Source organism: Capricornis sumatraensis, chromosome 3, assembly GCF_032405125.1.
Source record: "Capricornis sumatraensis isolate serow.1 chromosome 3, serow.2, whole genome shotgun sequence".
Taxonomy (NCBI): domain Eukaryota; kingdom Metazoa; phylum Chordata; class Mammalia; order Artiodactyla; family Bovidae; genus Capricornis; species Capricornis sumatraensis.
Window position 1 is genome coordinate 42847172 of NC_091071.1, and position 72089 is coordinate 42919260.

The 72089-nt window shown below is 37.2% G+C and overlaps 1 protein-coding gene and 5 pseudogenes across 1 annotated transcript; 5 read left to right on the forward strand and 1 right to left on the reverse strand.

Annotated features, from left to right (window-relative positions):
- The first annotated feature begins 12536 nt into the window (after positions 1 to 12536).
- LOC138075430 (olfactory receptor 4A47-like) lies at positions 12537 to 13740 on the forward strand (annotated as a pseudogene).
- Positions 13741 to 21405: 7665 nt separating this feature from the next.
- On the forward strand, positions 21406 to 22315 carry LOC138076235 (olfactory receptor 4A47-like; annotated as a pseudogene).
- Positions 22316 to 26302: 3987 nt separating this feature from the next.
- LOC138076844 (histone deacetylase complex subunit SAP18 pseudogene) lies at positions 26303 to 26808 on the reverse strand (annotated as a pseudogene).
- A 1822-nt stretch (positions 26809 to 28630) lies between these two features.
- LOC138076236 (olfactory receptor 4A47-like) lies at positions 28631 to 29447 on the forward strand (annotated as a pseudogene).
- A 9392-nt stretch (positions 29448 to 38839) lies between these two features.
- LOC138075534 (putative olfactory receptor 4A4) lies at positions 38840 to 39757 on the forward strand. The gene has a single exon (XM_068967375.1). The coding sequence runs from the start codon at positions 38840 to 38842 to the stop codon at positions 39755 to 39757; it is 918 nt and encodes a 305-aa protein (XP_068823476.1).
- A 12644-nt stretch (positions 39758 to 52401) lies between these two features.
- On the forward strand, positions 52402 to 53330 carry LOC138076427 (olfactory receptor 4C3D-like; annotated as a pseudogene).
- Positions 53331 to 72089: the final 18759 nt, after the last annotated feature.

Consider the following 72089-nt stretch of genomic DNA (forward strand, 5'->3'; position numbering starts at 1 on the left):
TGATGTTTTATTTAGAGATTATACATGCATCCTCTCCCTCTTTTCAAACTGTAATATCTGGAAGTGAGTGTGCAGTAAAGTGGGGCATAGTCTACATTTATAAAAATATACATTAAAAAAAATAAGTATAGCAAATGTATAGTATAAATGTCTATAAATAAAACATTATTTATAGGGTGTGAGTGGGCTATGATTTTATTTTATTATTATTTTTTTTAGTTACCCATAAGTCAATTTATCACATTTGTCAAAAGAATACACATATGTTAAGTAATTTTTTCTTCATGTACATTCTTAAAGACCTAGGGAAATTTAGTTTATAAGAACAACTGTAGCCGCTGACACCAAGATGACCCTGGTATGGCTACATCAAACAAGGCTAACGTGGGCACCCAACAAGATACCCTCAGAATGTGACTTTTTTATTTTTATTTTTACTTTATTTTACTTTACAATACTGTATTGGTTTTGCCATACATTGACATGAATCCACCACAGGTGTACATGAGTTCCCAACCCTGAACCCCCCTCCAACCTCCGACTCCATAAAATCTCTCTGGATCATCCCCGTGCACCAGCCCAAAGCATCCTGTATTCTGCATCAAACATAGACTGGCGATTCGTTTCTTACATGATAGTATACATGTTGCAATGCCATTCTCCCAAATCATCCCACCCTCTCCTCTCCCTCTGAGTCCAAAAGTCCGTTATACACATCTGTGTCTCTTCTGCTGTCTCTCATATAGGGTCATCATTACCATCTTTCTAAATTCCATATATATGTGTTAGTATACTGTATTGCTGTTTTTGTTTCTGGCTTACTTCACTCTGTATCATCGGCTCCAGTTTCATCCATCTCATTAGAACTGATTCAAATGTTTTCTTTTTAATGGCTGAGTAATACTCCACTGTGTATATGTACCACAGCTTTCTTATCCATTCATCTGCTGATGGACATCTAGGTTGTTTCCGTGTCCTGGCTATTATAAACAGTGCTGCGATGAACATTGAGGTACATGTGTCTCTTTCAATTCCAGTTTCCTCGGTGTGTATGCCCAGCAGTGGCATTGCTGGGTCATAAGGTAGTTCTATTTGCAATTTTTAAAGGAATCTCTACACTGTTCTCCATAGTGGCTATACTAGTTTGCATTCCCACTAACAGTGTAAGAGGGTTCCCTTTTCTCCAAACCCTCTCCAGCATTTATTGCTTGCAAGCTTTTGGATTGCAGCCATTCTGACTGGTGTGAAGAGGTACCTCATTGTGGTCTTGATTTGCATTTCTCTAATAATGAGTGATGTTGAGCATCTTTTCATGTGTTTGTTAGCCATCCATATGCCTTGTTTGGAGAAATGTCTATTTAGTTATTTGGCCCATTTTTTTGATTGGGTCGTTTATTTTTCTGGAATTGAGCTGTGTAAGTTGTTTGTATATTTTGAGATTAGTTGTTTGTCAGTTGCTTCATTTGCTGTTATTTTCTCCCATTCAGAAGGCTGTCTTTTCACCTTGCTTATATTTTCCTTTGTTGTGCAGATGCCATTTGTTATTTTAATTAGATCCCATTTGTTTATTTTTGCTTTTATTTCCAGAATTCTGGGAGGTGGATCATAGAGGATCCTGCTGTGATTTATGTCGGAGAGTGTTTTGCCTGTGTACTCCTCTAGGAGTTTTATAGTTTCTAGTCTTACATTTAGATCTTCAATCCATTTTGAGTTTATTTTTGTGTATGGTGTTAGAAAGTGATCTAGTTTCATTCTTTTACAGGTGGTTGACCAGTTTTCCCAGCACCACTTGTTAAAGAGATTTTCTTTACTCCATTGTATATTCTTGCCTCCTTTGTCAAAGATAAGGCGTCCATATGTGTGTGGATTTATCTCCAGGCTTTCTATTTTGTTCCATTGATCTATATGTCTGTCTTTGTGCCAGTGCCATACTGTCTTGATGACTGTGGCTTTGTAGTAGAGCCTGAAGTCAGGCAAGTTGATTCCTCCAGTTCCATTCTTCTTTCTCAAGATTGCTTTGGCAATTCGAGGTTTTTTGTATTTCCATACAAATCTTGAAATTATTTGTTTTAGCTCTGTGAAAAATACCGCTGGTAGCTTGATAGGGATTGCATTGAATCTGTAGATTGCTTTGGGTAGTATACTCATTTTCACTATACTGATTCTTCCGATCCATGAACATGGTATATTTCTCTATCTATTAGTGTCCTCTTTGATTTCTTTCATCAGTGTTCTATAGTTTTCTATATATAAGTCTTTAGTTTCTTTAAGTAGATATATTCCTAAGTATTTTATTCTTTTTGTTGCAATAGTGAATGGAATTGTTTCCTTAATTTCTTTTTCTACTTTTTTGGGCTATGATTTTAAACTACCAAAGGCAGTCAAATAAATCCAAAATGCCAATTCATACAACATTCAAGCATAGACCCATAGATTTATTGAAAATATAGAAGTAATGAAGTTAATTAAATGGAGCCATATCTCTTAACTGTATATTCATTCAGCAAAATTAATTGGAATCCACAAATAATTGTATTTGAAAAGTGCTGTAGAAAAGTCTACTTATAAGCTTATTTGAGACTCTTAATTCTAACTTGAGATATAAAAATTAGTTCCTTATGGAAAATAAGTAATGTGAATGCACATATGGGATAGTGGTAAGTCAATTTTAGGTAGAAGAGACAGTACCGGGTTCACACAGTTGTATCAGACACATGACCTTAGATATTCTCTGCTATGTCTGTGCTTGTCTTGCCTGCCTAATATCACTGGTTTTGTTCTACTGTTCTCTCTGCCCTTTGTTTGACATCTGGTGTTCTCTGTCTTTAGTTGCGTTTCTATGTGTATACATCCACAGTCTGGCAGGTTTTCCTCCCAAACAGTTTATTTATTAGACACCGTGGTCTCATGTCTGATTGTGGACCTTCAACATGATTGTTCTTCCTGACTCAGCGAAAGAGTCAGATTCAAATAATCATAACCTGTTTATGTTTTAAGGAATAATATATGTAATCTAGGAAACCTCTCTTCTTTTTATTGGTTATACTTCAAAGTCTTACATTGAGAACATCATGGAACTGGTAAGAATCTTTTTTCCTTAGGAAGACTCTGACTATTGGGGTTGACCTCATATTAATATTCTTTCCATAAAATATTCTTCTCCTAAAGTGGTGTTGGTTTAGTTGCTAAGTCATGTCCGACTCTTACAAGCCCATGGACTGTAGCCCACCAGCTGCTTCTGTCCATGGGATTCTCCAGGCAAGAATATTGGAGTGGGTTTCCATTTCCTTCTCTATCTCCTAAAGTAATCCTTTCTTTGTTGAGGGAAAGTATTAAATTTTCTCTTGAACCACACCAATTACAATAATTTGTTTATAATACTGTGTTATTATGATTGTAGCATAGATGGCCCAAACAGAGGTAGATGAATTTATGTGAGCTGGAAGGAAAGAGTATATGTAGTTGACAATAGGGAGTTTAAAAATAATAATTAAGTAAAGAAAGAATGTTATAAGCCAGAGGAGAGTTTTTAGGATTTCAAAGAGAAATAGTTACACCACAAGTATGAATTTTTTAGTGAGTTTTGATAGAATTCAGAAAAAAGAGTAGCTTAAGAAACACTGAGATATTCAGATGAAAATTATATTTATGCAGTAGAGATGTATATCACCTTTTGTCATCATTTACCAATATTGCAGTCTGATTAAATGAAGAGTCTTTCTGATTTTGATTTGCTTTCATATTTGTATTTTTATCTATGTAAGAAATTCAGTTTGACTATTTTTGTTTATTTGGAACTTCTTTTTCTATTTATAAATTACTAAAACATATATAATTACTAAATTTGTAATAATTTTTTAAAACTCTTTTACATATTTTATTTTATTATTATTTTTTAAATTTTAAAATCTTTAATTCTTACATGTGTTCCCAAACATGAACCCCCCTCCCACCTCCCTCCCCATAACATCTCTGTGGGTCATCCCCATGCACCAGCCCCAAGCATCCTGTATCCTGCGTCAGACATAGACTGGCGATTCAATTCTTACATGATAGTATACATGATAGAATGCCATTCTCCCAAATCATCCCACCCTCTCCCTCTCCCTCTGAGTCCAAAAGTCCGTTATACACAGCTGTGTCTTTTTTCCTGTCTTGCATACAGGGTCGTCATTGCCATCTTTCTAAATTCCATATATATGTGTTAGTATACTGTATTGGTGTTTTTCTTTCTGGCTTACTTCACTCTGTATAATCGGCTCCAGTTTCATCCATCTCATCAGAACTGATTCAAATGAATTCTTTTTAACGGCTGAGTAATACTCCATTGTGTATATGTACCACAGCTTTGTTATCCATTCATCTGCTGATGGACATCTAGGTTGTTTCCATGTCCTGGCTATTATAAACAGTGCTGAGATGAACATTGGGGTACATGTGTCTCTTTCAATTCTGGTTTCCTCGGTGTGTATGCCCAGCAGTGGGATTGCTGGGTCATAAGGTAGTTCTATTTGCAATTTTTTAAGGAATCTCCACACTGTTCTCCATAGTGGCTGTACTAGTTTGCATTCCCACCAACAGTGTAGGAGGGTTCCCTTTTCTCCACACTCTCTCCAGCATTTATTGCTTGCAGATTTTTGGATCGCAGCCATTCTGACTGGTGTGAAGTGGTACCTCATTGTGGTTTTGATTTGCATTTCTCTGATAATGAGTGATGTTGAGCATCTTTTCATGTGTTTGTTAGCCATCCGTATGTCTTCTTTGGAGAAATGTCTATTTAGTTCTTTGGCCCATTTTTTGATTGGGTCGTTTATTTTTCTGGAATTGAGCTGCATAAGTTGCTTGTATATTTTTGAGATTAGTTGTTTGTCAGTTGCTTCATTTGCTATTATTTTCTCCCATTCAGAAGGCTGTCTTTTCACCTTGCTTATAGTTTCCTTTGTTGTGCAGAAGCTTTTAATCTTAATTAGATCCCATTTGTTTATTTTTGCTTTTATTTCCAGCATTCTGGGAGGTGGATCATAGAGGATCCTGCTGTGATTTATGTCTGAGAGTGTTTTGCCTATGTTCTCCTCTAGGAGTTTTATAGTTTCTGGTCTTACATTTAGATCTTTAATCCATTTTGAGTTTATTTTTGTGTGCAGTGTTAGAAAGTGATCTAGTTTCATTCTTTTACAAGTGGTTGACCAGTTTTCCCAGCACCACTTATTAAAGAGATTTTCTTTACTCCATTGTACATTCTTGCCTCCTTTGTCTGATTATCTCAATAGATGCAGAGAAGGCCTTTGACAAAATTCAACATCCATTTATGATCAAAACTCTCCAGAAAGCAGGAATAGAAGGAACATACCTCAACATAATAAAAGCTATCTATGACAAACCCACAGCAAACATTATCCTCAATGGTGAAAAACTGAAAGCATTTCCCCTAAAGTCAGGAACAAGACAAGGGTGTCCACTTTCACCGCTACTATTCAACATAGTTCTGGAAGTTTTGGCCACAGCAATCAGAGCAGAAAAAGAAATAAAAGGAATCCAAATTGGAAAAGAAGAAGTAAAACTCTCACTGTTTGCAGATGACATGATCCTCTACATGGAAAACCCTAAAGACTCCACCAGAAAATTACTAGAGCTAATCAATGAATATAGTAAAGTTGCAGGATATAAAATCAACACACAGAAATCCCTTGCATTCCTATACACTAACAATGAGAAAGTAGAAAAAGAAATTAAGGAAACAATTCCATTCACCATTGCAACGAAAAGAATAACATACTTAGGAATACATCTACCCAAAGAAACTAAAGACCTATATATAGAAAACTATAAAACACTGATGAAAGAAATCAAAGAGGACACTAATAGATGGAGAAATATACCATGCTCTTGGATCGGAAGAATCAATATAGTGAAAATGAGTATACTACCCAAAGCAATTTACAAATTCAATGCAATCCCTATCAAGCTACCAGCCATATTTTTCACAGAACTAGAACAAATAATTTCAAGATTTGTATGGAAATACAAAACCTCGAATTGCCAAAGCAATCTTGAGAAAGAAGAATGGAACTGGAGGAATCAACTTGCCTGACTTCAGGCTCTACTACAAAGCCACAGTCATCAAGACAGTATGGTACTGGCACAAAGACAGACATATAGATCAATGGAACAAAATAGAAAGCCCAAAGATAAATCCACACACATATGGACACCTTATCTTTGATAAATTTGTAATAATTTTATTTTACCAAGAACTTTGGAATTGCTTTGGCTCAGGGAAAAAAATGTCTATTTCTCCATTTGAAAATGGGAGTATGTGAATTATACATCTAAGAAAATTATTTTTAGCTTTGGTTCAATTTAAGGCTAATCATTTTAAGTGATTTACTCTGAGTAAAAGTAAATCATAGCTGCTAGAGTTGGATTCTGTTCCTGCGAGATTTTCACAGTAGTATATTCTGGGCAGGTGGCAGAGTTTTAATTGAAGTCTTCTACTTCAGGAAAGGAATATTATTTTCTTTGAAAAGGCTGCATACTGTATCTAACGTAATACTTCCTCAAATATCCTCTAGTATGTCCCTGGAGAAGGAAGGGGCAACCCACTCCAGTACTCTTGCCTTGAAAATCCCATGGACAGAGGAGCTTGGTGCAGGCTATTATCCATGGGGTCACAAAGAGTCAGGCACGAATGAATGACTTCACTTTCACTTTATTTTAGTATGTCTTCTGGGCATGATTTGAATATAGAGTTCCTTTGACCATTGTCACCATATTTCTTGCAGATAGAGAATAATATCTAATTCACGTCCGGGGTTTTATAATAAACACTGTAGGACCTCATAGAAAGCTGAATGTGGAACCTCATGAGGAATATTTGTTTACCAGTGCTCTGGTTCAGAGTGGGACTCTGAGATCTAGAACACACACATTTGTATGAAGATAAGGAAGAACTGTGAGTATACAAATATTCACGTAAGTAGTTTCCTCTTTCTTGAAACAGAGGAAAGAGCAGTCTTCTCTAGCCTACACACTACATTACTGCCGCATTTTGGAAAAAAAAAAAAAGCGCTGTCATGTAAAGATGTTTATTCTTCTCATGAACTTCCTCCTTCATCCCTTACTGCTTCCAAACAGCTAACCAGGGTCAAGTCACAGGAAAGTCCAAACAAGAAAGGGTTTTAATGTACACTCACATCATTGAAAATGCTTCACAGAGTAACTATGTGTTTTGCTTTACTTACAGAACCAATTATTAGATCTGTGGCAAAGAACAACAAGACATAGCTGCTAATGTATGAAAGATTGAATAGTCCACTTTTTCTTCGATTGTAGGTAGTAACAATGTCTTAACACACTCTGCTGTTCTGGGGTGCAGTAGCTTAGGAGTGAAAATAATTTGAACTTAATTAACATTTAGAGGACTTAGATCCCAAAGTTTCCAGGAGGGGGATTTGGGAAGTATGATACTAGCATGTCCATGTTCAGTGCATATGAAAGAGTTCAATTAAAAGAACTGTGAACTGACTGATATGACAATTGAGATTTTTTTAATGTTTTCAAAAATATCTTTATTACCAGTGCTTTGAAACCCTGCTCCACCTGCCTTGCAGAGTAAATGTAACTTCCAACACAACTTGCAAGTTTCTTTTTTTTTTTTATTGATGGCAATCATATTGTTTTAATTAATTAGTTTATTTTAATTGGAGGCTAATGACTTTACAATATTGTAGTGGTTTTTGCCATACATTGGCATGAATCAGCACATGTGTCCCCCATCCTGAACCCCCTTCCCACCTCCCTCCCCATCCCATCCCTCAGCTTGTCCCAGTGCACCGGCTTTGAGTGCCCTGTTTCATGCATCAAACTTGGACTGGTCATCTATTTCACACATGGTAATATACAGGTTTCAATGCTATTCTCTCAAATCATCCCACCCTCACCTTTTCCCGCAGAGTCCAAAAGTCTGTTCTTCATGTCCTTGCCTCTTTTGCTGGGCCACCATGACCATCTTTCTAAACTCCATATATTTGTGTCAATATACTGTATTTTTTTTTTCTTTTTAACTTATTTCACTCTATATAATAGGCTCTAGTTTCATCCACCTCATTAGAACTGAGTAAAATTTATTCTTTTCAGTAGCTGAGTAATATTCCATTGTTTATCTGTACCACAGCATTCTTAACCATTTGCCTGGTGATGAACATCTAGGTTGCTTCCATGTCCTAGCTATTGTAAAAAGTGCTGCAATGGGGTACATGTGTCTCTTTCATTCTGTTTTCCTTGGTGTGTATGCCCAGTAGTGGGATTGCTGGGTCATATGGCAGATCTATTTCCATTTTTTTTAAGGAATCTCCACACTGTTCTCCATAGGGGCTGTACTGGTTTGCATTCCCAACAACAGTGTAAGAGGGTTCCATTTTCTCTACACCCTTTCCAGCATTTATTGTTTGCAGACTTTTTGATGGCAGCCGTTCTGATCAGCGTGAGATGGTACTTCATTGTGGTTTGATTTGCATTTCTCTGATAATGAATGATGTTGAGCATCTTTTCATGTGTTTGCTAGCCATCTGTATGTCTTCTTTGGAGAAACCTGTGTTTAGTTCTTTGGCCCATTTTTTTATTTGGTCATTTATTTTGCTGGAATTGAGCTGCATGAGCTGCTTATATATTTTTGAGATTAGTTATTTGTCAGTTGCTTCATTTGCTATTATTTTCCCCCATTCCGAAGGCTGTCTTTTCACCTTGCTTAAAGTTTCCTTCATTATGCAAAAACTTTTAAGATTAATTAGGTCCCATTTGTTTATTTTTGCTTTTATTTCCATTACTCTGGGAAATGGGTCATAGAGGATCCTGCTGTGATTTATGTCAGAGAATGTTTTGCCTTTGTTTTCCTCTATGAGTTTTATAGTTTCTGGTCTTACATTTTGATCTTTAATCCATTTTGAGGTTTTTTTTTTTTTAATGTGGTGTTAGAAAGTGTTCTGAAGTGAAGTGAAGTGAATTTGCTCAGTTGTGTCCGACTCTTTGCAACTCCATGGACTGTAGCCTACCAGGCTCCTCCGTGCCTGGGATTCTCCAGGCAGGAATACTGGAGTGGGTTGCCATTTCCTTCTCCAGGAGATCTTCCCAACCCAAGGATCGAACCTGGGTCTCCCGTATTGCAGGCAGACGCTTTACCATCTGAGCCACCAGGGAGGCTCAAGTGTCATTCTTTCACAGGTGGTTAACTAGTTTTCTCAGCACCACTTGTTAGAGACATTGTCTTTTCTCCCTTGTATATTCTTGTGATGACAATCATAATATACTCTATGAAGTTAAGTATTAGTTAGCCAGTGATGTCTGACTCTTTGTGACCCCATGGACTGTAGCCTCCCAGGCTCCTCTGTCTGTGGAATTCTGCATGCAAGATTTACTGTAGCGGCTTGCCATTTCCTTCTCCAGATCTTCCTGAATCAAGGATCAAACCTGGGTTTTCCACATTGTTGGAAGATTCTTTCCATCTGAACCACTAGGGAAGCCCTACTATAAATGTATCAAATTAACAGGTTGTACACCTTAAACTTCCACAGTGTTACATGTCTGATATAGTTAAATGAAAAAATAAAAAAGCCTAGGATCTTTTAAACGTGCTATCTTATTTTAGGGGAACTAAAATAACCTTGATGTGCAATGGAAGAAATCACAACATGTGAAATTCCTTAAATAAAATTTTAGTGACTTCAAATATGTTTGCCTTATGTCTCATGGAACTAAAAAAAAAAAAAACTACGCTTAAAAACCTGTCTATAGAACAAAGAGTTTTTGGACATGAGGCACTCACCTTGAAATTTGATGTAGTTTTGTTTTGTATTGTTTCTCCCAAGAAAAAAATGTGGTGTGGTTCTAATCCCCAGTGCCTCAGAATGTGAATTTATCTAGCAATAGTCTTGTGGTGTAAGTGCCTGACAATTAATTTTTTGGAGTGTAATGTAAGTGGCTAACATTAAGCTTTTGGTTGTCCAGCTAACCATTTCAAAGGCATCCATCTTCAGCATCAATAGCTACACAACCAGATAAGGAGCCAGACCTCTCCATCCATGTAGTTCACCTTTTACAAAGCCCTGGGTGATCTATAGCTGACCATTCACAAGACCCCAAATTTGGTGCACTCTTATGTCTTAAATTCACCAATAAAAAGTGAAACCTAGGATACATAGACACCCCATCCCTGAGGCCAGTGAAGGCAGAATCTCAGATTCTCTTTCTCTCTCCTCAACATCTCTCTTTTCCTCATCTCTATCTCTGTCTGTGTCTCAACATTTCCCTGTGTGGTTCCAGGCATGCTGCATAGCCTTCATGACCCCTGAGTAATAAACCTTGTTTTTTTCAGACTTCTCTGCTGGTTGCTGCTGAGGTGCATCTTGCATTCATAATATAAACCACAAGGGTCCACTTAGTCATAGCATTGGTTCTGACTGGAAAAATGTCTACTGGGGTTCCCCAGGAGCACCAGGTGCAGAGGATAGCCAGGATTCCTATTTAACAGCATTACTCTCCATTGGCTGAGACTGACATATTTACAGAGATAGTGAAGTTATATATTTTCCTTATAGGGGTAAAAAGATGATATCATTTTAAGAACTGGTTTAAAATTTTGGAGAGGTTATTTGCTAGGTTAAAGCAGTGCCTAAAATAGAAAAAAAAATCACAAGAATGTCTTGCAAAATCTCAAGTCAACTGGTCTCACCATACAGACATAACAAAATGAGAAGGGCTAAATAACTGGATGGAATTTTTCTACTTGAAGTTGATATGAAAAAAAGGCTACACTAGATAAGTTTCCCTGGGAAAAGTTTAGCTTCTATATTCCTATGTAATCATAAAGATCTGCTTGACTTTTTGATAAGTTATCCTAACCTGCTAAATTGTTTTTGGTGTGCACTTTGGAGTTTATTTTAAAGCTCTATAATGTAAATAAAAACAGTCACCTGAATAATGAGAAGACTTCAAGGAGAAAATGGACAGACAGCTGAATAAAATAAACAATTTCCTCAAGCAATAGTGCACATTTCACCTTCTGTTCTCATACTGGATGAAATAAGAATTCCAGGTCTTTGTGAATAACTTAAAATTTCTTCCTTTAGATTCTAAACAAGCCTCCACAAGGTAAGACTAATAGTAAATAGTGGGAACCAGGTTTCACAATTTTTTATTGTGTAAGACATTAAACCATATTGAAATAACTCAAAATTACATTCCAGTTCTAGTTTTACCACTAAAACTAAAAGTGTGTGATCTCAGGGAAATGAATGACATGTTCTCAGCTTTAGTATCTTCAAATATAATATGAGGATTCCTGTTCTTGTTACCATAAATATTAGATGTGATCCATTAAACTGTGGTTACGTGATCAGAATCCACTGTGGGAGTTTTGAGCAGTGAAGGAATATAATAAGAACAAGATGAAAGAGAATCATATGGGTTAATAACAAGTTGTTATAGGCCAGAATAGAAGTGAGCATACCTGGCAGGAGGCTGCTGCAGTGGCCAGGAAGGAAATGGGGTAGAGAAGATTAAATTTGTAATACATTTTGAAAGTAGAGACAGCAGAGTTTCTTAAAGGTATGAATAAGTCATAGAGGACCAGTAGAAGAGTGAAGAAGACTATAAGCTTTATTGTCTGAGCATTGGCATTGAAGGTGGTATGTTGAATGAGATGGGAAACAACTTTTATATTGTGAAACATTCTTAATTTTGTTTTATAAATACTAAATTGTTATCCAAATTCAAATGTCCAAAACTGGAGGTATTGCATATATAAACATTAAAATTAGAGTAGGAATAGGGGCTTGAGACAAAATTGGAATTGCTTCAGTATTCATTTGACAGGAAAATGTGGAATATCCAAATAAGACCCTCAGAAAGAAGCCTCAGTGAGTTCTAAGACAGCCCAGGGGAACTTATATTCATAGCTCCATTACTCTTACTGAATATGGACATTAGTTTAAGTTTGTCTCAAGTATTACACCTTTGTAAGTTTATAAATGGTTTACATATTCATGGAATTCCCTTCTCATCTTCCCTTAGGATTCTGTCAATATGCTTATAATGTCACTTTTTACATTTGTCTGGGCTTCCTAGGTGACATTAGTGGTAAAGAATTCCCCTGCCAATTCAGGAGATGCAGAGACATGAGTTCGATTCTTGGGGCAGGAAGTTCCCAAGGAGTAGGAAATGACACCCCACTCCAATATTCTTGCCTGGAAAAATACCATGAACAGGGGAGCCTGGCAGGCTGCAGTCCATGGGGATGCAAACAGTCAGACATGACTGAGCACATACAAACATTGATCTGGAATTGTTTGATCATTTACCCTGTGTTCAACTTGGTTAACACAATGTCTATGATACACTGGGATCATATAGATACTCCATACTACTGATTTTAAATGAATGGATACATAGAAGATGCAATTTACACTGGATTTAAAAGTTTTCCCCTTTGTGTTGTAGGTAAACTGCTTCTAATATATGAACTGAGCTCTTATACAAATTTGATGAAACCAAGGAACAATGTAACAGAATTTGTCCTCTTGGGGCTGACTGAATATGTCCAGGGTCAGAAAATACTATTTGTCATCTTCTTGCTCATCTACATTGTGATCATTGTGGGCAACCTACTCATTGTCCTGACTGTGGTGTTCAGTTCAACTCTGAATTCCCCTATGTGCTTCTTTCATGGCTACTTATCATTTATGCTGCTGCTGCTGCTGCTAAGTTGCTTCAGTCATGTCCGACTCTGTGCGACCCCATAGATGGCAGCCCACCACACTCCCCCAACCCTGGGATTCTCCAGGCAAGAATATTGGAGTGGGTTGCCATTTCCTTCTCCAATGCATGAAAGTGAAGAGTGAAATTGAAGTCGCTCAGTCGTGTTTGACTCTTAGCGACCCTATGGACTGCAGCCTACCAGGCTCCTCTGACCATGGGATTTTCCAGGCAAGAGTATTGGAGTGGTGTGCCATTGCCTTCTTCCACTTATCATTTATAGATGATGTTTATTCTACTACTGTCACCCCAAAAATGATTATAAACTTACTTTATGAGAAGAAAACCATTTCCTTCCAAGCTTGCATGACCCAGCTTTTTATAGAGCACTTATTTGGTGGTATGGAGGTTTTATTCCTGGTGGTTATGGCCTATGACCACTCTGTGGCCATCTGCAAACACTTGCATTATTTGACCATCATGAATCAGCAAGTGTGTGTTATGCTTCTTCTCCTGGCCTGGGTTGGTGGGTTTTTACATGCTGTACTTCAACTTCTTTTTGTTTACAGCCTTCCCTTCTGTGGCCCCAATGTCATTTACCATTTCATCTGTGACATGTAACCCTTGTTGAAACTTGCCTGCACTGACATTATTGGCCTCACAGTAGTTGCCAATGATGGGGTGATCTGTGTGGTCATCTTCATGCTCTTACTCATCTCCTATGGGGTCATTCTGCACTCCCTGAAGAATCTTAGTCAGGAAGGGAGGCATAAAGCCTTGTCCACCTGTGGTTCCCACATCACTGTGGTGGTCCTCTTCTTTGTGCCCTGCATTTTTCTGTATGTTAGACCTCCTTCCACTTTACCCATTGATAAATCTTTGACTGTATTCTGTACCATTATCACTTCTATGCTGAACCCTCTAATCTATACTCTGAGAAATGGAGAGATAAAAAATGCCATGAAAAAGCAGTGGATCAGAAAAAGAAAATGAGGCAGTGGAATATCTATCACCTATTTTCAGTGAAAAATTGCTGTTTCCACATAAGATATATATGCTTATTTAACTATAGTAAATCTCCCTCAAATTTAATGAAGTGGGCAGATTAAAAACATTTATTATATGAATACTTTCAATGATCAAAATTTACTTTAAGTTTTTCATATTTTATAAGTATATATACATATTTAGAAAATGTTTGCAATTTCTTAAGAAAATATACAGAGCTTTTAGGTGTAAAATTATCTCTGTTAGACTATATATGTATGTTCTATGTAATGACTTATCCTATAGTTAATACCATGAAAGTGCAGAGCTTTTCACGTTTATATCTTAAATAATTCATTTTTTCAGAGTTAATATGACTCATTATAGATTTCAGAAAAAGAAAATATGAAATAAGAAGTAGAAAATTGATTCACTCCTCCTTAAACAGAGACAGCCAATATTAATGTTTGAAGTTGTAGCTTATTTTTGTATCTATCAGATATTTTACCACATTATTTTGTTCATACTGCTTAACATATTAATGTAGAAGAATAGCAATTTTTCAGAGTTACAGTATTAATCATAAGATACTATGTGAAAATAATATGTGTGAACAAGGTAGACATGAATAAAATAACTAAATTGTACTTATTTTCCCAAATGGGAAGCCATATTATCTCAAGTTTTCCAGCTTTGTTAGTGTTATATTTTCATAAAGATAGTAACTTCTTCTTCCAGGTAGTTTAGAACATCTGAATGGACCTCTGCTATTTTTTCAGTATCCCCTTACTCTTGTTAATTTACAGTGTTCATATCCTTCTATAGAGACCAGTCTCTGCCTTTCATGAGTAAATTTAGTGTAATCCATAATCCATGCATTTCATATACATACTACAGAACTTGAGCATTATCCTTGTTAAAAAAAAAGATACTGCATGTATGCCATTCTCATCTGTTTTATTGGTGAAATACAGATTATTAGGTAATAAAGAGGCCAGAATATATTGTTTTATTGGGCAGAGACATCATTCATAAAATCCTCTCTCTGTCTCTGTGTCTGAATTAGGCTTGAAACTAAGTATTATCTGTCCTTAATGTGGTTGGAAACATGTGATCAAAGAAATATTATCTTGCTTCCCTTATTTAGTCGGATTCATGAGGGGCATAAGACTATGTGACAAAGCATGTTTTTTTACTAGTAAATCACAAAATTTCCTTATAAAATGAGGAAATTTTATCTCTGTTTAATACCTCAAGATTTCTTGTTGTTCAGGTGCAAAATTGTGTCTGATTCTTTGCAACCCCATGGACTGCAGAACTCTAAACTTCTCTGTCCTTCACTATCTCCCAGAGTTTGCTCAACCTCATGTCTGTCGAATTAATGATTTCAACCAAATATCTCATCTTCTGGCACCCCCTTCTTCTCCTGCCCTCAATCTTTCCTAACATCAGGGTCTTTTCAAAAGAGTTGGTTCTTTGCATCAGGTGGCCAAAGTATTGGTGCTTCAGTTTCAGCATCAATCCTTCCAATGAGTATTCAGGGTTACTTTCCTTTAGGATGGACTGGTTGGATCTCCTTGCAGTCCAAGGGATTCTAAAGAGTCTTCTCTAACACCACAGTTCAAAAGCATCAGTTCTTCAGTGTTTAGCTTTCTTTATAGTCCAACTCTCACATCCATACATGACTCCTGGAAAAACCATAGCTTTGACTAGATGGAAATTTGTTTGCAAAGTAATGTCTCTGCTTTTTAATATGCTGTCTAGGTTGGTCATAACTTTTCTTCCAAGGAGTAAGCGTCTTTTAATTTCATGGCTGCAGTCACCATCTGCAGACCCCACCGAAAAAAGTCTGTGACTATTTCTATTGTTTCCTCAACTATTTGCCATGAATTGATGGGACCAGAAGCCATGATCTTAGGTTTTTGAATGTTAAGTTTTAAGCCAACTTTTTCACTCACATCTTTCACTTTCATTAAGAGGCTCTTTAGTTTCTCTTTGCTTTCTGTCATAAGGGTAGTGTCATCTGCATATCTGAGGTTATTGATATTTCTCCAGGCAATCTTGATTCCACTCTCAAAATTCTTATCCAGCACCACAATTTGAAAGCATAAATTCTTCAGTGTTCAGCCTTCTTTATGGTCTAACTGTCACATCCATATGTAACTACTGGAAAAAAAAATAGCTTTCACTATAATGAGTTTGTCAGCAAAAAGATGCTTCTGCTTTTTAATATGCAGTCTATGTATGTTATAGCTTTCTTCCAAGGAGCAAACATCTTTTAATTTTAGGGCTGCAGTCACAGACCACAGTGATTTTGGAGCCCAAGAAAATAAAGTATCCCTGTTTCCATTGTTACCCCATCTATTTGCCTGGAAGTGATGGGACCGGATGCCATGATGTTAATATTTTGAATGTTGAGTTTTAAGCCAACTTTCTCATTCTCCTCTTTCACCTTTATCAAGAGGTGTCTTAGTTCCTCTTCACTTTCTGCCATCATCTCAAAGTCTTCTCAAGCACAATAAAAGTGAAAGTGAAAAGTGAAGTCACTCACTCTTGTCCAACTCTTTGCAACCCTGTGAACTGTAGTGCACCAGGCTCCTCCATCCATGGGATTCTCCAGGCAGGAGTACTGGAGTGGGCTGCCATTTCCTTCTCCAGGGGATCTTCCTGACCCAGGGATCAAACCCAGGTCTCCCGCATTGCAGGCAGATGCCTTAACCTCTGAGCCACCAGGGAAGTCAAGCACAATACGACTCACCAAATAACATCAAACATTTGCATTTATCAAAATTTATTAACTTCTCCACTTTTGGTTGTTGTATAAAATGAAAGTTTGAATCTCCTTCCAAATTTCCAAGTTAATCTTTTATAATGTGCTGTTATTTGGAAGGTAGAGCCCTCAAAGATGGGATTAATGACCTTATGAATGACATCCTATAGTCAACTGATGCTTCTGCTATGTGAAGACCATCAACTGTAGAACAGACCCTCATCATAAATGGAACCTATGGACAACTCTGTCTTGGACTTAAGAATATCCATAACTGTGAAAAACAAATCCTTAATTTTTAAGCCACCTCACTATCCTTCGGTTCGGTTCAGTCGCTCAGTCGTGTCCAGCTCTTTGCAACCCCATGAACCACAGCACGCAAAGCCTCGCTGTCCATCACCAACTCCCAGAGTTCACTCAGACTCACGTCCATCGAGTCAGTGATGCCATCCAGCCATCTCATCCTCTGTCGTCCCCTTCTCCTCCTGCCCCCAATCCTTCCCAGCATCAAAGTCTTTTCCAATGAGTCAACTCTTCGCATCAGGTGGCCAAAGTATGGGAGTTTCAGCTTTAGCATCATTTCCTCCGAAGAAATCTCAGGGGTGATCTCCTTCAGAATGGACTGGTTGGATCTCCTTGCAGTCCAAGGACTCTCAAGAGTCTTCTACAACACCACAGTTCAAAAGCATCAATTCTTCAGCCCTCAGCTTTCTTCACAGTCCAACTCTCACATCCATACATGAGCGCTGGAAAAAGCATAGCCTTGACTAGAAGGACCTTTGTTGGCAAAGTAATGTCTCTGCTTTTCAATATACTATCTAAGTTGGTCATAACTTTTCTTCCAAAGAGTAAGCGTTTTTTAACTTCATGTCTGCAATCACAACCTGCAGTGATTTTGGAGCCCCCCAAAATAGAGTCTGACACTGTTTCCACTGTTTCCCCATCTATTTCCCATGAAGTGATGGGACCAGATGCCATGATCTTCGTTTTCTGAATGTTGAGCTTTAAGCCAACTTTTCCACTCTCCTCTTTCATTTTCATCAAGAGGCTTTTGAGTTCCTCTTCACTTTCTGCCATAAGGGTGGTGTCATCTGCATATCTGAAGTTAGTGATATTTCTCCTGGCAATCTTGACTCCAGCTTGTGCTTCTTTCAGCCCAGCGTTTCTCATGATGTCCTCTGCATATAAGTTAAATAAGCAGGGTGACAATATACAGCCTTGACGTACTCCTTTTCCTATTTGGAACCAGTCTGTTATTCCATGTCCAGTTCTAATTGTTGCTTCCTGACCTGCATATGAGTTTCTCAAGAGGCAGGTCAGGTGGTCTGGTATTACCATCTCTTTGAGAATTTTCCACAGTTTAATGTGATCCACACAGTCAAGAGAAGACTCTACACATGGACATCACCAGATGGTCAACACTGAAATCAGATTGATCATATTCTTTGCAACCAAAGATGGAGAAGCTCTATACAGTCAACAAAAGTAAGACCAGGAGCTGACTGGCTCAGGTCATGAACTCCTTATTTCCAAACTCAGACTGAAATTGAAGAAAGTAGGGAAAACCACTGGACCATTCAGGTATGACCTAAATCAAATCCCACTATCCTTAGAATTCTGTAATAGCAGCCCAAACAGAGCAAGACAGAAATTTAGTTAATTATAAAATTTTTATAGTATTTTTCAAGTCATGAGATAAGAAACTTTGTTAATTGTCTATGTTCACTGTTCTAAGCTTCATGAAATCAGGGGAATTAATTGTATTTGCATTCTCTGTTCCTAGAAACAATGAAAGTACATTTAGAATGTCATTTACAGATTTACTGTGAAGAAACTGACATGTTTTAATATCTTGTTTTCCAATCTGGGAAAAGGTGTGCATTATGAAGAATTGATTGATGACTCAATAAAAATTTGTCATCATCTCTGTAGAGTATACATAAACCTCACTTTTTGTCTTCTTATAGAAAAAGAAGATTCTCTTATTTTCATTTGGTTCACATTTTGTATGAGCTGCTCAGAGAGTGTTTGGTATCTTTTGCTGACATGTTTTACAGCTTAGTTCTCAAAGCCACAAGTATATACCTGTATCCAAATGTGCATAGGTCTGTATCCAACAATACATAAGTTTGTGTCCCACCACACACTCAGATCTATATCTAACCTCATGTGAATCTGTGTGACCACCTGGGGGGACGCCCTACTGGCTTAGACAGTAAAGAATTCACTTGCAATGCTGAAGACCTGGTTTCAGTCCCTGAGTCAAGAGGATCCCCTGGAGAAGTGCATGGCAACCCACTCCAATATTCTTGCCTGGAGAATCCCATGGACAGAGGAGCCTGGTGGGCTACAATCCAGGGGGTTGCCAAGAGTCAGACACAACTGAGTGACTAACACTTTCACTTTTCACATACAGATGCACTTGCACAATTTAGTGGAAAGTCTTAATGAATTTAATTAAGCAAAAGTCAACCCTGGACACACTCCATTTCTAAGACTCAGAGATAAATGGGGTTTTGAAATCATAAAAGTCTTCTTTGTCTCTGTTGAAAAAAATAGATTATTTTCTTTTAAGAGCTGATATAAAAGTTTCAGGAGATCCTTTGTCAGGCTGAAAGCATTGCATTTAAAAAATGGCAAGGAAAAAACAGAATTTTTCTCAAAATCCAAAGTCAACTAGTCTGGCTGTACTGATATGACAAAGTGAGAATGGCTAACAATTCAATACTATTTTTATATTTTGAAGTTAAAAAGAAATTACCAGAGACAAAATTTCCTGGAAAATATCTTGTTACTATCTTTACATATAAATATAAGATGCATGTTAATTTCTGCTAAATGTACACGGTGAGATTTCTTTAAAGCAATCTATAGTGCAGATCCGGAGATGGCAATGGCACCCCATTCCAGTACTCTTGCCTGGAAAATCCCATGGACAGAGGAGCCTGGTAGGCTGCAGTCCATGGGTTTGCTAAGAGTCGGACACGACTGAATGACTTCACTTTCACTCTTCACTTTCATGCATTGGAGAAGGAAATGGCAACCCACTCCAGTGTTCTTGCCTGGAGAATCCCAGGGTCGGGGGAGCCTGGTGGGCTGCCATCTGTGGGGTCACACAGAGTTGGACACCACTGAAGTGACTTAGCAGCTTAGCATAGTGCAGATCACATTGTTTTAAATAAACAGAAGAATCCATGAAAGAAATGAAGAGACAGCTAAATTAAATCAAATATACCTTCAGACAATATTGCAACCTTTTGGCCTCCATCACATATTGGATAAGGAAAACAAAATCAGGCATTTATAAGTGATTTTAAAACTTTCCTTCTGATTGTGAACACGGTTCCCCCAATGTAAGACTAATATTAAATGGTGGGAATTATGATTCACAATTGTGGACTTTATTTTGGAATACATTAAATCATTTTGAAACACATCAAATTTAGGTTCCAATTCTATTACTATCACTTAAAAATTTGGGCCCTTGGAAAATTATAAGCTATTCTTAGATATAGCTTCTTCAACTGGAAAAAAGGTAAAGGTGATTACAGTACTTGTTACTATAAATATTAATTGGTATGTATTAAATTATGATAGCATGGTTGGAATAAGTGTTTTGAGTTGTTTAGTGGTAATCAGAACAAGATTTAAAGAGTATAATTTGAGCTGTTTCTGGAGAATAAATTGCTGGCGTCCAAAAGAAAGTTGAGAGACTTGGCAGGAAATTACTTCCCTGGGCCAGGAACGAAATGATCAAAAATATATTACATACTTTGAAAGTAGAGACGACTGTATTCCATACACGTGTATGCATACTCAATCATTTCAGTCATGTTTGACTCTTTACAACCCTATGGACTATAGCCTGGCAGGCTCTTCTGCTTATAAGATTCTCCAGGCAAGAATACTAAAGTGGGTGGACATACACTCCTCCAGGAGATCTTCCTGACCTAGGGGTTGAACTTGCATCTCCTGTGTTCTGCATTAAAGATGGATTTTTTTACTGTTGAGCCAACTGAGGAAACCCAGTATTCCATAGCTATCAGGAAATAATATGATAGAAAAAAGGGAGTGAATAACAAGATGTGTTTTATTTATTTATTTAATTTTGTGTGTGTGTGTGTGTGTGTGTGTGTGTGAGCAATTACATTGAAGATGGTGCAATTTAACAATATGGGGAACACCTTTTATATTATGGAAAATTTTATTTTTTTGTTATATGTACTAAACTGATATCCAACTATAGATGTCTAAAAGTGGAAGTGTTTTATATGTTAAAGTGAGGGTAGAGATAAAGTCGACAAAATTGAACTGACTCGCTATTCATTGATCAGGAGAAGGAGGAATCTTTTCCTTGACACCCTAAGAAAGAAATTCCAGGTCATTCTGAGACAATACAGGGCAGTGACCTTCTATTCATAGTTTGATTTACTAACAGGGAGTATGTTAGTTTAAGTGGATCTAAAGTGTTACACTTTTATGACATTATAAATGATATGTATTTTCCTGGAATTTCCATCCTATTTTATCCTGTACTTTCATTTTTTCTTTAAAGTTCAGCTAAATCATTGCTTCTTCTGGAAAGCCTTCTCTGATTCTAGTCTGATTAATATATTCCTACTCTGTGATATTTAGCATTGTGTGAATATCCTTCTCATGGCACCTATTAGTTGGTCTGGAATTTTCTGATCCTTCATTTTGTGTGATATCACTGAGGGAAGGGAACTATGACTTTTGCAACTTGGGTATATTTATATGAACTACTGGACAAAAATTGATTCTGCCTGCACATTTTTTAATTGAATGGACAAATAGAAAGCTTATGGTGAATTTAAATGTGTCCTCCTTTTTTTCTAGGTAAGCTGCTTCTAATATGTGAGGTCAGCTACTGTCCAGACTAGATGGAACCAAGGAACAATGTAAATTATTTTACCTCCTGGGACTCACACGGAACCCAAAGGAGCAGAAAGTCCTTTTCTGTTATATTCTTGCTCTTCTACATTTTGATTGTGGTGGACATCCTGTTCATTATTTTGATATGATGGTCAGTAGGACACTGAATTCGCTGATGTACTTTTCCCTTACTTTCTTATCAATTATGGATGTAGATTATTCCTCTCCTCTTGTGCCCAGATTAATTTCAGACTTGTTATTTGGGGAAAATACCATATCCTTTGAATCATGCATGATCCAGCTGTTCATAGAGCACTTTTTTGGCTTATCAGAGGTCTTCCTTCTGTTAGCAATGGCCTATGACTGCTTTGTGGCCCTCTGTAAGCCTTGCATTACTTGATGATCATGAGGCAAATGGTGTGTGTTATGCTTCTGGTGGTGTCCTGTGTTGGAGACATTTCCACTCAATTATTCAAATTAGCACTATTTTTTGGCTCCCATTCTGTTGCCCCAATATCATTGATCACTTACGTGTGATAGGTACCCCTTATTGAAACTGGTCTGTACTGACACCTGTGTCATTGGCATCTTAGTTGTGGCCAATGGAGGACTGATCTGCAGTATTGTATTCTTACTCTTACTTATCTCCTGTGGAGTCATCCTGCACTCTCTGAAGAACTGAGTCAGGAAGAGAGGCAGAAAGCCCTTCAGACCTGTGGTTCCCAGATTACTGTGGTTGCCTGTTTCTTTGTCCCTTGTATTTTCATATATGTAAGACTTGCCACGACCTTCCATATTGACAAATCATTGACTGTGTTTTATACAATAAAAATCCCCATGTTAAAACCATTAATCCTAAGGAATTCTGAGATGACTAATGCTATGAATCAGCTCTGGAGGAAAAAAAAATCAGATTAAGTATTAAATGAGTGCATTATTCATCAAGAAAGTAGTAATTTAGTATTAGGACCAATCTTCCACAATATAAAAATCTTCATAAATTTGACACAAACTTTCTTTTAATTGTAAGCAATTAAGATAAATATAATTAAAGAATGAACTGCATGTTCATTCTACCAATGACAGTCTCCCCATTAGAATGTAAACTGTATGATGGGTGGTTCATCACTGCACCTAGAATAGTGGAATGCATTGACAGTATGGAATCAATAAATAATATGAAATGAATAAGTAATATGTTTTATAGAGTAAAGGTGATTTTTATACTTTTATTTTCTTATCATTGTTTTAAGTCAGAGTCTTGCCTTTAATCTTTGTTCTTCTTATTGCTCAATTTAAAATGTTGAAGTCCACAATTATATTACACATAATATGTATATATAATATACATATTAAACTATCTTTTTATCAATTTTGTTTGCCTTAGTTATGAAATTTTAATGTAATATTTTAATTTTAAAATAAAAATTTGAAGTATGGTATATAATAAGTAATATTAAAGTTGAACCCATGCAAAATGGAATAGTGCAGAATAAGGCTCTTATATATCTCATATCATAGCCTTCCAGTCCTTTCAGATGTTGTCACTGTTTTCTTTTCTTAAATATCTTTGAGAAATACTATTTAAAATGCAAGCATGTTTTCATATGTGGGTGTGTATATCTCTGTGTAGAACTTTCAATTTTACTTAGCCTCCTGAAGATGTTTATATACTAACTTATAAAGATTTAACTCATTCTAGTTTCATCATATTGCATAATTTTTATTAAGACTGAAATTTAGGTATCCAGGCCTCTTAAAGTTTTTCCCATCTTTTTTATGATGTATAATTCTACAATGAAGTCTTTTTGAAATTTTTTAGGTCCGTCTAAGAAATGGAATTTTTAATTCATTTGGTACATGTATTTAAATGATGATGTTCGTAGTTATTGCCAAAATGCTATCCATGAGCTTGTACCAAATCCACACTCCCCTAATTCTGAAAAATACATTTGAATACATTCTGAACAATCAGCTATACCACAAATATTTATCAAACGCTGATTGTTCAGAATGTATTCAAATGTATTTTTCAGAATTAGGGGAGTGTGGATTTGGTACAAGCTCATGGGTAGCAGTTTTTATATTTCACTTATCTACTTTATTTATGGGCTTCTCTAGTGGCTCAGAGGTTAAAGTATCTGCCTGCAAGTTGGGAGACCCGGGTTCAATCCCTGGGTTTGGAAGATCCCCTGGAGAAGGAAATGGTAACCCACTCCAGTATTCTTGCCTGGAGAATCCCATGGATGGAGGAGCCTGGTAGGTTACAGTCCACAGGGTCGCAAAGAGTCGGACACAACTGAGCGACTTCACTTTCACTTTATTTATAAATATTCAAGTTAATTGAATTTGGGTATCTATTCAAGTGTTTAAATTGATCTATATTCCTTTTACATGAATTGCTTATTAGTGAATTTTTCATATTTTATTTGATTGCTGATATTTTCCATATTGATTTTATGACAATTACATATTATAGAAATTATCCCATTTATCATCTATGTATAATTATTGAATTTCCAGATTGTGATTTGTTTTTGATGTACTTATTCAGTGCAGAATATTTGGTCACATAAAATACTTTTACATTTACATAGGTACCAGTATTTCCTTTGGAACTACACCTTGCTTAGAATTTTCCAATTTTGATGATGCTAAAATATTGTTCCTTATTTTCCAACATTTTGTCTTTGTCTTTTTGCTATTTCATATCTTTTAAAATCATCTATATTTTGTTGTAAGAAGTAAAGTAGACATTGAATGTGTGCTCAGTGGTTCACTGAGCACTTTTCATTTTAGACTTTTTGCAATCTCATGGACTGTACCTAGCCAAGATCCTCTGTCCATGGAATTCTCCAGACAAGAATACTAGAGTGGATTGCCATTTCCTACTCCAGGAGATCTTCCCAGACTAGAGGTCAAACTTGAACCTGAATCTTCTGTGTCTCCTGCATTGGCAGGTGGACTCTTTAACACTGAGCCACCTGGGAAGCCCACTGGGTGGGTACTACTTTTTTTTTTTTTTGCTTCCTTTGAGTCTTTTATTTTGTATTGGGGTACAACAAATTAACAATGTTGTGATAGTTTCAGCTGAATAGCCAAGATACTCAGCCATACATATACATGTATTATATTTTAACTATTTTTTTCTAGATGACCATTTTTGTACATGTATAATTATTTTTCTCCATGCTTTGATATTCTCGTTTTATATTCCAAAAGATAGCATGTAGTTGAATCCAATTTAGGCCTCTATTATCATCCATTGATCCCTTTATTCTTGTGCCATGTATCATATGATGTAATTTCATTTAATTTAAGATACATTTTGTTACATGATAGGCCTATGACTCCTTCATTATTATTCCTTATCAAAGGGATGTCTACTCTTACATATTTATATTTTACAATAAAAATTCAATAAGCCAATCTAACAAAAACTAAATTTAGTTAGTATTGTCCATGAGATTTGCTTTAAAAAATTTATATCTTTTCTTGGAGAACTGAGAATTCTTATCCACAAACTGGATATGTCTTTCTACTTGTTTTCTATTATGTTCATACAGATCTAGTATGTTTCCTTGTGAATTTAGGTTTTCTTGCTGATATTATAAATAGCAGCTTTAATGATATATTTGGAGTGTCTATTATTTCAATCAGGAAATTTTTTGTTTTCAATTTTTACAGAGTATTATTATATAATTTTCACAATGCATTGTTTGTCCTTTGAATTTACTTTCTGCAATTTTTTACCAAATGCATTCAGTTCTGCAGTGACTGTCACAATCAACAGTCACAATTTGGGGATACACACTTTTAAAGTTTTCTGTGGAACAGACTGAAGGTAATAGGGCTTAATCACATACTGCACACTGAGACTGTAACTGTTCTGTGGAAAGATGGCACACATACAGTTTATGTTTTCTAAAAGTCCTACTTTACGTCTAACTTTGTTATTAGTCTTCACAGTCCTGTGTGCTGTCACTTCTATTTTACAAATTTTAGACAAAAACAGACTCAGGTAACTTGTCCAAGGTGCTCCTAGTGTAACCAGGATTTAAATGTTCAACCCATTTGATTTTAACCACTCTGTATACTGCCTCAAATCAGACATGAGTCAGCCCTAGCACTGAAGAGTGTGTGTGGACATCTCTGCATACTCAACCTGACCTCATCCCCAACCTTTCTCTTGCTCTGAAGGGTCCTCTTTCCTTCTCCCTGCACTGTCAGATCTTCAAGGAAAATCTTTCTATCCTTTTCCTGAGTTCTAATCCTTGTTCCTCTATCCTACTCCCTGCCTCAAAATGCTCTATTCTCCCTATTTTCAAAGTATATGAAGTCCTCACTTTGGCAACTTTTCTCTAACTTGTCATCATGCCTTGATTCAGGCAGACCACTCTCTTTAAACACAGACAGATTCTTCAACTTGTGTCAGCTCAGACTGTTTCCAAACACTGCAGCTGCACCCCCTCATTCCCTCAGGTCCTCTTCCCAAGTCCATAAATTATCTAGGTAGGTGACAAATCCCTGTTCCATTTAATACAATATGGCTTTCTTGTTCTTCCCCATTTGGGCTGAAACATACTAACTCCATTCTTTAGCCTAAACAACCAGTACTATATTAAACCTGGAACCCAGGCTCCATTAACTTTCACATTCAGGGTGATTGCAAGATATATTTAACACTACAGTTTTACATAGAATGCTAAGAGCACTTTTCATATGTTACAGAACTTGAAACATATGGACTTTCTATTAATATTCATACCATAGCAAAGCCAAATCTAATTTCTAAATAGATGCATTACAGTTTGTTTATAGAGTTTAAAGGCTTAATGGCAATAAGGAGGGGAGGAAGAAGTGAAAGTTTATTTTACGCAATTGACTGGGAAGAGTAAGTACAATTTAATGGGGCCTCATGCACCCTGAAGGAGGTGGTGCCTGATGTGCAGGGGTGATCGCTATGTCCAGGTAGTCTCCTATCTGGAAATTCTGCGACTGTAGGGTCATGGAGTCATCAGTCCCCTTTCTCCCAGACACGGTGCTGCCAATTTTCTTTACTCGATAGCCAGGACTTTTAAGATCTGTAAAGACAACTGCAAAATTGAAGGGTGTGCCTTTTTAATCTGGCTTCTGGGTATACTTCTTTTACCAAACTAGTCACTTATTTAAAGGTTGCATCCATCCAAGTGTAGATCTGCAGCTCGCAGAAGGCACGTTTCTGCAGGAGAACTCGTCCATGTGGTGGCGGCGGCTGTTGTCCTTGGTGAAGCCGCGCAGGAGCAGCGGGCAGGTCCGGATTGATGGCTTCTCTGGCTCTGTCTTAATTCCCTCCCGGGTAACCCGCAACTCCACCACCATCCTCCTTCTCCCGCTGCGAGACACTCACTCTGGCCTCCGACCCCAGCAGCAAGCACAAGAACCCCACCGTCTTTATTCTTGACACTGGGAATTTGTTCTTAATTTTTCTTAGTCTATTTTGCTAGGATGTAATCAATTTTATTAAATTTTCAAATAACTAACTCTTGGTCTTATGTATTTTCTCAGTTTTTCAATTACTTTTACTTCTGTGACTTCTGTTTTCTATTTATTATTTCCATTCTACAAGGGTCTCTGGATTTATTTTGCTTTTTTTCTTCTAGTTTCTTAAGATGATAGTTCCCCCAGAGGACAGGGATCTGTAAGTCATGTTCTACATGGTGATTATCTTCGTGGCATCTCTGGAAGTAAAGAGTCAACTCTCAAAATTATGAGGAAGGTACAAAAGATTTAATTAGAGAAGAATCAACATTTGAGATGAACCAGCTGAATGCAGTTAGATGTAGCACTCAATATGCCGAAAAATTTGGAAAACTCAGCAGTGACCATGGGACTGGAAAAGGTCTGTTTTCATTCCAATCCCAAAGAAAGGCAATGCCAAAGAATGCTCAAACTACCACACAATTGCACTCATCTCACATGCTAGTAAAGTAATGCTCAAAATTCTCCAAGCCAGGCTTCAGCAATACGTGAACCGTGAACTTCCTGATGTACCAGCTAGTTTTAGAAAAGGCAGAGGAACCAGAGATCAAATTGCCAACATCTGCTAGATCATGGAAAAAGCAAGAGAGTTCCAGAAAAACATCTATTTCTGCTTTATTGACTATGCCAAAGCCTTTGACTGTGTGGAACACAATAAACTGTGGAAAATTCTGAGAGAGGTAGGAATATCAGACCATCTGATCTGCCTCTTGAGAAATCTATATGCATGTCAAGAAGCAACAGTTTGAACTGGACATGGAACAAAAGACTGGTTCCAAATAGGAAAAGGAGTACGTCAAGGCTGTATATTGTCACCCTGCTTATTTAACTTCTATGCAGAGGACATCATGAGAAATGCTGGACTGGAAGAAACACAAGCTGGAATCAAAATTGCCAGGAGAAATATCAATAACCTCAGATATGCAGATGACACCACCCTTATGGCAGAAAGTGAAGAGGAATTAAAAGGCCTCTTGATGAAAGTGAAATTGGAGAGTGAAAAAGTTGGCTTAAAGCTCAATATTCAGAAAAAGAAGATCATGACATCCGGTCCCATCACTTCATGGGAAATAGATGGGGAAACAGTGGAAACAGTGGCAGACTTTATTTTTGGGGGCTCCAAAATCACTGCAGATGGTGACTGCAGCCATGAAATTAAAAGACACTTACTCCTTGGGAGAAAAGTTATGACCAACCTAGATAGCATATTCAAAAGCAGAGACATTACTTTGCCAACTAAAGTTCGTCTAGTCAAGGCTATGGCTTTTCCAGTGGTCATGTATAGATGCAAGAGTTGGACTGTGAAGAAAGCTGAGCGATGAAGAATTGATGCTTTTGAACTGTGGTGCTGGAGAAGACTCTTGAGAGTCCCTTGGACTGCAAGGAGATCCAACCATTCCACTCAGATCAGCCCTGGGATTTCTTTGGAAGGAATGATGCTAAAGCTGAAACTCCAGTACTTTGGCCACCTCATGCAAAGAGTTGACTCATTGGAAAAGACTTTGATGCTGGGAGGGAATGGGGCCAGGAGGAGAAGGTGACGACAAAGGATGAGATGGTTGGATGGCATCACTGACTCGATGGACATGAATCTGAGTGAACTCCGGGAGTTGGTAATGGACAGGGAGGCCTGGCGTGCTGCGATTCATGGGGTCGCAAAGAGTCGGACATGACTGAGCAACTGAACTGAACTGAACTGAACTGAACTTTCTTTTCTACATTTTGACAGTCGTGGGCAACCTTCTCATTATTGTGACTATAACTGTCAGTAAGACCCTGAACTCACTGCTGTATCTTTTTCTTGCCAGCTTATCATTTATGGATGCCGCGTATTCCTCTTGTATATCCCTCAGACTGATTTCAGACTTACTCTTTGGGGAAAATATCATAACCTTTGAATCTTGTATGATTCAGATGTTTATAGATAGTTTCTGCTGGTCATGAACTATGACAGCTATGTGGCTATCTGCAAGCCCTTGCATTATTTGGTGATCATGAGGCAGAGGATGTGTGTTGTGATGCTGGTGGTGTCCTGGGTTGGAGGTTTTCTGCACTCAGTAATTCAACTTAGCACTGTTTATGAGCTCCCATTCTGTGGCCCCAATGTCACTGATCACTTTACACGTGACATGTACCCCTTATTGAAACTTGTCTGTACTGACACCTATGTCACTGGCATCATAGTGCTGGCCAATGGAGGTCTGATCTGCTTTATCATCTTTCTGCTTTTACTTGTCCTTACTTGTCCTGCACTCTGAAGAACCTGAGTCAAGAAGGGAGGCAGAAAGCCCTCCAGACCTGTGGTTCTCACATCACTGTGGTTGTCTGCTTTGTTCCCTGTATTTTCATATATTTAAGACCAGTGACAACCTTCCCAATTGACAAATCATTGAGTGTGTTTTATACAGTCATAACACCCATACTGAACCCATGAATCTACAGTCTAAGAAATTCTGAGATGACTAATGCTATGAAGAATCTCTGGAGAAACATAGCAGATCAAATCAAATTAGTTCATTACCCACAATGAATTCAGTAACTTAGCAAGAGGGCCAATCCTCCAGAAAGTAAAAGTCTTCATAAATCTGATTAAATTTTTCCTCTTATCTCAAGGAATTAAGTTAATTATAAATAAGGAATGAACTACACATTCATGCTTTCATTGACAATTTCTTTGCTCATATGTAAACTGTATAACATCTTGTGTACCACTGTGTCTAAATAGGTGGGACATTTAAAATAGAAAGGTGTTTCCATTTACAATAGAGAGCAATGAAAATTATGTAGTAAATCAGTTAATCAAAGTTTTATGCAATTACACTATTTTTAAACTTACATCCAATTTTGCTTTTATTGCTTTCTCATTGTTAGTTTTATTTCACATCAGAATTTTGTATATTATCTAATTGTACTTGTTAAAAATTTAATTCTGTATAGATCATCATCTATTCTATGTCATTTGCTTTATACATATAAATAAATATGATAATTTAATTTTTTAATAATTTAAATATGATGAATTTTTTTGCTTTTTATTTTTTATTTATTATTATTTTTCTTTTTTCTTTTTTATTTATTTCTTTTTTTAAATTTAAATTTTATTTTTTTACTTTACAATACTATATTGGTTTTGCCATACATAGACATGAATCCATCACAGGTGTACATGAGTTTCCAACCCTGAATCCCCTCCCACCACCCTCCCTATATCATCTCTCTGGGTCATCCCAGTGCACCAGCCCCAAGCATCCTGTATCCTGTATCGAACCTAGACTAGCGATTTGTTTCTTACATGATAATATACATGTTTCAATGCCATGCTCCCAAATCATTCCATCCTCTCCCTCTCCCACAGAGTCCAAAAGTCTGTTCTTTACATCTGTGTCTCTTTTGCTGTCTCGCCTACAGGGTTATCATTACCATCTTTCTAAATTCCATATAGATGTGTTAGTATACTGTATTGCTGTTTTTCTTTCTGGCTTACTTCACTCTATATAATCGGCTCCAGTTTCATCCATCTCATGAGAACTGATTCAAATGTATTCTTTTTAATGGCTGAGTAATACTCCATAGTGTATATGTACCACAGCTTTCTTATCCACTCATCTGCTGATGGACATCTAGGTTGCTTCCATGTCCTGGCTATTATGAACAGTGCTGCGATGAACATTGGGGTACATGTGTCTCTTTCAATTCTGGTTTCCTCAGTGTGTATGCCCAGCAGTAGGATTGCTGGGTCATAAGGCAGTTCTATTTGTAGTTTTTTAAGGAATCTCCACACTGTTCTCCATAGTGGCTGTACTAGTTTGCATTCCCACCAACAGTGTAAGAGGGTTCCCTTTTCTCCACACCCTCTCCAGCATTTATTGCTTGTAGACTTTTGGATTGCAGCCATTCTGACTGGTGTGAAATGGTACCTCATTGTGGTCTTGATTTGCATTTCTCTGATAATGAGTGATATTGAACATCTTTTCATATGTTTGTTAGCCATCTGTATGTCTTCTTTGGAGAAATGTCTGTTTAGTTCTTTGGCCCATTTTTTGATTGGGTCGTTTATTTTTCTGGAATTGAGCTGCATAAGTTGCTTGTATATTTTTGAGATTAGTTGTTTGTCAGTTGCTTCATTTTTCACCTTGCTTATATTTTCCTTTGTTGTGCAGAAGCTTTTAATTTTAATTAGATCCCATTTGTTTATTTTTGCTTTTATTTCCAGTATTCTGGGAGGTGGATCATAGAGGATCCTACTGTGATTTATGTCGGAGAGTGTTTTGCCTATGTTTTCCTCTAGGAGTTTTATAGTTTCTGGTCTTACATTTAGATCTTTAATCCATTTTGAGTTTATTTTTGTGAATAGTGTTAGAAAGTGTTCTAGTTTCATTCTTTTACAAGTGGTTGACCAGTTTTCCCAGCACCACTTGTTAAACAGCTGAGTATTTTAAGAAGTATTAAAAATAGAAGCCAAGCAAACTGTAATGATGTATAATAGACCTCTTGCCAACTCCACACCCAATACCTCTCAGTTCCCCTAGATTCAGTCACTGTACACTGTTTCTGAGATTCTTCAAATAATAATTTTGCAAATACAGGCATATTTTCATATATGAATGTGTTGACTTAGCTCTGTATAAATTTTGTATTTATCTTCTCAGTCTCTCGAAGATATTCAATATAGACATGCCAGTCTATAGAGATCTAAGTCATTCTAGTTTCACCATCCTGCTTAACTTCTTTATACTGGATCGTGTCTGACATTTTTGACCCTCTGGACTCTACAGTCCATGGAATTCTCCAAGCCAGAATACTGGAGTGGGTAGACATTCCTTTCTCCAAGGGATCTTCCCAACCTAGGGATCGAACCCAGGTCTCCCACATTGCAGATACATTCTTTACCAGCTGAGGCACCAGGGAAGCCCAACTTCTTCATAAAGACACACTAAAATCTAGGTATTAAGTTCTCTTCAGGTTTTTCAATACAAGCCTTTTAATATTTTGTAAGTATGAATCTTACAAGTCGACTTGTTGGCTTAACTGGTATATATGTCTGCAATGTTTATGTTCATGCATGCAGGCTGTTGGCTCAGTCATGTCTGACTCTGATGCTATAAGGACTGTAGTCCTCCACCAGGCTCCTCTATGCATGGGCCTGGAGGAGAAAGACAAGCAAGAACACAGGAATGGGTGGCCACACACTTCCCCAGGGGATCTTCCTGACCCAGGTGTGGAACCCGTGGCTCTTATGCCTCCAGCATTGGCAGGTAGGTTGTTTACCACTAGCACCATCATTTATGTTGGTAGTTATTGCTAAAATGCTATCCATGAATTTTATCACACTCACTACTTCTCTAATTCTGAAAAATTGTTTGACCACATTCTTATAAAACATGGCTTGGAAAACATTTGTGGTATTTGAAAATCAGATAAAAAAAATTGTATTTCATTTGCATACTTTAATTATAAAAATATATGTAACTGAATTTGGACATCTATTCACGTGTTTAAAGTGGTTTGTATTCATTTTCATGTACTGCTTATGAATGAATATCACATTTTATTTCCATTCCTGATATTTTCCAAATTGATCTTAATGATTTAATTATATCCTAAGGAAATTAGCAACAACAGACTGGCTCCAAATCATGAAAGGAGTACATCAAGGGTGTATATTGTCACTCTGCTTATTTAAATTATATGAAGAGAAAATCATGCAAAATGCCAGGCTGGGTGAAGTGCAAGCTGAAAACAAGATTGCCAGGAGAAATATCAATAACCTCAGATACATAGATGACACCACCCTTATGGCAGAAAGTGAAGAAAAACAAAAGAGCCTCTTGATGAAAGTGAAAGAGGAGAGTGAAAAAGTTGACTTAAAACTCAACGTTCAAAAATCTAAGATCATGGCATCCGGTCCCATCACTTCATGGTAAGTAAATGAGGAAACGGTGGAAACAGTGACAGACTTTATTTTCTAGGGCTCCAAAATCACTGCAGATGGTGATCGCAGCCATGAAATTAAAAGATGCTTGCACCTTGGAAGGAAAACTATGACCAACCTAGACAGCATATTAAAAAGGAGAGACATTACTTTGCCAACAAAGGTCCATCTAGTCAAAACTGGTTTTTCCATTAGTCATGTATGGATGTGAGAGGTGGACTATAAAGAAAGCTGAGTGCCAAAGAATTGATGCTTTTGAACTGTGGTGTTGAAGAAGGCTCTTGAGAGTCCCTTGGACTGCAAGGAGATCCAACCAGTCCATTCTAAAGGAAATCAGTCCTGAATATTCATTAGAAGGACTGATGCTAAAGCTGAAACTCCAATACTTTGGCCATCTGATGCAAATAACTCATCATCTGAAAAGACCTTGACACTGGGAAAGATTGAAGACAGGAGGAGAAGGGGATGATGGAGGATAAGATGGTTGGATGGCATCACAGCCTCAAAGGACATGAGTTTGAGCAAGCTCCAAGAGTTGGTGATTGGAGCTTGGGAGATGGGAGGCCTGGTGTGCTGCAATCAATGGGGTTGCAAAGAGTCAGACACAACTGAGTGACTGAACTGATCTGAACTGATGGAAATTATCCCATTCACTATGTAAGTGGAATTGTCAATATTAGTATTTCAGTTTTTGATTTGTTTTTGATGTATTTATGCTGTGCAGAATGTTTTTGGCCATGTAGAAATATTTTTACATTTGTCTAATTAAATCTAATTAAAAACCCATAACTTCGAATAAACAGACCTTTGTTGCCAAAGTAATGTCTCTGCTTTTTAATATGCTGTCCTGGTTTGTCATAGTTTTTCTCCCAAGGAGGAAGTGTCATAATTTCATGGCTGCAGTCACCATTAGCAGTGATATTTGAGCCCAAGAAAATTAATCTGTCACTGTTTCCATTGTTCCCCCATTTTGAATGTTAAGTTTTAAGCCAGTTATTCCACTCTCTTCTTTCATTTTCATCAAAAGGCTCTTTAGTTTTTCTTCGTTTTCTGCTCTAAGTGTGGTTTCATCTGCGTATCTGAGGTTATTTATATTTCTCCTGGCAACCTTGATTCCAGCTTGTGTTTCACCCAGTCCAGCATTTCACATGATAACCCTGCATACAAGTAAGGTGATGATATACAGACTTGACGTACTCCTTTCCCAATTTGGATCCAGCCTATTGTTCCATGTCCAGTTCTAACTGTTGCTTCCTGGCCTGCATACAGATTTCTCAGGATAAGGTGGGCTGGTATTCCAACCTCTTTAAGAAGTTTCCACAGTTTTTTTTTTTTTTTTGTTGTTGTTCATATAATTGTCAGTTTACAAATCTTTCACCTTCTTGGTTAAATTTATTTTTTAATATAAATTAATTTATTTTAATTGGAGCCTAATTACTTTACAATATTGTATTGGTTTTGTCATACATCAACATGAATCTGCCATGGGTGCACACGTGTTCCCTATCCTGAACCCCCCTCCCACCTTCCTCCTCATACCATGCCTCTTGGTCATCCCAGTGCACCAGCCCCGAGCATCCTGTACCATGCGCAGAACCTAGACTGGCGATTCATTTCACATATGATATTATACATGTTTCAATGTCATTCTCCCAAATCATCCCACACTCGCCCTCTCCCACAGAGTCCAAAAGATTGTTCTAGACATCTGTGTCTCTTTTGCTGTCTCACATATAAGGTTATCATTACCATCTTTCTAAATTTCATATATATGTGTTAGTGTACTGTATTGGTGTTTTTCTTTCTGGCTTACTTCACTCTGTATAATAGGCTCCAGTTTCATTCACCTCATTAGAACTGATTCAAATGTATTCTTTTTAATGGCTGAATAATACTATTGTGTATATGTACCACAGCTTTCTTATCCATTTGTCTGATGATGGACATCTCGATTGCTTCTGCACAACAAAGGAAACTATAAGCAAGGTGAAAAACAGCCTTCAGAATGGGAGAAAATAATAGCAAATGAAGCAGCTGACAAAGAATTAATCTAAAAAATATACAAGAAACTCCTGCAGCTCAATTCCAAAAAAATAAACGACCCAATCAAAAAATGGGCCAAAGAACTTAAACAGACATTTCTTCAGAGAAGGCATACAGATGGCTAACAAACACATGAAAAGATGCTCAATATCAGTCATTATCAGAGAAATGCAAATCAAAACCACAATGAGGTACCATTTCACGCCAGTCAGAATGGCTGCTATCCAAAAGTCTACAAGCAATAAATGCTGGAGAGGATGTGGAGAAAACGGAACCTTCTTTCACTGTTTGTGGGAATGCAAACTAGTTCAGCCACTATGGAGAACCGTGTGGCTATTCCTTAAAAACTGGAAATAGAACGGCCATATGACCCAGCAATCCCACTGCTGGTCATACACACTGAGGAAATCAGAATTGAAAGATACACTTGTACCCCAATGTTCATCGCAGTACTGTTTATAATAAATTTATTCTTATCTATTTTATTCTTACTATTGCTAGTAGAAATAAGATTAATATCTTAATTTCTTTTTTGGGTAGTTCATTATTTATACATGTAAATGCAACTAAATTTTCTATATTGACTTTGTATCCTGCAGCCTTGTTTGTATATTTTTTATTAGTTTTAACAGTTTTGGTGAATTTCCTGCATTTTCTATTATAAGATTTTGTCGACCATACAACCTTTTAATTTGACTTCTTCTTGGTACCATGCATCAGATATTTATGCATATTATTTTATCTATGAATAGCTCACTCATTTATTAGTAAATAGTATTCCATTTCAAGCATGCATCTTAGTTGGTTTTCCCTTTCTCAATTAAGAGTTATTTTGGTTATTTTCAACTATTTGAAACCATGACTAGAATTCTTATAAATATTCTTGTATAGTCATTGAATAATAAGGAAACAGTGAAGAAAAATAGGACAATTATTTTCAAGTCACTATATGTCAGGGGAAGCTGACAGTGATCACTGAGAGATGGTAAACGAACAATTTGATTTCTGTCTAGGAGTTTTCTGGTTAACTATTTTTTAAAGAATTCCCATGTTGTGAAACAGAGAGCTGTACCACCAAAAATCCTGGTCCAGTCTCTGAGTTGAGGAGATGAAGTTGAGTGTCTTCATCTAAAACAGAATTCTGAGAGTAGAATACTGAAGATTATAAACCTATTCTCCTGAAAACATCAATACTTTGGCCACCTGATATGAAGAATCCACTCATTGGAAAAGACCCTGATGCTGGGAAAAATCGAAGGTAAGAGATAGTAACAATAAAGAATGAGATGGTTGGATGGCATAACTGACTTGGACATCAGTTTGAACAAGCTCTGGGAGTTGGTGATTGACAGGGAAACCTAGAGTACTGCAGTCCATGGGGTTGCAAAGAGTCAGACACAACTGAGCAACTGAACTCATGGAGAGAGAGAGAGAGAGCAAAAGAGAGATAAGGGAGGCAGAGAGAGAGACTGACAAAGAGAATGACTGAGAACTAAATTGTAACCTGGGGTTTAATTTATAAACAATCAGAAACTTTTATTTTTATTATATGCTTCTTGTTTAATGGTAACATATAATGCATTGTATATATGCATAGACTTAAGTCTTTTGAACTGTATTGCAATTAGGACACAGAATAGTATATTCTCTACCTTGGGGAAGGCTCATGAGCACTTTGAGATGAAAGGGATAATAGTCCCCCAAATTTCTATTTCCCCAATTCCATATTAACATAGACTCCCTCAACTTGCCTATCTGAAGCTATGTTGACAAACTATGTGAAAAAAAATCTATCTACACTTAAAACAAGTTTTAAATTACTTCTTCTGATATTGTCATCCATTATCTTCTGCGTTTCAAGTCGGATATGATTTTCAAAGACAAAGCTTAAACTTGAATAGTTTTGCCTATTTTTAGGTCATTTTTTTAAAAAGAAAGTTTACATATTTTTGCAGAGATGGACAGTTCTCTCTTGGTGAAATGACATCAAGCTGTTTTTTATAGCTTTTCCCCAAGAGGACAGGGCTCTTTAAGTCCTGTTCTACATGCTGATTATACTGGTGGCATCTCTGGAGGTAAAGAGTGCACCATCAAAATCATGTTTAAGGTCCCAATGAATTTAATTAGACAAAACTTATCCTTGGAGATGCACCAATTGAATAACTCAATAATATGTGCCCTATTTCAAAATAGATAAGGTATTTATGGGCCTTTTTCCTCACCTCACATGACAGACTTTTGAGAATTTAAATAGTGGGCTCAAATCATAACGATGTATGTATTATGAAATTATTCTCCATTCTTCAGAAAACCCAAAGTTCAACAATGAAGAGTATTTTAAAATTAATTAAGAATTGATATGCTATTCAGATTATTTCACTATTTCACTTTGATTGGTATAAAATATTGTACAGAAAAATTTTTATTTAAACAATTTGTAAATAATTTCCAGTTTTATCTCTAATAAAAATGTTGATTTCATATTTGTTGGTGTTTGAGACAAATTCTGCCAACAGCAAATATTTTGGGTCTCTATTCAACAATCAAGTTCTTTGGGTAACAGGACATTCACAATCATTTTGAAAATCCAAGCAATTTGAAAGATAATGCTTTTCTGAATGACTGAGATGAGTTGATTTCTTGCTAACATGGAAAGAGTTGACCACATGAAAACAGTACAAAGCAGAGTGATGATGCATGCATGTGGCTCTTTGTGTTCACAGAGCTGGCATCCGTTATGATAAAAAGGAGAAAATATCAGAGCCCAGAACAGGGATCGAATGGCTGTCTTCTTATGCAGGTAACCCAATAATTGTGTTTCTATACAAGGTTCTGCTCTAGGTTTTCTATTTTCAAGAATATATTGGTGTTGTGACAATTTAGACTAGTAGGAGTTTTATTTGGTGATTTTCATAATCAGCCATGTTAGAAATCTAGTTTAGTTGTGATTACTAAAATATGTGACGGTTGATTCTGTTTTGTAATATTCTTTTTAGATATTTTCACCTTCTAATGCTCTGGACTAAATTTCTTTCTCTAACATGAAGTTTCCTTAGAAATTAAATTCAAGTGTAATTATTTGGGGATATCTTCATGAGGAGATATCTGTAAACCTGATGATGCTTCAATTACTATATTCTACATTGTTTGTTAAACTGTAGCATCTGTAGACCTTGATTCAGTGGCATTTCAAAACTCAAGATGATACTGTAGCCAGTAAGACATTACTTCAATTCCTACTTTTCTCTTCACAAGTAAGTTTCAGAATTCCTTTATGTGTGTTGGCCACTTAGATGCATTATTCCTTTAAATATATGTTTACATTTTAATTTACACTTTTACTTGCAAACTGCTTAGAGATAATTATGTTTTTTGTATTAAATCTATGTTTATTCCATACAATGTGAATCTTTTTCCAGTTTATTTTGTCAATTGGTGCTATTGCATCTTTTCCTAAGTCCTTAAAAAAATCTGAAATTCTCAAATGTATCTATCTGAAATTCCAATGATTGGCTAAGATTCTTCCTCTGCTAGAATTGAGGAAATCACCTCCCTAATAAATAGAAAGCGAAATTTTTTAAAAATTGCTTTACTTTTTTATTAAAACTTTAATCAACATTTATTTGTATATAACATATTAACTAAATATACAATTTTATCAACTTCTAAATGGAAGGAGACTGTAGCAACTCATTTACTTAATAATGTGTTGTTTTCTCACATATGTATTTTAATTACTTGCTGCTCTTTAAGACTTTTGAGGTTCAGGGCAATATATTACTCAGCATTCTATTACAATATCTGGAAGTATTGGATCATAATAAACTATAATTCTCATTGATTAAATATATTAGTAAAGTATCTTAAGACTTCAGGATTCACTAATAACAATTATATTTACAGGTAATTTTGACCTGAACTCTGAAATAATACAGGCAGAAGCACCTATGGAACAAAGGAACAATGTAACTGAATTTGTCCTTTTGGGGCTCACTCAAAGCATCCAGGGCCGGAAAATATTATTTGTCATGTTCTTGTTCATTTATATTGTGACCATGGTGGGCAACCTACTTATTGTCCTGACTGTGGTGGTCAGTCCAATCCTGTATACCCCTATGTACTTCTTTCTTGGCTGTTTATCATTTATGGATGCTATTTATTCTACTACAGTCACACCAAATATGATTATAGACTTACTGTATGGAAGGAAAACCATTTCCTTCCAGGCTTGCGTGACCCAGCTTTTTATTTGGCACTTTTTTGGTGGTGCTGATATATTCCTCCTGGTGGTCATGGCCTATGACCGCTATGTAGCCATCTGCAAACCTTTGCATTATTTGACCATCATGAAAAAGCGAGTGTGTGTTCTGTTGCTGCTGTTGACCTGGATTGGTGGGTTTTTACATGGTGTATTTCATCCTCTCTTTGTCTACAATCTTCCCTTCTGTGGCCCCAATGTCATTGACCACTTTATGTGTGACATGTACCCCTTGTTAAAACTTGCTTGCACTGACACCCAAGTTACTGCCATTATAGTACTTACCAATGATGGGGCAATATGTGTGATCATCTTTTCTCTCTTACTCATCTCCTATGGGGTCATTCTGCACTCCCTGAAGAATCGTGGTCAGGTAGGGAGGCACAAAGCCTTGTCCACCTGTGGCTCCCAAATTACTGTGGTGATCCTCTTCTTTGTGCCCTGTATTTTTATGTATATCAGACCTCCTTTTACCTTGTCCGTTGATAAATCCTTGACTCTGTTTTACAGCATTATCACCCCTATGTTGAACCCACTCATCTATACTCTGAGAAATGGCGAGATGAAAAATGCCATGAAAAAGCTCTGGACCACAAAAAGAAAATGAGGCAGCAGGAAAATGTATCACCTATTTTCAATAAATAATTGCTTTTAACAGGAAAGTCTTGTGTGATTATTTAGGTGGCTCAGATGGTAAACTGTCTGCCTACAGTGCGGGAGACCTGGGTTCAATCCATGGGTAGGGAAGATCTCCTGGAAAAGGGAATGGCAATCCATTCCAGTATTCTTGCCCCCACTCAAAAAAAGGGGGCTCAAAGAAATATTAAATTACTACTCAGGGTTAATACCTTGGCCATGATGGAATCATTTATTATGTGAACACTTCCAATGATCAAAATACACTTTTAAGTATTTTCATAATTTCCTAATTCAAAGTGTATATTTTGTTTCAAATACACTTTTAAGATTGTCACATTTTCTTATGAAAATATGTACAGTTTAGAGGTGTAAAGTATCTCTATAAGACTATAAATGTATGTGCTATATATGAATTAAGGTATAGTTTATACTGTAAATTTATTTTAGTTGGTGTAAAGTTTTCTCAAGTTTCTCTCAAATAATATAATTTTTTATTATGATTCATTACATTTTTTCAGAAAAATAATAGTAATATGACATAGAAATTTTGTTCACTCCTCTGCACACAAAGACAGCCTATATTAATTTTGAAGTATCTATCTTAGTTTTATAATTACAATATACCTTGCATATATTATTTTTTGATGTTGCTTAGCATGTTAACACTGAAGTAGAATGGTGATTCAGAGCCATAAGTATTAAATGTAAGGAAGCCAAATTTATAAAAATAAATCAACAAAATATTAATGCAGAAATATAACCAAATCTTAATCATACTCTTAATTGCATAATCCTATATCCTCAAAAAGACCAGGTATAAGTTACAGTTTCATAAAAGTAATTCATTAAATGCAAATTAAAACCACAATGAGGTACCATCTCATGCCAGTCAGGATGGCTGTTATCAAAAAGTCTGTAAACAATAAATGCTGGAAAGGGTGTGGAGAAAAAGGAACCTTCTTACACTGTTGGTGAGAATGCAAACTAGTACAACCACTATGGAGAACAGTGTGGAGATTCCTTAAAAGACTGGAAATAGTACTGCCATATGACCCAGCAATCTCACTGCTGGGCATACACACTGAGGAAAGCAGAACTGAAAGAGACACGTGTACCCCAATGTTCATTGCAGCACTATTTGCAATAGCTAGGACATGGAAGCAACCTAGATGTCCATTGGCAGATGAATGGACAAGCACTGAGATGACCCAGAGGGATGGTATGGCGAGGGAGGAGGGAGGGGGGTTCAGGATGGGGAACACGTGTATATCTGTGGTGGATTAATGTTGATATATGGCAAAACCAATACAATATTGTAAAGTAATTAACCTCCAATTAAAATAAATAAATTAAAAAAAAATAAAGCTGTGGTACATATATGCTATGGAACATTACTCAGCCATTAAAAAGAATGCGTTTGAGTCAGTTCTAATGAGGTGGATGAAACTGGAGCCTATAATACAGAACGAAGTAAGTCAGAAAGAAAACCACCAATATAGTCTATTAACGCATATATATATGGAATTTAGAAAGATGGTAATGATGACCCTATATGCAAGATAGCAAAAGAGACACAGATGTAAATAACAGACTGTTGGACTCTGTGAGAGAAGGTGAGGGTGGGATGACTTTAGAGAATAGCATTGAAACATGTATATTACCATATGTGAAATAGATTGCCAGTCCAGGTTTGATGCATGAGACAGGGTGCTCAGAGCTGGTGCACTGGGATAACTCTGAGGGATGGGATGGGGAGGGAAGTGGGCAGGGGGTTCAGGATGGGGAACACATGTCCACCCATTGCTGATTCATGTGAATGTATGGCAAAAACCACCACAATAGTGTAAAGTAATTAGCCTCCAATTAAAATAGATAAATAAATAAAAAGGAAAAGAGTGATTTATTAATTTTTCAGATAGTTTAAGATATCTGGTGATAACTGCTGTTTTTCAGTATTCCCATCATCATTTTTTTCTTGTCATTTTCCATAGCCCTCTAGAGATACCCAAGTTGAATCTTTCATATTTAAATTTAGCATAATCCATGAGCTTCAGACATGAAGTACACAACTCAATACTAGATATTTTGGTGATACATTTTTAAATAAAGATGCTTACAATATATGTCATTTTTATCTCCCTTATTATTAAAATGCAGGTTACTAGGATATAAAAAGGCCAGAATATATTGATTTATTTCACAGAGACATTATTCATAAAATCCTCTTTCTCTCTGAATCAACTTGAAATAAATATTTGCTTTTTTGTTGTTTTGTTTCTAAGTCATTCCCAATTCTTTTGCAACCCCATGAGCTGTAGCCTGACAGTTTCCTTTATCCATGGGATTTCCCAGGCAAAAATACTGGAGTTGGTTGCCCTTTACTTCTGCAAGGGATCTTTTCAACCCAGGGATTGAACCCCTGTCTCCTGTATTGATAGTTGGGTTCTTTACCACTGAGCCACCAGGGAAGCCCAAATATTAATAAATACTACTTGCTTCAAAATGATCTGAAGTGTGTGGTCAAAGAAACATTCTGCCTCTCTTACTTTGTCTGGCCTTATGAGGAGCTAAGGTTATGTGGTTATGTGTGATTTTCACTAGTAAATCCTGGAGAAAAAAGCGGTAACTCACTCCAGTGTTCTTGCCTGGAAAACCCCATGGTCAGAGGAGCCTGGCGGGCTACAGTCCATGGGTTGGCAAAACATTGGACAAGACTTAGCATGCACACGCCCACACACTATTAAATCACACTTTATGAGAAACCTCATATCCTGATTTTTATGTGTTACATGGAGATATTTTATATTATCTCAAAGTATTCTCAAACATAATATAATAGTATTCACCAAATCATGACAAGCTTTTGGATTTACCAAAATTTATTTGTTATTCCTCCACCTTTCAATGTTGCTATAGATTGCAAATGTGTGCCCTTTTCTGAAATCATAAGTTAATTTCTGTACAATAAATTCTATACAATATAGTAGTATTTGAAGTTGGGCCCTTTCAGAAATGACTAGAGTCATGAAGGTGGAGTCCTCATGAATGGGATTAATACACTCATAAAGAGAACTTAAGAACTCACTTGACCCGTCTGCCATATGAGGACACAGCAGAAAGATGGCTACTTATCAACTGGGGGGGCGAGGGGTGGCTTTCCTAGTGGCTCAGCTGGTGAATAATCTGCCTGCAATGCGGGAGACCTGTGTTTGATCCCTGGGTTGGGAATATCCCCTGGAGCAGGGAAAGGCCACCCACTGGAGTATTCTGGCCTGGAAAATTCCATGGACTGCATAGTCTGTGGGGTCACAAAGAGTTGGACATGATTGAGCAACTTTCACTTTCACTATGAACTAGGGAGGGAACCTTATCAGACATGAAATCAGCCAGCTTCTTAATCTTGGACTTCTGAGGGCTTCCCTGGTGGCTCAAATGATAAAGAATCCGCCTGGCAATGAAGGTGACATGGGTTGGTCAGGAAGATCCCTTGGAGAAGGAAATGGCTATGCACTCTGGTATTCTTACCTGGGAAACCCCATGAACAGAGGAGCCTGGAGGGCCATAGTCCATGGGGTCACAAAAAGTCAGGCAGGGCTGAGTGACTAACACTTTTCTTATACCCCAAGCCAGGAAAAAAGAAAAAAAAGTTTATTGTTTAAATCATCCAACCGATGGTATTCTGTGGGAATAGCCCAAATGGACCAAGACAGAAACTTAGTTTTCAAAACTGTATAGTCATTTCAAGTGACAAGGTAAACATTCTTTACTTATTAATTAAGACTATGTTTATTTTTTTTCATAATCTCCCTGAAGTCAGGAAAAGTTACCTAACTGTCTTTGTGTTCTGTTTCTTGCACAATATATAGATTGTAGAATTCACTCTATAGACCTTGTCAATTACTTGAATTCTTGTTCTATTGATAAGCTCTTTCTACATGAAATATATAAACACATACACACACACATATATATATATATAACACACATATATATATATTATACAAATATTACTTGGTTATATAATGTTTGTTATAATGAGTATTTAATATAAAGATGCCATTTTAATATTATTTAATATTTTATTTTTTCTATCACATCACTTGAAAAATTCCACATGCTTCCAAATACTTTTAAAGTTTAACTTTTTTAAAACAACATTTTAAAATACTTAATATTTTAACCAACCTTTAATTAAGTTTTGTTTGGGATGGGGAAATATCTAATCCAAAATAGGAAAAAAGTTGGTCTACTATTTAAATTCATTAATAATTTGAAGCTTTTCCATTTAGTATGTCGGGTTTTATACCACTTAGAATGTTCAATCTGTGGGCCTTCTATCCTCTTCTTCTAAGCTTTAGGGTCATTTAGCAAAGTTTAAAAACTTCCTAACACAACATACTTAGGATTTCATGGCACTACACATTTATTTTGAGGAGAACTGTGTCTTAATATTTCTTTTCTTATCCAGAATAAAACACATATTGGGAAGGATTGATTGAAAGCTCAGTAAAATTTTGTAATCATCTCCAAAGAAAGCACATAAATTTTGCTTTATGGTTTTCCTCTTTAAAAAGAGGACTCTGTTATTTACTTTTAATTCACAGTTTCAGTAAGCTGATCATCAGAAAAAGGCTTAGTGTCTTTTGCTAGCATGAATTGCAGCACAAGCCCCAAAGCCACAGAATGTTTGTATTTCTATGAATACAAATATTTGTAACCAAACATTCATAGGCCTGTGTCTAAGAGTACACAAGTATGTATCCTACTGCCACACACTCAGATCTGTTTACTTCCATCACCAGTCACATCCATAACTGGGTATTATTTTCTCTTTGCCTCATCCTCTTCATTCTTTCTGGAGCTATTTCTCCACTCTTCTCCAGTAGCATATTGGCACCTACTGGACTGAGGAGTTCATTTTTTTGCTTTTTCATACTGTTCATGGGGTTCTCAAGGCAAGAATACTGAAGTGGTTTGCCATTCCCTTCTCCAGATCTGTACCCAACTTAAAGTATCTCTATGATTTTATATATACATATACACTCAAAATGTGAATCTGTATCCAATTGTATGTATATGTCTATATGTGATCATACATGGATCTGTAATGTAATGACACATAGATAAGTATCTGATAAACAGTATAGTTACATTTGTATGTATATTCATATTTATTTGATATGATCACACATAATTCTTCATGTGTGTGTGCTCACAGGGATATTTCTCACCATACTTAGATCTATGTTTGACCATACACAGACCTGTATCTGTCCACAGACAGAGTTATATCTTGTCATACACTGGTCTGTATCTGACTGTGGAGAGTTAATTTAGGCAGGATGTGAGTGAACAATTCTTCTGTTCCATGTGGCATAGACTGAGGTCATTCTCTGGTAGTCAGGTAATTTGTTGGGCTTTTAAGGAACATCCAGGTTGATTACAGTTACATGAATGGTGCATTGTCATGTCCCTTTCTTTGGAATCCCATGGAGTGTAGCTCACCAGGCTCCTTTGTCTTTGGAATTCTCCAGGCAAGAATACTGGAGTGTGTAGCCATTGTCTTCTCCAGTGGAAATTCCTGGCTCAGGGACTGAATCCAGGTCTCCCGAATTTCAGGCAGATTCTTTACTATCTGAGCCAAGTGGACCATAAAGAATGCTGAACATGAAAGAATTGATGCTTTCAATTTTTGGTGCTGGATAACACTCTTGAGATCCCCTTGGACAGCAAGAAGAGCAAACAAGTCAATGCTAAAGGAAATCAACCCTGAATATTCATTGGAAGGACTGATCCTGCAGCTGAAGCTCCAGTACTTTTACCACTTGATGTGAAGAGTCAATTCACTGGAAAAGACCTTGATGTGAGGGAAGATTGAGGGTAGGAAGAAAAGGGTGTGACAGAGAATAAGATGGTTGGATGGCATAGTCAGCTCAATGGATATGAATCTGAGCAAACTCCAGGAGATAGTGAAGGACAGGGAGGCCTGGCTTGCTGCAGTCCATGGGGTCATAGAGTCAGATACTAGTTAGTGACTGAATAAAAACAACAGCAAATCTTTTTATAGTTTCAAACTTTTCCTTTTCAGTTGAGTCAAAAGAAGTATTGCATATCTTTTTTTACAATAACATAGTTCTCAGGCAGAGCACTAAATAAGCTTCAGTCAACTCCTCCCACACAAATAACCAACAAAGACCTACTGTACAGCAAAGAAAACACTGGTCAAAGTAAGGTAACAACCTAAATGGATAAAGAATCTGAAAAAATAATAGATACATGTATATGTATAATTGAACCACCTTGCTGTACACCTGGAACTATCACAACATTATTGATCAACTGTTCTCCAAAATGTGCTTCCCAAGTGGCTCAGTGTAAAGAATCTTCCTTCCAATGTGGGAGATACAGGCTCGATCCCTGAGTTGAGAAGATTTTCTGGAGTAGGTAATGGCAACTCGCTCCAGTATTCCTGCCTGAAGAATCCCAAGGACAGAGGAACCTCCTGGGCTACAGTCCATGGGGTTGAAACTTAGCATAATAGCAGTAGGATTTCCTGATATAACTCCAGAAACTCCACTTTTGAATAATTCTTTACACAAAAACCTTCACTGATTTAGACCTAAGTGCACTCTCTCCTTTTTATGCTACTCTAGGGTTCGAGGAGCTAGACTAGACAGGTGAGGGGATTCTAAAGCAATCTCTCTAACTAGAACTATAGCTACTTAAGTAGAGGCTGGATGACCGCTAAATGGATTATTCTGAATGGATTTCAATCTTTTATGAGCGTTAGGAGTAATGATTTTGTCCATACATGCTAATTCTCTGATCTGACTCTGCTTTTCATTCCAGAGTTGAAAGACAAGTTCAAGACATTTTAACGATGACACTTCAGCAAAATCCTTATCACATGGAGTACTTTAGATATTTCAAATCCTCCTTCAGGCTTTTACATCTGCTATCACAAATATTATTATAGCACTATAATATTGGAGTGTTCTTTCAAACTAGGTTTGGTCACGTGGTTTCAGTGTTATTAAACTGTTTTTTCATGACACCTGTTGCTCACAGTGACACATTCTCTGGAGCCAATGAGAATTATGTACAAATTATTTTCTTTTTATTAATGCAATTATATTTGAACATTGTAAGCGTTATTCTACATAAGAATACTTCTGAGTTTAATTGATTTGAATATATTTATAAAATAATTTCATACATTGATGTTTCTGTTCATGGATGGTTGTAATGGGCTTATGGTTGGTGATATCAAACAGTTCATTCTGATTTAGTTATAAAACAATAATTTAATATAAGGATTTGGGTCCAGGATTTAGTGCTCTGGTTTCTAAATTTCCCTTGGGAAATGGCACTCTTATTATCTTATATTTCTTTGCTATGAATTGTGAATATCATTGCTTATTTCTCTATACCATATGGATTAATACAATTAAATTTAAATGACTGAAATAGATGCTTTAATCATCTTTAGATACAATTGAATAAGGGAACTATTTTCATTAACGTCTTGTTAATCTAATTCCAGAATTGTCCAAAAACAACTATTTTGAGAAGTACTGGTGTGAAAACTTCACCTGGTATGAAGTTCCAATAGTATAAAAGAATTCATGATTATCAATTAATGTACATCTTAAAACAATCTTTAAAAATTATGATTTGAATAAATGTAGATCAATCAAAACAAATTATTATAACAAAAATTAAAAATCAGATGATTGTCTACCTGAATGCTTATTTTATATAATATTAAATATTAAGGCCTCATAATAAACTCAACTGTTTTACAATACCTAATTCACAAGTGATCAACTTTTTTTCTCTAGTCTTAGTAGTTTGTCTACATATAGACTTCATGTAGAAGTTAAAAATTAAAGATGAGAGACATATAAGTTCTCTACTGTTCAGTTAATTTATATGAAATAATTGGGATATTGGCAAGATCTACTAATGATGATGCAATACCTCTGAGGTCCTATTAGTCATAGCTAAGAAACTTTATAAAATTCACCTGTATGCAGGACATGTGGTAGTACTTTTAAGGCTATCCCAAAGCACCATTTTTAAGTCAACAAAGATACTTATTGTAGCTGAGCTAGTTGGAACTTTAAAATCTTACTACTTTATTTCTTTCTTGGTGTACTAACAACTGATTGGGGCCCTGGCCATGAATCTATGTCAGGCAAGTTCATAGGTAAGTATTTTTAATTTTTTTTTTCCCCAAGAAATCTCATAATTAGAGACTCTCACGTATAAATGGAATTTAAAAATAATATAATCACCATTCATCCACACTGATATGACATTTAAATCACTTTTTCAGCTTACAAAACATCAAGAAAGATAGACTCAAATAATACTATCAATTTATAAGTAAAAATATTTTGAGTCCTTATTTCTTATGACATATTTACATTAGAATAGACGTTTACTCCTTGGAAGAAAAGTTATGACCAACCTAGATAGCATATTCAAAAGCAGAGACATTACTTTGCCAACAAAGGTCCATCTAGTCAAGGCTATGGTTTTTCCAGTGGTCATGTATGGATGTGAGAGTTGGACTGTGAAGAAAGCTGAGCACTGGAGAATTGATGCTTTCGAATTGTGATGTTGGCGAAGACTCTTGAGAGTTCCTTGGACTGCAAGGAGATCCAACCAGTCCATCCTAAAGGAGATCAGTCCTGGGTGTTCATTGGAAGGACTGGTGCTGAAGCTGAAACTCCAATATTTTGGCCACCTCATGCGAAGAGTTGACTCATTGGAAAAGACTCTGATGCTGGGAGGGATTGGGGGCAGGAGGAGAAGGGGACGACAGAAGATGAGATGGCTGGATGGCATCACCGACTCAATGGAAGTGAGTCTGAGGGAACTCCGGGAGTTGATGTTGGACAGGGAGGCCTGGGGTGCTGCAGTTCATGGAGTCGCAAAGAGTCGGACACTACTGAGAGACTGAACTGAACTGAACTTAATTATAAAGTTAGAATTAAATTAGAATAATTATGCAATTCAAATTTGCATCAAAATTTTTCTCCATTTATGTTACAACTCATGTATGTTTCAATGATACTGCATGTTTTAAAAATATCTTTTAAAAACTATATATTACTCAAAGAGACACACTATATTTTAATTATCCATTTCTCCACTTTTGAACATTCTATTTCATTCTCAAGTTTCCCACAGGTCTGAAAAATTGTGTAGAATATAACTGTAAATAACAATTTTTCTCCATTAAAATATTTTCCATTAGCGTGTCTCCCTAGAAAGAGTATCGTTGAACCAAATAAAAGTGAAAAAGTTATTTCTTCATCATTATTTCTAAACCTTATTAATAACATTTAACTGTTACTTCTTTACTCTATAACTGTTTTTGCTCTGTTGTGGGGTCTCACTTTAGAATAAGGAAATAAAGTGAAGCCATTTCACTTTGTTTCCACACAGGTATAAAATCTTCATCTTGGATAACTAAAAATGAAGATATTCATCCATTTATTTTTGAAAATGAAAATATATTTTTCACAGAATACATTTTATTATATTTATGTTTTCTCTTGTCTTTTCTTTGCAAAATTTCTGGCAAGTTTCCCATCCCATTAGTCATCCAGTAGCCTGTAGCCAGGAAGGATGGATGACTGACCCTATAGTAAGATGGGAGAAGGAGGCATAGGAATCATGTAGCAGAAACATAAAGGAGTGAGAAAGTCAGCATATCATGGATGGTTGAACTGCGGCTATTTGGTAATTAACCCTCAGACAGTAAGTGTAATTAACAGAGAAACATCTAGTGACAGTGTGTGGGAAAACTTATGTTTATATACACCGTTTTGGTCCAAGAAATATTTGTTGAACATGTGAGCTTGTAATAGGTACTCTCTGAAATCTCAGTTGGTAAGGAATCTGCCTGGAATTCAGGAGACCACGGTTGGATTCCTGGGTTAGGAAGGTCCGCTGGAGAAGGGATATGTTACCCACTCTAGTATTCCTGGGCTTCTCTTGTGGCTCAGATGGTAAAGAATCTGCCTTCAATGCAGGAGACCTGGGTTCGGTCCCTGGGTTGGGAAGATCCCCTGGAGAAGGGAAAGGCCACCCCCCTCCAGTATTCTGGCCTGGAGCATTCCATGGACTGTATAGGTCTGGCCTAGATGATTCAACGGACTGTATATAGTCCATGGGGTTGCAAAGAGAAGGACACGACTGAGCAACTTTCACTTTCACTTTTTTTTCCACTTCTTAAGTAAATACTTTATATGTTTGTGTTAGTCTCTGTATACAATAATGTATGTGTATTTCTTTATCTATCTTATCTAGCAATTCATTATTTCTTTCTCTTCCATACATTATTTTTTTTTAGAACTTTGAAAATAAGGATTTCCTTTGCTTGACAGATCCTTGTGTACTGAATATCCATGAAAGAGCTTTTATACCCAAGTCAATAGAAGCTGTAAATCTACTGAATAAGATTATATTAAATTATATCATAATAGAATTTTGAAAAATAGAAGTATCAAATAATGAACACACTATCTTGAAAATAAATTAATCAAGAAAATACTGTTTCCTATAGGTAATTAAAATTTTCATACTAACATGATACAGTGCGTCAGAAACTAAATTTTAGGAGTTCACCTTCCTTTCAAATGTTTATTTTTGTTTCTCATCAGTTCAGTTCAGTTCAGATGCTCAATCGTGTCTGATTCTTTGCAACCCCATGAACTGCAGCATGCCAGGCCTCCGTGTCCATCACTATATCCCGGAGTTTACCCCAACTCATGTCCATTGAGTCAGTGATGCCATCCAACCAACTCATCCTCTGTCATCCCCTTCTCCTCCTGCCCTCAATCTTTCCCAGCATCAGGGTCTTTCAAATGAGTCAGCTCTTCACATCAAGTGGCCAAAGTATTGGAGTTTCACTTTCAATATCAGTTCTTCCAGTGAACACCCAGGTCTGATCTTTAGAATGGACTGGTTGGATCTCCTTGCAGTCCAAGGGACTCTCAAGAGTCTTTTCCAGCACCACGGGTAAAAAGCATCAATTCTTCAGCACTCAACTTTCTTTATAGTCCAATTCTCACATTCATACATGACTACTGGAAAAATCATAGCCTTCACTAGATGGAACTTTGTTGGCAAAGTAATGTCTCTGCTTTTTAATATACTCTCTAGGTTGGTCATAACTTTCCTTCCAAGGAGTAAATGTCTTTTAATTTCATGGCTGCAGTCACCATCTGCAGTGATTTTGGCGCCCCCCAAAATAAAGTCTGCCACTGTTTCCACTGTTTCCCCATCTATTTGCCATGAAGTGATGGGACCAGATGCCATGATCCTAGTTTCTGAATATTGAGCTTTACACCAACTTTTTCACACTCCAGCAGGAAAAAAAAAAAAAAGAGCACTTGACATCCTTCTAGGTTTATTGTCAGGGGAAGCAGTCATAATTTCCCCATGCATGTTAGTCTCTCAGTCATGTCCCACTCTTTACAGCCCCATGACTATAGACTGCCAGGCTCTTTCTGTTAATGGGGTTCTCCAGGCAACAATACTAGAGGGGGTTGCCATTTTCTCCTCTAGGGCATCCTCCTGACCGAGGGATTGAGCCCAGGTCTTCTGTATTTCAGGCAGATCCTTTACCAGCTGAGCCACCAAGGAAGCCCTATTTGCCCATGGTGAATGGCAACTTATCAAACATTTGCTCATCACCTAATAGGTTTCAGGCACTGAAGCCATAGTAGCAGATTCTGTGGTAAGAGCTCCAAGTGGTGCTACTGATAAAGAACCCTCCTGCCAGTTCAGGAGACATAAGAGATATGGGTTCAGTCCCTGGGTTGGGAAGATCTTCTGGAGAAGGGCATGTCAACCCATTCTAGTATTCTTGCCTGGAGAATCCCATGGACAGGGGAACCTGGCGAGCTATAGTCCATAGAGTCACAAAGAGTTAGACACAACAGAAGTGAGTTATCATGCAGATGTGCATGGTAAGAGTGGAAACAGAGCTGAAAATCTTTGTGTTCTGAATGGTTCCAAGCATAGTGCGTCATCAGTGACATATGTATTTCCCTTTGCTCCCTGCTTGTGATAGACACTTGTTGATAGTATATTTCTTTCCACAGTTAGAGGTGACATTTCAAATGTAAATTCACATGGAATAGACAATAACTCTTATATGTGTGTAGCACTTCTCAACTTACAAGATACATCTGAGAATTATAATTTGTAAGTTGATGGACAGAGAGGAGGGTTCATGAGGCACTGAGATGACTTTGCAGAATCACTTTGAGCTGAAATAATAGAAGAATCTAGATCTCATGTAGACAGAACACTGATTTCTCAATACATTACACACCAAACATTGCTCTATGGGTGTTTAACAGGTGACAGGTGCTAGGTGTCTGTAGAGATGGAAATCATCCTGGAAAAAATTTTAAAAAGGCTTGAAACAAAAACTGAGGCAAAAGTGACAAGGACATGCTCCACAGTAAAATAATCATTCTTTCTTTGTTGTAAGAAATTCAGATCAAATTTCTTTCATGGTTAATGGATATCATTTTTTTTTTACTTATTTATAGATAATTCAGGACATAGGAAGGTATTACTTCCTAAATGGATGTCCTCACACCTCCCAACAACGTGACTGAGTTTGTTCTCTTGGGACTCACACAGAATCCACACTTGCAGAAAATGCTCTTCATTGTCTTTTTGCTCATCTTCCTATTTACTGTGTTGGCCAGCCTGCTCATTGTCATAACCATCTCCCTCAGCCCCACACTTTTAGCTCCCATGTACTTCTTTCTCACTCACTTATCCTTCATAGATGGCATCTTCACCTCTGTCACAACCCCCAAACTGATAACTGACCTGCTGTACCAGAGGAGAACCATCTCCTGGAGTGGCTGCCTGATTCAGATCTTTCTGGAACAGATAATGGGAGGTTCAGAGATCATCCTTCTCATTTCCATGTCCTATGACCGCTACGTGGCCATCTGCAAGCCTCTGCACTACACGACCATCATGAGACAGGGGCTCTGCCAGCTCCTGGTGGTGGTGGCCTGGATTGGGGGCATCCTGCATGCCACCGTGCAGATTCTTTTCATTGTCAACTTGACCTTCTGTGGTCCCAACGTCATTGATCACTTCATGTGTGATTTCTTCTCACTGTTGGAACTCGCCTGCAGTGACACCTACAAGCTGGGCATCATGGTGGCAGCTAACACTGCAGGAATGTGCTTAGAGTTTTTTTTATCATGCTCCTCATCTCCTACACAGTCATCCTGCACTCTCTGAAATCCCATGGCTCTGAAGCATGACGCAAAGCCCTCTCTACATGTGGCTCCCATTTCACGGTAGTGGTGCTCTTTTTTGGTCCCTGTATATTCACCTATATGCGTCCTGTGCTCACCTACCCTGTGGACAAATTTGTGGCTATGTTCTTTGCAATCCTCACTCCCATGTTAAATCCCATCATTTACACAGTGAGAAACACAGAGGTGAAAAATGCCATCAAGAGTTTGTTGAAGAGGAGAGTGACTTAGGCTGTTCATACTGGCAAGAAAGTGATTGTTTATATACATTTAGAGGGCTATACTTGTTGTAAAGTGTGAAAGAAAAATAAGAAATTTTGTAGATCATTAAAAGAGAGAGAGAGATCCAGAAACTAACACTTGTTGATTTTTTAAATCTTGGCTGGAGAAGGCGATGGCACCCCACTCCAGTACTCTTGCCTGGAAAATCCCATGGACGGAGGAGCCTGTTGGGCTGCAGACCACGGGGTCACGAAGAGTCGAACATAACTGAGCGACTTCACTTTCACTTTTCACTTTCGTGCATTGGAGAAGGAAATGGCAACCCACTCCAGTGTTCTTGCCTGGAGAATCGCAGGGACGGGGGAGCCTGGTGGGCTGCCGTTTATGGGATCGCGCAGAGTCAGACACGACTGATGCGACTTAGCAGTAGCAGTAGCAGTAGCAGCAGGCATTATTCTAAGCATACTGATATTTTAATGTACACTGCCAAAGTTTCAGTGTTCATAGGTTCAGAATGGGCAATGAAAATAACATTAAATCCACAGTTTGATGACTGTAGAGTAAGAAGTTTTTCTCCAGTCTTACTGCTGCTTTTTCAGATTTCTCATATATGTTACTTTGATGAAATTGGCTTTCCCATAGGACCTTAATCTCATTTTTTCCCCCATTTTTACTTACCCTGTGGTAAAGCAAACATTGGATAGAAATATCGGGTAAATGCATGGTGAAGAGGGAGTTGAATGAGGGGATAATAGCTAATTTTTCCCCTGCACTATGGATTTATCAAAAGCAAAATGACTGTCACTGACAAAAGAAGGAAATAATATTTTACAAACTATCTCTAATTCCCTTTTTAATAGAGAAGATAAAGCAGAAAATTTGAAATTACTATTTATTTGCTCTCTTTTTCTAAAATATCCCTATGGCTCACATTTTTTATTGAATATAAATAAAACATTTTCATTTTTTATACCAAGACTTGAGGAACAATTTGAAATAAGAGTAAACATCTCTTGCAAATCTCAACAGAAAAGCATATGGTCAATTTCCAAACCCGCTGCTCTGTAGATCTGATTCATATAAGTATATTATGTGAACCCTTTATTATCTACCTGGCACATTCACTTCAGCTGATTTATCCAGAACCAAAACTGGTAGTTTCATTATCATTATTCCCAATTTACAGAGAAGCAAATTGAAGCCAAAACAGGTTTACTGATTTCCTTGCCTCACATCACACATGCTTCTCCAATAAAGTGTGCCCAGAATCTATAACTCTAGAATGAAGTTCCCTTACAAACTTTATTTTATTAAAAATATAAATTTATTTATTTTAATTGGAGATTAATTACTTTACAATATTGTATTGTTTTTTTCTTTTTATTTTGTCAAAGGCTTCCTTTGATGTATGTAGTTTTTATTTTTTTTATTAAATTTTTATTTTTACTTTATTTTACTTTACAATACTGTATTGATTTTGCCATACATTGACATGAATCCATCGCGGGTGTGCATGCGTTCCCAAATATGAACCCCCCTCCCACCTCCCTCCGCATAACAACTCTCTGGGTCATCCCTGTGCACCAGCCCCAAGCATGCTGTATCCTGCATGGACTGGTGATTTGTTTCTTACATGATAGTATACATGTTTCAATGCCATTCTCCCAAATCATCCCACCCTCTCCCTCTCCCTCTGAGTCCAAAAGTCCGCTCTACACATCTGTGTCTTTTTTGCTGTCTTGCATAAAGGGTCATCATTGCCATCTTTCTAAATTCCATATATATGTGTTAGTATACTGTATTGGTGTTTTTCTTTCTGGCTTACTTCACTCTGTATAATTGGCTCCAGTTTCATCCATCTCATTAGAACTGATTCAAATGTATTCTTTTTAATGGCTGAGTAATACTCCATTGTGTATATGTACCACTGCTTTCTTTTCCATTCATCTGCTGATGGACATCTAGGTTGTTTCCATGTCCTGGCTATTATGAACAGTGCTGCGATGAATATTGGGGTATATGTATATCTCTCAATTCTGGTTTCCTCGGTGTGTATGCCCAGCAGTGGGATTGCTGGGTCATATGGCAGTTCTATTTGCAATTTTTAAGGAATCTCCACACTGTTCTCCATAGTGGCTGTACTAGTTTGCATTCCCACCAACAGTGTAGGAGGGTTCCCTTTTCTCCACACCCTCTCCAGCATTTATTGCTTGCAGACTTTTGGATCTCAGACATTCTGACTGGTGTGAAGTCGGGTACCTCATTGCGGTTTTGATTTGCATTTCACTAATAATGAGAGATGTTGAGCATTTTTTCATGTGTTTGTTAGCCATCCATATGTCTTCTTTGGAGAAATGTCTATTTAGTTCTTTGGCCAATTTTTTGATTGGGTCGTTTATTTTTCTGGAATTGAGTTGCATAAGTTGCTTGTATATTTTTGAGATTAGTTGTTTGTCAATTTCTTCATTTGCTATTATTTTCTCCCATTCAGAAGGCTGTCTTTTCACCTTGCTTATAGTTTCCTTTGTTGTGCAGAAGATTTTAATATTAATTAGATCCCATTTGTTTATTTTTGCTTTTATTTCCAGAATTCTGGGAGGTGGATCATAGAGGATTCTGCTGTGATTTATGTCGGAGAGTGTTTTGCCTATGTTCTCCTCTAGGAGTTTTATAGTTTCTGGTCTTACATTTAGATCTTCAATCCATTTTGAGTTTAATTTTGTGTGTGGTGTTAGAAAGTGATCTAGTTTCATTCTTTTACAAGTGGTTGACCAGTTTTCCCAGCACCACTTGTTAAAGAGATTGTCTTTACTCCATTGTATATTCTTGCCTCCTTTGTCAAAGATAAGGTGTCCATAGGTGTGTGGATTTATCTCTGGGCTTTTTATTTTGTTCCATTGATCTATATTTCTCTTTGTGCCAGTACCATACTGTTTTGATGACTGTGGCTTTGTAGTAGAGCCTGAAGTCAGGGTAGTTGATTCCTCCAGTTCCATTCTTCTTTCTCAAGATTGCTTTGGCTATTCGAGGTTTTTTGTATTTCCATACAAATCTTGAAATTATTTGTTCTAGTTCTGTGAAAAATATCGCTGGTAGCTTCACAGGGATTGCATTGAATCTGTAGATTCCTTTGGGTAGTATACTCATTTTCACTATATTGATTCATCTGATCCATGAACATGGTATATTTCTCCATCTATTAGTGTCCTCTTTGATTTCTTTCATCAGTGTTTTATTTTTTTCTTTTATTTTTTTTTTAATTTTAAAATCTTTAATTCTTACATGTGTTCCCAAACATGAAACCCCTCCCACCTCCCTCCCCATAACATCTCTGTGGGTCATCCCCATGCACCAGCCCCAAGCATGCTGTATCCTGCGTCAGACATAGACTGGCGATTCAATTCTTACATGATAGTATACATGATAGAATGCCATTCTCCCAAATCATCCCACCCTCTCCCTCTCTCTGAGTCCAAAAGTCCGTTACACACCGCTGTGTCTTTTTTCCTGTCTTGCATACAGGGTCGTCATTGCCATCTTTCTAAATTCCATATATATGTGTTAGTATACTGTATTGGTGTTTTTCTTTCTGGCTTACTTCACTCTCTATAATCGGCTCCAGTTTCATCCATCTCATCAGAACTGATTCAAATGAATTCTTTTTAACGGCTGAGTAATACTCCATTGTGTACATGTACCACAGCTTTGTTATCCATTCATCTGCTGATGGACATCTAGGTTGTTTCCATGTCCTGGCTATTATAAACAGTGCTGCGATGAACATTGGGGTACATGTGTCTCTTTCAATTCTGGTTTCCTCGGTGTGTATGCCCAGCAGTGGGATTGCTGGGTCATAAGGTAGTTCTGTTTGCAATTTTTTAAGGAATCTCCACACTGTTCTCCATAGTGGCTGTACTAGTTTGCATTCCCACCAACAGTGTAGGAGGGTTCCCTTTTCTCCACACCCTCTCCAGCATTTATTGCTTGCAGATTTTTGGATCGCAGCCATTCTGACTGGTGTGAAGTGGTACCTCATTGTGGTTTTGATTTGCATTTCTCTGATAATGAGTGATGTTGAGCATCTTTTCATGTGTTTGTTAGCCATCCGTATGTCTTCTTTGGAGAAATGTCTATTTAGTTCTTTGGCCCATTTTTTGATTGGGTCGTTTATTTTTCTGGAATTGAGCTGCATAAGTTGCTTGTATATTTTTGAGATTAGTTGTTTGTCAGTTGCTTCATTTGCTATTATTTTCTCCCATTCAGAAGGCTGTCTTTTCACCTTGCTTTTATTTTCCTTTGTTGTGCAGAAGCTTTTAATTTTAATTAGATCATCAGTGTTTTATAGTTTTCTATGTATAGGTCTTTAGTTTCTTTAGGTAGATATATTCCTAAGTATTTTATTCTTTTTGTTGCAATGGTGAATGGAATTGTTTCCTTAATTTCTTTTTCTACTTTCTCATTGTTAGTGTATAGGAATGCAAGGGATTTCTGTGTGTTGATTTTATATCCTGCAACTTTACTATATTCATTGATGAGCTCTAGAAATTTTCTGGTGGAGTCCTTAGGGTTTTCTATGTAGAGGATCATGTCATCTGCAAAGAGTGAGAGTTTTACTTCTTCTTTTCCAATTTGGATTCCTTTTAATACTTTTTCTGCTGTGATTGCTGTGGCCAAAACTTCCAAAACTATGTTGAATAGTAGCGGTGAAAGTGGGCACCCTTGTCTTGTTCCTGACTTTAGGAGAAATGCTTTCAATTTTTCACCATTGAGGATAATGTTTTCTGTGGGTTTGTCATAGATAGCTTTTATTATGTTGAGGTATGTTCCCTCTATTCCTGCTTTCTGGAGAGTTTTTATCATAAATGGATGTTGAATTTTGTCAAAGGCCTTCTCTGCATCTATTGAGATAATCATATAATTGGTTTTGCCATACATCAACATGAATCCATCACAGGTATACACATGTTCCCCATCTTGAATCCCCGTTCCTCCTCCCTCCCCGTACCATCCCTCTGGGTTGTCCCAGTGCACCAGCCCCAAGCATCCAGTATCATACATTGAACCTGGATTGGCAATTCATTTCATATATGATATTATACTTGTTTCAATGTCATTTTCCTAAATCATCTCACCCTTGCCCTCTCCCACAGAGTCCAAAAGACTGTTCTATACATCTGTGTCTCTTTTGCTGTCTCGCATACAAGGTTAGCATTACCATCTTTCTAAATTCCATATATATGCGTTAGTATACTGTATTGGTGTTTTTCTTTTCGGCTTATTTCACTCTGTATAATAGCCTCAGTTTCGTCCACCTCATTAGAACTGATTCAAATGAATTCTTTTTAATGGCTGAGTAATACTCCATTGTATTATGTACCACACCTTTCTTATCCATTCATCAACTGATGGACATCTAGGTTGTTTCCATGTCCTGGCTATAATAAACAGTGCTGCGATGAACATTGGAGTACACGTGTCTCTTTCAATTCTGATTTCCTTGGTTTGTATGCCCAGCAGTGGGATTGCTGGGTCATAAGGCAGTTCTATTTCCAGTTTTTAAAGGAATCTCCACACTGTTCTCCATAGTGGCTGTACTAGTTTGCATTCCCACCAACAGTGTAAGAGGGTTTCCTTTCTTCCACACCCTCTCTAGCATTTATAGCTTGTAGAGATTTGTATCACAGCCATTTTGAGTGGCATGAAATAGTACCTCATTGTGGTCTTGATTTGCATTTCTCTGATAATGAGTGATGTTGAGCATCTTTTCATGTGTTTGTTAGCCATCTGGATTACAGACAATCTCTTTAACAAGTGGCTCTGGGAAAACTGGTCAACCACTTGTAAAAGAATAAAACTAGAACACTTTCTAACACCACACACAAAAATAAACTCAAAATGAATTAAAGATCTAAACATAAGACAGAACCTATAAAGCACCTAGAGGAGAACATAGGCAAAACACTCTCTTACATCAATCACAGCAGGATCCTCTATGACCCACCTCCCAGAATATTGGAAATAAAAGCAAAAATAAACAAATGGGACCTAATTTAACTTAAAAGCTTCTGCACAACAAAGGAAACTATAAGCAAGGTGAAAAGACAGCCTTCAGAATGGGATAAAATAATAGCAAATGAAGAAATTGACAAACAACTAATCTCAAAAATATACAAGCAACTTATGCAACTCAATTCCAGAAAAATAAACGACCCAATCAAAAAATGGGCCAAAGAACTAAATAGACATTTCTCCAAAGAAGACATACAGATGCCTTACAAACTTTCAACCTAGGTAGGTCTTCTAACTCAATTTCTTTCAAATGAGTTGTCTGTGGTATGTTTTTTTATGTAGATAAGAAAATTATCTGTGATCTTAATGATTTACCTCTTTTGTGACGATGGTGTTAATGTGTTGTAGCTTTGTCTCACATGTTATGATATACTTCAGCAGTACAAGTTTATTCATTTTTTGAAAGTTCAAGTTATACCACTTCACTTTTACAAAGAAACATTAGTATGGTAATAGTAATCTAAAATGGAAAAGAATCTCAAATAGAATATATATATATATATATACACATATTTATACATATATATGTATATTTATAAATAAATCACCTTCCTGTGCACTTGAAGCTAACCCAACATTGCAAATTAATTGTGCTTCAATTTAAAAAAAATATTAAAAACCTCACCAACATTTGTATGATTATGGTGTCTTGTGTGTTGGCTTTCGTAAAAACTCCATTTTTAAAAAATTAGTATAATCAAATATTAATGTTGTTCTTCATAAACACCAAGTGCTTAAATTAACTTCAGAAAACTGGGAATACCTGTAATGCTCCTCTATATACATGGCGAACACCAGGTCATCTTACATTATTAATAACTATAAATCTAAACTTCTCTGACTGCAACACAGAAACCCATGTTATTTAGCACAGATGTCACTTTCTTAGACTCAGTGATGAACTGGAGCTATTTATTCCATAATTTGAACATAGAGTAATGCTTGAGCATGGTACTGGGGTAATGGTATTTAGTAAATTGTGCATAATTATCTCAAATTCATAGGAAACAGCACTTTTTCTCACAATGTCTAGGCCTGGAAGATGATAGAATCAGCATTTAATCTATTAAAATGGTCGTTTGAAATTTCTGGTGAGGAATGAACCTTTCAACAAATCAAGACTAAATGATATGTGGTTTATTATGATGAAGAGATAAGAAGAGATGAGACTAATCCAAGAGCAGTGAATAAAAATGTCCTGAGTAAATGTTGTTTCTACTCTAAGACCAAAGGGAAGATTTGAAGTTGGAAATAGACCAATGATTGTGTTTTAGGGGGCTATATCAGAGGGTCAATGGAGGAATTAGAGAATTAATGCTGTATGAATTAAAAATTTTCAACAGAAAACTTGGAAGGTGTCAGGACTGAAGAAGGATTTGTAGGCTGTATGGAATCTCAGTGGGTGAAGTTTTGCTGGTTGTAAGTTTAAATTTCCTCTAGAAATTCCTTTTCACTCATTCTTGATAATATCTCCTGAGAAGCAACTGCCATGCGACTACTTTGATTCATATATATATATAATATGAATCATATATGAATTAATATATTATATATATATAATATTATTTATATATATATATATATCTGGCATAGTTATGTTTCTCCTAAAAAGTTAATGAGACAGAATGTCTGGATCTGGTGTATAAGGATACTTTGTTTTAATATGGAATTTTTATTTGGTGAAAATTTTAGGAGGCATTAAGTGAGTGAAGTGAGTTCACTATTGTTGAAGGCCAACTATGAGGCATACATTTTTGACAGGTTCTTTACAAACTTAAACTCTCTTATTGTAGGGACAGGTATTAGTTGATCGAGTTTCACTCCATTGTATGCAAGAGGGAAATGAAACTCAATAAAGCTAAGCAAGAATATGAAGTTTCTTAGAGTTGAATTTCTGTATTCACCTCACTTCACAGAACTCCTGTCATGACAAGAAGTCGTCAAAACACGGGTCTGACCACTGGCCACATTGTCAAGACTGTCACTGAGGCATTACTCTCTTTTGGCAGGGGATGGGGGTGCGGGGATTTAGTTTATCTTTCTTATTTTCTCTGCTGACCTTCATTTACCAGGCTACTTACACTCTCTTGACCCCTCGCTCTTGCTGGTGTTCATGCTCAGTCACTAAGACGTGACCCCTCCAGTATCAAGGAAAAGTCATCTGATGATCTATTTTCTGCAGATATATTACCTTCACGGGCATCATGAAAATGGACTCAATAAATGGAATTCAAATGTCTGAGTTTCAAAGGAAGTGCCACTTGGGTGAAAGAGATGCTTAGTTGAAAACAAGCAACTCAGTCATTGAGGAGATTGACATTCTGTTTGAGCATGAGATTAGAACCTTGAATAGTTAAGTAAGTACTATGTCCATAGAGCTTTTCACATTGCTATGCCATAGTGTTAACATGTATTACTGGTAGGAAAAAAAAAAAAAGGCTTCATGAGAAATTCAGTTTTGGAAATTTTGACTTTTTTAGTTTATCCCCACATAATTGTTCTGATTATTCAATGAGACAGAGAGTTATGGGACCTGGGTATACATGATAAAGATCAAGGGTTATTTTTATGTGGAAATAAGATTCCAGGGGAATAGATGGATAATAATAATGTAAAATAAGCAGAGTGACAATATACAGCCTTGACGTACTACCTTTCCTATTTGGAACCAGTCTGTTATTCCATGTCCAGTTCTAACTGTTGCTTCCTGACCTGCATATAGGTTTCTCAAGAGGCAGGTCAGGTGGTCTGTTATTTCCATCTCTTTCAGAATTTTCCACAGTTTATTGTGATCCACACAGTCAAAGGATTTGGCATAGTCAACAAAGCAGAAATAGATGTTTTTCTGGAACTCTCTTGCTTTTTGGATGATCCAGTGAATGTTGGCAATTTGATCTGTGGTTCCTCTGCCTTTTCTAAACCAGCTTGAACATGTGGAATTTCATGGTTCACTTATTGCTGAAGCCTGGCTTGAACAATTTTGAGCATTACTTTACTAGCGTGTGAGATGAGTGCAATTGTGTGGTAGTTTGAGCATTCTTTGACATTGCCTTTCTTTGGGATTGGAATGAAAACTGATCTTTTCCAGTCCTGTGGTCACTGCTGAGTTTTCCAAAATGCTGGCATGTTGAGTGCAGCACTTTCACTGCATCATCTTTCAGGATTTGAAATAGCTCCACTGGAATTCCATCACCTCCACTAGCTTTGTTTGTAGTGATGCTTTCTTTTCTTTAAAAAAAATTTTTTTTACTATATTTTACTTTACAATACTGTATTGGTTTTGCCATACATTGACATGAATCCTCCACGGGTGTACATGTGTTCCCAATCCTGAACCCCCCTTCCACCTCCCACCCCATATCATCTCTGAATCATCCCTGTGCACCAGCCCCAAGCATCCCAAATCACCAGTGTATGTTCAATGTAGCGATGCTTTCTAAGGCCCACTTGACTTCACATTCCAGGATGTCTGGCTCTAGGTGAGTGATCACACCATCGTGATTATCTGGGTCATGAATCTTTTTTGTACTAGAAAAAATCACACTGGAATCAAGATTGCCTGGAGAAATATCAATAACCTCAGATATGCAGATGACACCACCCTTATGGCAGAAAGTGAAGAGGAACTAAAAAGCCTCTTGATGAAAGTGAAAGAAGAGAGTGAAAAGGTTGGCTTAAAGCTCACCATTCAGAAAACTAAGATCATGGCATCTGGTCCCATCACTTATTGGGAAATAGACAGGGAAACAGTGGAAACAGTGTCAGACTTTCTTTCTGGGGGCTCCAAAATCACTGCAGATGGTGATTACAGCCATGAAACTAAAAGACGCTTACTCCTTGGAAGGAAAGTTATGACCAACCTAGATAGCATATTCAGAAGCAGAGACATTACTTTGCCAATAAAGGCCCGTCTGGTCAAGGCTATGGTTTGTCCAGTAGTCATGTATGGATGTGAGAGTGGGACTGTGAATAAAGCTGAGCGCCGAAGAATTGATGCTTTTGAGCTGTTGTGCTGGAGAAGACTCTTGAGAGTTCCTTGGACTGCAAGGAGATCCAACCAGTCCATTCTAAAGGAGACCAGTCCTGGGTGTTCTTTGGAAGCAATGACGCTGAAGCTGAAACTCCAGTAGTTTGACCACCACATGCGATGTGTTGACTCATTGGAAAAGACTCTGATCCTGGGAGGGACTGGAGGCAGGAGGATAAGGGGACGACAGAGGATGAGATGGCTGGATGGCATCACAGACTCAATGGACGTGAATTTGAGTGAACTCCGGGAGTTGGTGATGGACAGGGAGGCCTGGTAGGCTGCAATTCATGAGGTCGCAAAGAGTCGGACACGGCTGAGCGACTGAACTGAACTGAATAATGTAAAAATAAATGAAAAATATTATATTGTTAGTAACAGGTAAGATGAAAAATATTTTTAAAGAGTGTGATAAGGTAAGACTAGCTGGATATAGATCTGTGTAGTTATTTGCAGCACAGTAAGAGTTTTGGTTTGGTCTGAGTTTAAATAAACACATTATGCCCCTTTTATTTCTTTATTTATTTATTTTTTCTAATATGTATTTTTTTTTGTAAAATTTTTATTTTTACTTTATTTTACTTTACAATACTGTATTGGTTTTGCCATACATTGACATGAATCCACCATGGGTGTACATGCGATCCCAATGTGTATTTTAAATTTAGGCACTATCTATTACCACAAGATGAAAATAATTTCTTTTGGGGTGAATATTTCTTACTGTGTTTATAAATAATGCACAGATACCCATAAACGCATACATAGATAGTATATTTGTGGTATTGCTATTTTAAATGAGGAATTAGTTAAGAGAATAGAATTTCCAAGAAAGGAAATTTAAGGGACAACAGTGAAAAAATAATTGGAGAATACTGTTAACTTGTGTCTAAACCTTTAGGTAAGACCACGGGTTAACTTTAGAATGCTAGCAAAGCTCATCCAAACACAGAGGTTGAGACATCATCAGTGATGATAATATTCAGTAAAACTGAACATCTGTCCTCAGACTTCCCTGTAGCATGTGTTCAGCTACATTAATAAAACAGCTTTAATCAATGAAGTGTGTTGTAAATGCAGGATACTGATTTTTATTTATTTTATTTACTATTAAAGGTAGAAAAAGAATGAAGACTATAACCCTGAGCATTTCTAATCTAAAACATTTTTTGAGAATACTAATTGCTATGCAGTGAGAAAGAATTTAGTTCTTAGTTTTATGCTTGAGGAACGTTTTAAAATCCTTTGCAACATCAACTCTCCTGAGGATGGATGTGACACAATGGTATTAACTGTCTTGAGAAATGTAAAGATCACCAGATTAGGAGACAGAAATATTTAACTCTGAAAAATAGGGAAGAAGGGATGCAGGGCTGGTGCTGGCCATCTGCTTTGTGGGTCCCAAATCTGCTACGGGCTCAAGGTGTCCTAAGATAGCCAGCCCGATTGCAGGTGGGTGGGCTGTGTCCTTGCCCAACTAGCTGGTTGGTCTGGAGTTTTTCAAGATTGATGTCACCTAGGTGGTGATTGGGACTGGGTTCCACCACTGAAACGCTAGGTGAGGATTACAATACAATGCTTGTCAGCACCATGTCCTTGTCATGGGATAGCTGGCTAAAATGTTTGTTACTAGTATTTATGTTTCAAGGTGAATTGTAATTTTTTTCCCACCTCTCTGGGAGGCTCTGCCCAATATCAGCAAGCTGTCTGACTCAGGTTCCTCTGAGTTCTATTTCTTCTTGGACTGTATGTGATTTTGTGTGTGGCCTGTAAGAAATCTTTGTTTTCTACAGGCCTTTGGTTCTCTGAAAAAGAATCCTCATTGTCTTTCAAAGTCCTACAATTTAGGGGGTGTTTAGTCTTCCTCTGTGGCACAGAGAAGAATATGCCTGCAATACAGGAGACCCAGATTTGATCCCTGGGTCAGGAAGCTCCCCTGGAGAAGGAAATGGCCACCCACTCCAGTATTCTTGACTGGAGAATCCCAGAGACAGAGGAGCCTAGTGGGCTGCCATCTATGGGGTCGCACAGAGTTGGACATGACTGAAGTGACTTAGCAGCAGCAGCAGCAGCAGTCTTCCCCTGTGACACAGGTGGTAAAGAATATGCCTGCAATACAGGAGACCTAGGTTTGATCCCTGGGTCAGGAAGCTCCCCTGGAGAAGGAAATGGCCACCCACTCCAGTATGCTTGCCTGGAGAATCCCATGGTCAGAGTAGCCTGGTGGGTTATGGTCCATGGGGTCACAAAGAGTTGGACACAACTGAGCAACTAACAGTTTCATTTTTTTCACTTTCCAAGTGTAGGAACCCTGGGCTGAGTAGCACTATGAGGGGCTCAGATGCATATGCTCCTTTGGGAGAAGCTCTACAACTGGATTGCCCTCCTTAGGTGTGTTGCCTTCCTGAGGTATGAGACTTGACTCTAGTCTCATACCCAAGTCCTATTGGTCTTTGTGTACTTCCTGCTTTATGCTTTTAGTAATAGAATACCTGCTAGTCTTCAGGTTGTTCTCATCAACAGTGACTTCAAAAATAGTTGCAATTTTAGGGTTTCTATGGGAGGACATGAATTCAGTGTCTTTCTATTCCACTATTACAGCCACTTCAACTTCTCTGTCTGTCTTGATGCCAGTGTCACATGCTTCAGATTACCATAATTTTATAGTATGTTTTAGAATGAAGACCTGTGATCATTTTGGTTATCTCGAGTCCCTTGACATATCACATGAATTTTAGGATGTATTTTTTTACTTTTGCCAACAAAAATTTTGGGGAGTTTTCATAGAGATTGAATCTGTAGATCTTTAGGTCATCTTGATATCTTAATAATGTGAAATATTCTAGTTCTTTAACATTTTTCCATCTATGTGTACCTTCTCTAACATCTTTTGGTGATGTTTTGGAGTTCTCAGTGTGCAAGGCTTTTGCATCCCTACTTATGTTTACTCAATTATTTTGTTCTTATCAAAGTTGCTATAAATGGTATTCTTTCTTAATTTTTTTTCCTTCTTTGTATTATTTAATGAAGAAATTCAACATCTTTTCATGGTAAAAATATTTTTTTCATCAAATTTGGAGGAGAAAAAATACCTCAACATGTTAATATAATAATTAAGATTGTGCAAGACAGACGCACAGCCTCACATCATACTCAACATTGAAAGTTTGACAAGCTTTCCATTAAAATCAGGAACAAGACAAGAACTCACACTCTCTGACTACAACTTTGTATTATAGTATTGGAATAAAAATTCTTGTTAAGTGTTTAGTGTTTTTACATATAAACCAGTTCATCTCTGAAATAAGATAATTTCACTTAATTACCTTTTACTCAATTTTACTGCTTGTAAGAGTGCTTCTAATGGAAGCCACTTTCTATCTTTTGGATCTCATCTGAAGCACAGCTTTTAGGTTTGGCCATGATTGATTACATTGTTCATGGTAGAATGGATGCCTCTTATTTCTGTCACAGTACTTCATGTCTAGTCTTAGAAACACTGAAAAAGACATGCTGATTAAAAAAAAAAAGCACAGTGTGAGGTTTGCAAGTGTTATTTGGAGCATAATGAGGACTTCAGCCTGAGAGGCAGCACCTCAGATAGCTGAGAAGCTGCTCCAAAGAGATTGGGAGGGAAGGTCATTATACATGTAATTTAGGTGAAGGGGAGTTCATGCAATTGAGCATGTATTTTTTGCAGAAGGTTTTTGCTAGTCACAAGGACCAGATCTCACCATGAAGGAACTTAGTGTTTTTCTAGATATGAGGAAAATTTAACTCATAAAATCAGTTCCTGAAAGTATCTAACCATCTGAAAACCTATTCTTGCCGGGAGCCAGCGTGAGGAACTCCGCCCATGGCAAAGGTCATGAGGAAGGAGGCTTCAGCATATGCAAAGGTGGGATCGAGCCTCAGGAAACCCCCTGTTCCCGAGCATCTACCCCCAAAACCAGAGTCTGATTTATGCTCTCACCTACACTTCTGACTTTACGGGGGTCACCATTTCTCTCGGAGAAGGAGTTAACTTGCAGCTCCAGTTAATAAAAATTCCTGGGTGTGACAAGAGTGTTTCAACTTACAAACTCCTCTGAACATTCTCTAGCCGACCTGAACAGGTTCATCCGGCCACATGTGATTGTTTACAGCCTCCCAACCATGAGAGGCATGAGATGATTTAAAACTTTCTATATACAGATTCTTTTGAGAAGTTACAAAATTATTAGTATAGTATTAGTGGGTTGATCAGAAATTATATTGGTGAAGGGTTTTTCATGTGTTGAGCCAATATTTGCTGCTAAGTCTCCATATTCCCTGCCCTTATAATGAATATAACTAGCACATAAGAGAAATAAATATTAACCTTTAAGATTAATCATGTTAAACCTTAGGCTAAGTAAATTCCTTTCTTGATTGTAACCCACTACACCTTCACCCTATAGGAATGCAACTTTATTTGGAGGGTGGTGCCTAGTTTAAGAAAAAAATCACCCCTGGAAAAAATAAGTTTTCTGGTTGACCGACTGTTATCAGAAAGGGCTGTAAAATGTCAGCAGGCCTCATGGCCAGAAGATGATGTAAAACCCATAAGACCTTTGTATACATTTATATGAAGCACCTGATTTTGACAAGGGTCAGGTCTGCTGACCCCTGCGTGACTCTGTATTCATCCCTATGTATAACAAAGAGTATATAAGCAAACCTGAAAAATAAAGAAATGGGATTAGTTTCTGGAAATACTGATTCCCCCGTGTCATTCTTTCCCCTTCTGGCTGAATTTCCATCTGGTACGTGGGTACTCACCAAACCTGCTAATTTTGCCTGCGCTTCTAAGATCAGACTGGGGAGGCCTCAGGGCTCCTCTCCTTCAGGAGAACGGAAAGACGCCTGTGGCCTATGTAGGTGGTGATTGGTATTCCATGTAAACAAAGTTATTCAGCCTCTTTTTCTCCACTAATTTTTCTACTACACTATCCTTTTCTAATCTCTCCTTATACTTTTAATTAAATAAAAGTTTTTTCCTAGGACGCCTACTCGGTCTCCCCTTTCAATTACCCTGGATCCACCGGGGCTGGACCCCGGCATATTCTCAGTTTTCTCCTGAGATCAGAAAGCCTCACTCTCCACCCTGAACTCCCTTCAGAATGTGTTGAAGGCAGCAGCATGTGATTTAATCCTTGTGGAGGTAAATGACAAGTGCTCACCACAAGTACCAATTTGTAGTTGATAAGACTGCAACTACTTTAAAATTAAGCTTTCTCCTTCTTTTTTGTCAAATCTATTGTAATAATACAAAATCCCTGCAAGGGGAAACTTTTATATGATTTCACCCATTTATTAATTGCAATGACCTCACACATAGCATGGTGTGTGTGAGATTTAGTCAGTAAGTCATGTCTGACAACTTGCGATCCCATGGAATCTAGCCTGCCAGGCTCCTCTGTCCATAGGTTTTTCCAGGCTCCTTTTCCAGGGTATCTTTCCAACCCAGGGATTGAACCTGGGTCTCCTGCATTGCAGGCAAATTCTTTATCCGCTGATCTACCAGGGAAGCCCCACTGATAGCATAGTTTATGTACTGAAATAGACACACTGAATTCAATTTAATAATTGGTTATACATTTATATATCAATCTGAACTGATGGCAAATGTTTATATACTCAACCAAACACCAATGCAGAATGAATTGAGTACTAAAGAAAAAGAAAAAAAAAGGCTCCCCTAGTGGCTCAGATGGTAAAGAATCTGCCTGCAATGAGAGAGACCTGGGTTCAATTCCTGGATTGGGAAGATCCCCTGGAGGAGAGGATGGCAACCCACTCCAGTATTCTTGCCTGGAGAATCCTCATGTATAGAGGGACTTGGCAAGCAGCAGTCCATGGGGTTGCAAAGAGTCTGACATAACTGAGAGACTAAGCATGCAGGCAAAAAGAAAGAAAACCTTGCTATGGCAAGTGGGAAAATACATGCTAAATTATTCTCCAATGGAAAAAAAAATGTTCAGGCTGATATTTTGCTGTTGATGTCAGTAATCTGAAAACGTAACCATTTTTTTTTTTACCCTTGCCACACTTTTTAACATCAATGTGTGATGTGGTTTGTAGTATCTTTACATACAGATTTATTTTAAAATTTAGTTTAAAATTTTAATTAAGAAAGAATCAGTCTTAAACATATTACAGTTGGTTCTATGACTTAATGTTAAATATTGTAAATAAATTTCTAGGGACATTTAACTCTATTGGGAAAAAGATGATATCCTTTTAAGAACTGATATAAATTTATAAATAGGTCTTTTGTGAAGCTTAAAGCAGACGTGGAAGAAAGACAGCACAAGAATATCTCTCAAAATCTCAAATCAACTAGTCTACCGCAATATGAGAGGATGAGAGGGACTAAAAAAATGAAGGATATTTTCTACTTTAAAGTTAGTAGGAGAAGAAATTACTTGAGATAAATTTCCCTTAGAAATGGCTGGTTTCTTAGTATGGAAACACAGGATTGGCTGGCCTTTGCAATATATTGTCTTAACATGATAAGTATTATTTTCCCTTGTGCACTGTGGAATTTCTTTTTAATTACCTATAGTGTAACTAAAAACAGTTCTTGAATAATCAGAAAACTCTTCAGAGAAAATGCAGATAGTTGAATGAAATAAAATACTTTTTAAAGTAGTAATGCAGCTTTCAACTTCTAGATGAAAGAATTCCAAGATTTATGAATAACTTAAAAAGTCTTTCTTCAGACTGTGAACAAGCTTCCACAAGGTAAGACTAACTAATGTGAATCAGTCTTCACAGCTGTATAACTTTCGTTATTAGTTAAGGAATTAAATTGTTATGAAAGAAAACAGATTCAAATTCTAGTTTTATTGCTGGGGTCCAGCCCTGGTGGATCCAGGGTAATTCGAAGTGGGGACAGTGTGGCGAGGAAAAACTTATTTATTTAGAAATATAAAGAGAGATTAGGAAAAAATAGTGTAGTAGGAAAATTTAGTGGAGAAAAGAGGCTGAATAACTTGGTTTACGTGGAGAACTAATAAAGGTCCAGACAAGGAACTTGCACCATCTACGTTGGGCCACGGGCACTTGTTTGAATAGTGGAGGGTGCCCCACCTTGGTCTCCCTCTCTCATGGATCTTAGAAGCTGGGGCAAGTAAGTAGACATGGAGAGCCTCCACTCCCCAGATGGGAATTCAGCCAGAAAATAGAGTAAAGAAGACACGGGGGAAACCAGTCTTTCCAGTGACTGGCCCATCCTCTATTGTCTGGAAAGGCCTTATATATTTTTGATTTTACATAGAGATCAATGGATAATACAAAATTATGCAGTGTCAACAGCCCTGACTCTTATTGAGACCAGGCTTTCTCTCTGCATACCTAGTTGTATACATAAGTCTCAGGTGATTTACATCATCTTCCAGCCAGAAGGCCAATTAACCTTTTACAACCCTTTTCTGATAAGGGTAATAGTGTTGTTTTCCCCAAAGTCTGGTGCCACTCTCAGAAAGCACTAAATAAAGTTACATTCTTACATAGCAAGGATACAACATTTTATAACAAGAAAGTGGAGTACAGTGATTTATAACAAAGAGAACATTATTAACTAAAAAGTCTAGTATTGCTAACATCAAAACTACTATATTCCTATTTCTGCATCCCGATTACATTGATTAATATCCTCCCATGTGCCTAAAAGATAAAGGATATGAAGGCCTGGTGGCAAACATTAACTCAACAAACTTTTCACCAAACAAATTCTTAGCTCCAAAAGGCTCTATATCTTTAAGATGTTTTAAGCTTCATGCCTCTCATGGTTGGGGGCTGTAAACAATGCACAAATTGTAAAGTCACGCAGACCAGTCAGATAAGTTAGAAAGCCATCAAAGGGGTTTAAGCTGAGACATTCTTTTCATATGCTGGAGACTGTTAACTGGAGCCCTAAGTTTATTTCTTTTAGAGGCAGAAGAGTGGAAAGCACAGTACAATAAGGCAGGCAGACTCTGGTGTTTTTGGGGTAGATGTTCAGGAAAACCCAGAGGGAACCCCTGAAGCCTGACTCATCTTGCTCATCAAGCCTCTCCACATGACCTTGTCATGGGTGGGATCTCCCATGCTGGCTCCAGGCATTTTATCACTTAAAAATTTGTGACCTTACTGAAATTAATGAGATGTTCTGAATCTTAGTTTCTTCAAGTGGAAAATGGGGATTCCCATTCTTGTTACTGTGAATGTTAAAAGTGATACATTAAACCATGAGTATATGACTGGAATCCACCGTAGGAGTTTTGAGCAATGCAGGGATATAATGGAACAAGAATTAAAGGAAACCATTGGATTGCTTTAGGATAACAAGTTGTCAGAAGCCAGAATTTTCATGTACATACGTGGAGGAGGCTGCCAAAGGAACCAGAAAGGAAATGGGGTAGGGACGATCAAATCTATGATACATTTTGAAAGCAGAGACAACAAGCTTTGCTAAGGGTATGGATAAGTCATGGGAGATCAATAAATGAGTAAATAACACAGTGAGCTTTCTTGTCTGAGCAGTGACATTGAACAAATGCAGTACCATTTAATGAGATGGGGAACACCTTTATACTGTGGAACATTTAAAATTATGTATCTAAATTGATGCCCAACTGCAGATGTCCAAAATTGGAGATGCTGCTGCT

Excerpts from the sequence above, each read along its gene's own strand:
- LOC138075534 (XM_068967375.1), top strand. The coding sequence starts at position 38,840 with ATGGAACAAAGGAACAATGTAACTGAATTTGTCCTTTTGGGGCTCACT.